The 72,089-nt window shown below is 35.0% G+C and overlaps 1 protein-coding gene across 1 annotated transcript; it reads right to left on the bottom strand.

Moving 5' to 3' along the window:
• Positions 1–15,635: 15,635 nt before the first annotated feature.
• Positions 15,636–32,240, bottom strand: LOC149139880 (exopolygalacturonase-like). The gene is made up of 9 exons (XM_089450847.1): positions 32,055–32,240; positions 31,803–31,941; positions 21,954–22,099; positions 21,709–21,840; positions 20,588–20,752; positions 20,151–20,358; positions 16,406–16,487; positions 16,051–16,279; positions 15,636–15,857 (listed from the first exon to the last, which is right to left on the bottom strand). Exons 1-9 carry the CDS (start codon positions 32,238–32,240, stop codon positions 15,636–15,638), a joined length of 1,509 nt encoding a protein of 502 aa, XP_089306973.1.
• Between the last annotated feature and the right edge of the window lie 39,849 nt (positions 32,241–72,089).

Below are 72,089 nucleotides of genomic sequence, written 5' to 3'. Positions count from 1 at the left end.
AATCATGAGTCTTTGTTCTACACTCCCAACGTTTCGTTGGGAGAAGGACTAGACCCTCCTCGCATACTTCCTCCCTCCATCTAGTCAAGCAGCCAATGCAATAGTGCCTTGGTTGAAAATGGTGATTAACATGATCTCTCTAACACTTCACTCTCTCTCAAGATGAGACTCTCCTCAAATCTCAATGCACAGTAGGCCACTTGTGGCTTGTAATAGTTGTTTCTTTCATCTATCATTATTTTTCTTTGGCATTTTTGGGACTAGGTTAAGTCAATCTTCCATGAGCTTCAACCATCTTAGGTATCTCATGATGCTTTTTTTTGCTCGGTGTTGAACATATGGTTTTATAGATTCATGCTTAGTGTAGTTTTTAAGGATGGTGTCTCTTTCTTCTCTTAGGGCCTTCTCCTTGATGTGAACCCCTTTTCTCTTTGACCTTGGGTAGAGTTATCTCTGCTTATATTCTCTAGAGGTTTTTTCTTGCCACACTCCCTTGTGCTTTTGGCTTTCCTTCCTACTCTCAATTTTCTTCCTCTAGGGTTCCCCTGTGCCTTTCGTTCCACTCTTGTAGCATTTATCCTATGCCTAAACAAGGGGCTTGGTCCCACTAGGGAGCTAGTTGCAAATGATAATTTAGTAGCATTTAAGCCTGCATCAAAGCCCAATCTTCAACTAGATTATACTACTCTCAGCCCCCCCCCCCCCCACAAATTTCCAACAGGAAATCCATGCACCTAAGGATGAAATTGCTTTTGATAGAGGAAACCATTCTAATTTTGAGGTTTTAGCTTTTATTGTTTATTGGATGCTCAATTCTTGAAACACTAGGGGAAACAAAAATCAATATCTCCATAATATTGATCTTTATTCGCATTTAAGATAATTTCTTCAGAAAATTTTGTTAGACATGAATGATGCTAGAGATGACCTCCTCCTTTGAATTGAGGAATTGCAACTATTGTTTTAGGATGCAGATGATCATACAATTCATTTGCAAAATGTTATTATTCTTTGCAAGGGACCAGGACCCCCTAGAAAGTTCAAGGAATCCTAATCCCATAGATGTATTCACCTCATCTAACTATTTACATGTTTTTAGTGGTGATTATAGCTATTGTTTTTATGTTTTTGATTGCTAATTTTGTTGTGTTGGACATTGAATATATGTTAGTTGTTGGTATCTGTTATATGGTTGTTAAACCCTTGTTTTTTGGGTTTATGTATTATCATGTTGGACATGTTTATATTTATATGTTTTTGGGGAACACAATCTATTGTTTTTCCTTTGGTATGGTTTCAAGTCTGGCATGCCAAGGTAGACATTTGTACTCATTTATGTTATCATAGAAAGCCTCAACTTACAAAAGAAAAAATTCAAGAAAGGTTTCTTCATGTAATATTCCCAAAACTTAACCTCACTAATATTGTAATTGTAATTTATGTTATTGATCAATATAATGGCATGTAAATGTAAGTGGGCAACAAACCCATGATAATTGTACTTATAATTTAGATACTAACTAATGAAACGATGAAAACTTCATATGATATAGACCATGTGAAGCCATGAGGACGAGAGAAGCCAAAAAAGGGGATTTGGAGGATTAATATTTGCAAATAGATTATTTGTTGAGTCAAATATTCATAAGGATCAATATTGTCAAGCTTTCCTAGTAAAATATCTAATGGGAAGGTGTAGTAATAACTATCAGTAAAAATATGAAGAGTGGGTAGCAGTACCATAACTAATTAAGGGTATGAGAAACGCACCACTGAACAACATGGGAAGACTTGATAGAAATGCCATCAATGAAGAAACCAAAGGAAGCTAACCCATGAGGGATAAAGAAAATAGAGAACAAGGAGGGAAAATCACTACATTCATGCACACAGACAAGGAAGAGTCATTAGAGAGATTGTGTGTGTGTGTGAACTTGAACCCATCATGTGCTACAAAGTGGTTGTAACTTATGAACACACAACTAGTAGATTGATGTTTGAATATTGGATTGAAGGAGCTATGGAAGAGTGAATCGCACAAAGGGAGACAAGATAGTGTCGTCGGTCACTGCAAGCCTATGAGGGAGTCTATGGTTAAAATTTGTTTTCTATGGAAACTAGTGAGGTAACCCTCAAACTAAGTTGGGTAGACCGACAGGAACTCGAATGTTTGGTTATATTATGCACAAGAAGAAATGAAGAGAAGGAGAATCACCTATGGATTGTAGGAAATAGTGGAGGGTTCTTTTCATGTTGTACAGGCCTTCAATGGCCATATTTGGTTGTGTGATTAGCTTAGACTTATTACTTTAGAGGTATGTTTATTTTTTCTACAAGCAAATAAGGAGAATGGCCTTCATCCTTACACCATTAGTAGCCTAAGATATCGTTCCCATGAGGTGCTTATTGTGTAGAGTAGCTGAGAAACCACCTATAGTAGTTGGGTAGAACTATGGGCATGGTGTGATATCAAAGGAACTAATGAGTTAATTTGATGAAGGAGAAAAAACTTCATGACTTCACCCTGTATTGCTAAGTATAACCTCCCTCATTGTTTCTAGGCTTGGCTTAAGGGTGGTTAGTTACAGGAAATATTGCAATGCAGTTAAGCCTGTGTTGGGATGGAACATATATCACCCTTCATCAATTGCAAATAGTGTAGGATCTTAATTAGATAAGTACTCTCATGGACTTCATTTATGTAATGTAAAATATGTTAATGAGAAAGAAATGATCAATGCTTAAATGTGTTGTGTTTATGTGCTTGTTTGCTAAATGGGAAACATGGCCTATATGATGTTTATTTATGACGTGAACTAGTAGATTTGGTTGAGATGGTTATATAATACTTATTTTCCCCATAATCAATATTTAATGTACTTCTATATTATGCTTTTCATGTTATGGAAAATATGTAAATGACAAATTAAGCATCTGAATGGAGAATTTTTAGTCCTATTCATGTCTAGTGTCCATGCTTTCTCCTTAGATAGTCTAGAGGAACTCTAGACCGGTTAATGAAATCAGAGGGTCTTGTGAATGATGTGGATATTAGAGGCATACACTGTTAGGGTCCAACCATAACCCCTTTATTTATGTAATAAGCCCAATGGGCCGAGTCATAGTCATAGTTAGAGAGTAAATAAAGCTTGCATTAATAACTGTAAGTGGTTGAATTGCATTAGAGAAAAGGGACCACAATTAGTTGTAAATGAGCCATAGTTAATAAATAAAGTGGTTAACCTGTGTTATGTAGGGGCCACCAGTAGTTATGGTTTTGGATGCCATTTAGCTATAAGTGGTCTTAGGTAGTAAAGGAAATATCATTGAGTCTTATTATAATCGATATCTGCTCTACTAGAGGTTACCCCCCCCCCGAAGAGGCAAGTGAACATTAAATCTATTTCTAAATGATAAAATACTTGTTGTTTTTCTCATTTTATTTTGTGTTCTGGGCTATATTTCTTCGCATTTCTGGTATTTTATAATTTCTCGCAAGTCAAGAGCATAACAAGTGGTATCAAAGCTCTTTCCAGGGTTGTTGTACCTCCAATTTTTGCAGAATTTTTTTAGGCTAGAGACGTGTTCCGATATCTTTAAACCACAGGATTTCTCATTGAGCGCATAAACCTACGAATTTTGGGAGGCATGAATGCAGGAACTACAAGATGTGGTCATGCTTGTTGGACTCCCTTGTAACCCATGTGGGTGCTACCCTTTGAGTAGTAGCAAATTAGATAGAACCGCACATGGACTGCAATTCCACATACCCTTGGGTATATCAAAAGCCCCGTAGGCTCACATGAAACCTACCCTTAGCTAAGGAATCAGTTGTCTTGCTACTATAGTACACTAAGAACAACACTCGAGGATATTACTCGTGCATACGATAGGGTAGTCAGGTAGTACAGCTAAGGGTATGGTTGATTCTCCTTAGTTAGTGCCCTAAAATATTGGGTCGAGTACTATTGTTGGACCCTTGTGTATATTATGATCTGTAGCACCTAACACTTCTTTGTGACCATAGTTCCCTCTATTATCTGAATATTGCCCACTACCTTATCTTCCAGATCAGATCAAGCAGTTGGGGATATGTTGTCGCAGTGAAAATAAGATCTAGCAATTTGGGTTCTGTCGTCGCCTACAAATCAGATCCAACAGTTGGGGTTCTATCGCTGACGTGCAACTCACATTCAGTGATTGGCATTTCACAATGCCGATCAGACTCTTTGTGCAGTGAGGCTTTCTGCTACTACATTCTGGGACCTATTTTCGCAAGACATTGAGCGAGATCAATTTTTGTAGAATTCAACAACCATAGTATCGATCAGTGGGGATTAAAACTTATTTTGGAGTATATATGTGTGTGTGTGTGTGTGTGTGTATATATATATATATATATATATATATATATATATATATATATACATACACATATATACTCTGAAATAAGTTTTACTCCCCACTGATATGAGACCATTCTGGGATGTTTGTAAGAGACTTAGCCCATAATCTTCCGGACGACGAGTTGATCACAGTGGTACCATTCACTTGTCAGCCTCAATTTTATGGCGGTCTCAAATTTTTCTGAAGTGACTTCAAGTGACCCCTGCCAATAGATTCTTGAGATCGCCCTCTTTCCAAGAAGACTACTCTTAAGTAATTAACTGGGGTTTGTGTATGGTAGGTACCATATCTCAATTCATGGCCTCTCAGAAGATTGAGAGCCTTGAAAAAAGGTTGGATGAGTTCGAGGGAAATATGGACCGAATTACCTCACAACTTTCATTGCTCACCACTATGATGCAGAGGTCTCATCAGGAGGAGCATAGTGTTGATGAACACCTCGAAGGAAAATCTAGCCATCACATTCACTTCCATGGAAATCACCAACATTCCCACCCTCGGCCACCCAAGTTGGACATGTACAAATTTGATGGCTCTAATCTTGCAGTATGGGTAGCACAAATGGAACAATATTTCTCCCTTAATGATATCTACAAAGATCAAACTAAACTATGTGTGGGATCCCTTTACTTGGACCAAGAGAGATGGAAATGGTGGCAGTGGCATCAAAATGTTATCTTGGGAAAATAACTTGGCACATGTTCTCAAAATTCCTATGTCACTGCTTTGAGAGGGAATCTAATTTTTTAGGTCATCTCACTAAGCTCCGATAGACACGCATAGTAAAAGAATACACTATAGCCTTTGAGACATTGGCGATCAGAAATAATGGCCTAGGAGATGACTTCTACTTGAAGTGTTTCATCAGTGGTCTCAAAGAATCCATCCATGCCCATGTTTGGATGCACCACCCAGCTACGTGGATGGATGCCTGCAAAAACGTCGTCGAGGTGGAACTTGCCTTAGCTGCCCAGTTCACTCGTCCAAATTTCGTATCCAAGGGGTACCCCACCCAGGCGAGGTGCCCTACCCAAACACTTAAGGTTCAAAAGGTGTCTCTAGGAGAAATGGATGAAAGAAGAAAATAAGGATTGTGTTATTGTTGTGATGACAAATGATCCCCAAGGCATAAATGCAAGGAACCAAAATTCTTTCAAATTGATGCTACTAATAACACATCATCTAAAGAAGCCCCACGCTTTGGGGGTCCAAGGACGAAGATGAGGAAACTGTTTAGTCAATTTAGTGTTGTCTAAATTGCTATCATAAATTGTCAACCCGGGGCTCGTAAGCTGATGAAGTGAAGGTGTACAGTATGTACTTAAGTAACCTCTTAGATCTTTTTGTCGTTTGGGGTGTTGTTGGTGGTCAATTTATCTTCCTAAGATGGAGTGGTGATTTTATAAACAGATGAGTGATAGTGTGTGTAAGGTGATTTCTAAATGAGTGAGTGTGTGTAAGGTGATTTCTAAATGAGTGAGTGTGTGTTACTGGTGGTTTCTAACTACCTTCTAAACTTGCAAAGAAAGAGCTTGAAAGAAATAACTTGAAATGAAACTGAAAGCAAAGAACCACTTTCTAATGGCACTAGTCACTACTCATGCTGCTGCAAAAAAGGTAAGAAAAACCACTTTAAAGACCAATTATAATGTTCATCTCTTCCTAACACTCTGCTTCCAACATATAGTACTATGTGAAACACGATTAAGAAGTAGTTAGAGATAAGTCTAAAAAGTAATCAAGCTCTAAGATGACAAATTATAACACCACTGTGCCTCTCTTCAACATTCTGCTTCCAACATACATTGTAATGTGTAACAAGTGAAGAAAGAGTTAGTGATATAAGTCAAAAACTACTCAAAGCAAGCTGTAATTTATTAGTATTCTGATCTCTTAAGGATGAATAATTTATGATAAGGAGACCATCAATATGTTAGCATACAACTTGAGAAACTAAACTAGAAATCAAGCTAGAAAAACAGAGTAAAGGCAGCAACTATGAATATGACAACTGAAAATACCATCAGAGATAAAGAAAATACAACACAGACACACAATCCCGGGCTAACACCTGCAGAAAACAATCCTGATCAGTTAAAGTAAATGCTGGAAATGAAATGACAGTAAAAGTAAATCAAAACTGTACATGTTTTAAAGAAAAGGAAAATTGCTGAATTCAAAAGAAGGAAATGGCAAGAACATAAAGGTAAATTTACTGTACAAAGGCTGTTATGAATGGGGGCCCTCCATCCACAAAACCCAAGGAAAGATCAGCTACTGGAAAGAGTCAAAACAGCACAGTCTTCTATTAACTCATATGCAGAAATTACAGTAAAAAGTGCTGAAACAACAGCTTCAAAACAGAGTTTCTGGATACGCTAAAATTGCAGCAATTACATAAACAAAATAACTAAAGACTAATCCTTAAGCGTGCGCAGACGCTGGATTTTATAGGCGTATGAACAACTGCCTACTGCGTAAAACATGAAACTGGAAATTAACTGACAGTCATGCTAATTAAATGGTTCAGCAACACGTAAACAGGTCCGTGTGCTTTCTGGAGGGTACGGTCGTCATGGAGGTTGAATCCAAGGTTGGATCCTGTCTCCCATAACCTGCGTAGCGTGGAGGAATCGCCATCTGGAGTGACGTGACCTTTCAGCTTACGCAGCACCGTTTGAGCTGGCTTTGTTGACCGAAGTTTGTTCCACGTTGACCGGAGGTGTGCGTGGCATTGCTGGCCGAACCAATAGCATAGGAACCTTTAACACCTTCATTCCCACGTGCCCATGTGATTCGTTTTTCAAAATGACACGTGGAACATAGAGATCAATGAAAAGGCTGTGGAATGACTAGATAGCTGCGGAATTGCTGAATGGCTGCGGAATTACCAGACAGCTGCGAAATCTCTGTGCATATGTCAAAAATCTAGACAAACAGTCAAACATTAGCAAAGTTAACCAATCATGCTTAAAGACATCAAATGTAATGATCTGGGTAGGTTTATGAGGAAAATAGGGCAAAAGAGAGGGATAAGTGAGGAAAAGCTGTAGGTAATGATAGATAATTAGCTGCAAGTTAGAGGCTCTATAGAAACCAAACCTGAAAATGATCTCACAGCTATGCCAGATGAACCAGTTATCTCACTACATGATTTGGTGGATGTTTCTTTGCCTCAAAATCTAAAAATGTTAGGCTTTCTTAAACATTGACCAATAGTGGTATTGATTGATGTGGCAGCACTCATAACTTTATCCATAAGCGAGTCGTCGAAGCTGTTCATTTTTTTGTGCGAGCAGTCTCTAATTTCCAAGTCCTTATCGTTGATGTGGGGGGAGGGGGGCATGAAATGCGAAGGCCGTTATGAAAATAGTAAACTTCAAATGGGAGACTACCACCTAAAGAGCCACATGTTTTCTATTGAATGGGTGGTTGTGACATTGTCTTGGGCGTGAATGGCTTTGCACATTCAGCCTCATCACAACGGTTTCCAGGAGTTATATATGAGCTTTAAGTAGAACGACAACATTCATACATTATGTGGACTCCAGGCAGGTGCTCCTACTATCAACAACTCACATCGAATAGAAAAGATTTGATAAAGGGCCATCACGGAGTCATCATCCAATTTAATGCCATCTAGGCCATTGAATCCACTACTCATATTCATCGTGAGATGCAACTACTCTTAGACTTCCATCATCAGGTATTTGACAAACCTAAGAGATTCAAACATGATCATAACATCCCCTTGGTCCTGGGGCCCAACCACCTAATGTGTTCCCATACCAATATCCTTTCACCCAAAAGAAAGAAATTGAAAAAATCATCAAGGAACTCCTCCAAGCCAATATTCTTCGTCCCAGCATCACTACTTATTCATCACTAGTGATCATGGTGCTAAAGAAAGTTGGAGAATGGTGCATGTGTCCAAACTTTCGGGCCCTCAATAAGCTCACTGTCAAAGAAAAATTTCTTATTCTTGTTTTCAATGATCTTCTTGATGAAGTACATGGTGTTCAATTCTTTACTGAGCTATATATTTGCTCTGGATATCACCAAATACACATGAAGGATGTAGGCATTTCCAGGATGGCCTTCCAAACTCATGAAGGCCATTATGAATTCTTGGGCATGCCATTTTGTCTCTGTAATTCTCCATCCTCTTTTCAAAGCCTCATGAAGAACCTACTTAAACCATATCTCCGAAAATTTGTCCTTGTCTTCTTTGATGACATTCTCATCTACACCATAACCCGGGATAAACATCTTGAGCATGTAGACCTAATCTTCCAACTATTGTGGACTCACAAATTATTTGTCAAATTGTCCAAGTGCTCTTTTGGCGTGGAAGAAGTTAAGTATTTGGGACACATTGTGGGTCGTGAAGGAGTGAGGGTTGATCCAAAAAATATGCAGGAAATGCAAGATTGGCCCCAACCAAAAACATTGAAGATTTTTAGGGGATTCTCGGGTCTCACTCATTACTATCACAAATTTGTCTGCAATTATGGTCGCATTGCTAGATCCCTCACTAATGCTTTCGGTACTGGTATTGGTGTTGTATTAATGCAGGAAAGTCGACCATTGACCTTCACGAGCCAACAAGTGAGTAGAAAACATTTGGGTGAATCTATCTATGAGAAATAAATGATGGCCATCTTATATGCAGTATACACCTAGCGACCATACTTGTTGGGGCAATGTTTCCAAATCCGCATGGACCATCAAAGCCTAAAATATTTTTTTTAGCAACGTCTATCATCGCCACAAAAAAATAAATGGTTGGCCAAAATGTTGGGATATGATTATGAGATAATTTACAAGAAATGGCATGCCAATGTAGTAATTGATGCTTTATCGCTCTAATTTGAGGATGAAAGCACCCTATTATAATTCTCTCTTCCCATAACAAATTGGATTGAAGAGGTACACAAGGAATGGTTCTCACACCCCTCTCTCTCCCAACTTATTAATAACTTGAGAGAAGATCTTAATTCCTCAACTGACTACTCTTGGCAAGATAATATTCTTCGCTACAAGGATTGAGTATTTATATCGCGGGAATCCACCCTCAAAACCCGTATTTTGGAAGAGTTGCACTCATCTCCAACTGTAGGGCATTCAGGATTTCAAAAGACTTATGCTCGCACTCATCATTCTTTCTTTTGGACTGGCATGAAAAATGGCATTCTTACTTTTGTAGCTGAATGTGATGTGTGTCAATGCAACAAAGGAGAAACAATCAAGTTACTGGGAACCTTACAGCCATTTTCACTCCCTTCCTCTATCTGAATGGATGTTTCCATGGATTCTATCACTGGTCTCACAAAGTTGGGCAACAAATCCGTCATCATGGTGGTTATGAACAAACATTCTAAATATTTCTTATTTTTGCGCTCTACCTCACCCATTTACCCCCACTTTGGTGGCTCAAGATTTCATGAACGAGATCTTCAAACTGCATGGCATGCCGACTGCCATTGTGTCTGATCGCGACCCCACTTTTACCAGCAAATTTTGGCAAGAAATTTTCAAGCTAAAAGGCATGCAACTCCAATTAAGTACCACCTATCATCCCCAAACCGATGGTCAAACAGAAGGAGTCAACAAATGTTTGGAGACATATCTAAGGTGCTTCACTTCAAAAAAGCATCATCAATGGTACAGTGGCTACCTTTAGTTGAATGGTGGTATAATACTAACTTTCATGAAGCCCCCAAGATGAGTTCATACGAGGCAGTGTATGGACAACTCCCACCTTCACCTATTTCTTATATCCCTGGATGTTCTAAGGTGTGGGCAATTAATCAACTCCTACACAACCGTGTCGCTATGATAGCTCATCTCAAAGATAATCTACATCGAGATCATAATAGAATGAAGCAACAAGAAGACCAACATCGTTTTGGGCGCAAATTTCAAGAATGGAATCAGGTATTCCTGTAACTGCAACCATATAAGCAAACATCTCTCAAAGAAAAGGGTTTCCAGAAACTAGCACCAAAATTCTATGGACGTTATCAGATACTTCAGCGCATTGGAGCAGTCACCTACAAATTGACCTTGCCACCAACTTCAAAAATCCATCCGATCTTCCATGTATCATGCCTTAAGAAAGTGGTGGGGAACAATTGCAGAATTCAAACCAGTCTGCCGAAATTGGATGAGGAAGGCTCACTCTGGCTCCAACCAGAATAGGCCCTCGATACCCATGAAAGACATCTATGCGGCCACACAATCAAGGAAATCCTCGTCAAGTGGAAAGAGACCTCTCTAGAAGATGCGACCTCGGAACCAACCACTATTCTTCAGCGGTTTCCACAGTTTTAGCCTTGAGGATAAGGAAAATTTTGATGGGGGAGGGCATGTTAGGGTCCAACCCTAACCCTTTATTTATGTAATTATCCTAATGGACCAAGTCATAGTCATAGTTAGTTAGAGAGTAAATAAAGCCCGCATTAATAATTGTAAGTGGTTGACCCGCATTAGAGAAAAGGGACCACAGTTAGTTATAAATGGGTCATAGTTAATAAATAAAGTGGTTAACCCGTGTTATGCAAGGGACCACTAGTAGTTAGGGTTTTGGATTTCATTTAGCTATAAATAGTCTTAGTTAGTAAAGGAAATATCATTAAGTCTTATTGTAATCGAGTTGTGCTCTACTTGAGGTTGCCCCCTCGAAGAGGTAAGTGAACATTGAATCTATTTTTGAATAATAGAATACTTGTTGTTTTTCTCATTTTATTATGTGTTGTGGGCTATATTTCTTCACATTTCTAGTATTCTAGAATTTCTCACAAGTCAAGAGCATGACATGCACAAAAACCTTAATTTCAAAATGGGAGACTTAAGAGAAGAATATTCTTAGAACATTTGAAGGAAAATAACAAAGATTTCACCAAAGGACTTTAGAGTTATTGGAAGCCAACTAAAGATTTAAAATAACCATAATGTATATTGGTTTTGGTTCCAAATCACTTGTGAATTCCATGGTTTAATGAGAGAGGGGAAAGTTGGGGGTTTGATTCTTATGTTTCTACTGAAAAGAGATTTGAAAAAGAAACCCCTATAGAAACATTTCATCGGAAATTTGGGGTTTTGAGGCTTCATCCCTAGTCCCTAATCACCTAGAGCTAGTTGAAAGGGGGCTTACGAGATACCAAAACATTGGGAGAATGAAAGAAGCACACTTTCAAAAAATATCGGTAAGGCATAGCTCTAGTCAATGGACCAACACTTGATGCAAAAATATCTATCAAACTAGACACAGTAAAATATGACACCCAAGTTTCGAACCCCGAGAATTCCCAAGGATGATGTCAACATGATGTCAAACTAATGAAGTGGCAATTCCATGTTTATGACACATATTACTTGGATATGGAATTTTTGGCATGCCACCTAGGAAAATGTGAGTGACACATGACACATGTCAATAGTACCACATGGAAAGGGAACACATCAATGTCTTCCATGTGTCAGAATGTGATTGGATATCAGAGATATGAGGTGGCATGCTAAGATGGCCACCGACCTATTGACCTATAAGTAAATTGCACAATTTGCAATTATATGGAAATCATTGATATCTCGTATTGTGTAATCACATGATATCATATATTAGCATATCAATGGATTATTGGATGTCCATATTTCCATATCCACATACCAACACATTGAAGTTTCGAAACTATAACCCGTATTAACATATTGACATTTGTTTGTACTAGCATATCATAGACCTGAACCCTAGAGATTTGGATAAAACCCATTTCATGAAAACACCAATATGGTGAGAGTCAATGTGACAAGTGGGACAAAGAAGTGGACTAGGTGGGGGGGAACACATGGCCAAGGGACATCAAAGGGTTATGTACGAATGTTGATGTGGCCCTAAATGGGTAGAACTTCACATGGTCATAATTTTGTGCTTAGAGTTTAGAATGACATGAAATTTATATCATTGGAATGCTCTCTATGAGCAAAACACAAAAATGATATCAAAAATATGATTTGAGATGAAAAAGGAAAGAGGAAATTTGGTAAACCAATCTCCATAATAATCCTTCAAGGCTGGGTCTAATTATGTCTCACAACTCTAATATGACATTAAGGGGTTAAGTGTCCTACACTTGCACTTTTTTTCCTTAACCTAAAAATTATGACATTTAAAATTATCTTATAAAATATTTCCAAAATATATTTTTCTACTTCATTTTTAATCTTTTAGATCAATTTATTGTTTTATCATATTTATTAAATATTTATGATAATATTTGATTTATTATAATAACCTTATGTAATTTTTAAAATCCTAATGTTAATTAGATTTATAGAAAGAATGATCATTATCCTCTCCATCCAAATTAAATTTACCAAAATAACATATTGAAGTAAACCCATATCAAATATATTAGAAAATAAAAAATAAAATAAACCTTTATATACCAAAAAAAAAACAAAACAAAAACAAAATTGTTTTATCATATTTAATTAAATATTATAAATTATAATTTTCATTTTATTTAAAAATAAATAAAACCACCTATTTTTCAAATATTATATATATATATATATATAATAAAACTGCACTTCTGTCATATTCAAGAAGAATTCTCAAATCACCCAGAAATTCTAAAAGCATCATGCTAGATCATTAGTCTAAATTTCCAGTGTTATTCAACGGTTGTGGTTTTAATTTAGGGTTTCTTGTCCGTCATTAGTCTAAATCTCCAGTGATATTCAACGGTTGGGGTTTTAATTTAGGGTTTCTTTAAAACTGAGTCAACTCATTTGCTAAAACTCTACAAAAACTTATAGTGTCATTTGATGGTCGAGTTTTTAATTTAGGGTTTGTTCGTCCGTTTCCATGAATGTTTCACATGAAATTTAGTCGATTAATTTGTTATTTTGTCATTAAAAACTGAGCGATTATTTTGTTATTAGTCGATTAATTTGTTATTTTGTTATTAAAAACCTGATAGCAGTTGAAGATGAAGTTTAAAATTCGGATTCAATCACTGTACAGTGTTATTTAATGGTTCCGTTTTCAATTTAAGTTTTGTCGGTCTGTTGACATTAATTCTTCAGCGGACAGATTCATTAATAACAATAATAATAAAAACTGCTTATAAAATTTGTAATCTAAAACCTGATAGGAGAATTCAAGTTAAAATTTTGGCTTCAATCACTTTACAGTGTTATTTGAGGGTAGACGGTTTAGTTTAAGGTTTGTTAGTCAGTGCATGATTATAATGAATTTGTTTTTCTATCAAGTGATTTGTGTTTATCAGGTGACTTAGGGGTATTTAAGCTATTAAAATTAGTGGGGATAGTAATCAGGCTAGGCTACACAAACCCCCGTCAATTTCTTTGAGTTTCAGTCTTGCTACCGTATTCCCCAGGTGGAGCTTTTCACGCGTTAGCTGGCCCCTGATCCTAATCCTACCTAGTAGGCAGGCAGACCAAGGACTAACACTCATCGCTTAGGGCATGGACTACCAGGGTATCTGATCCTGTTTTCTCCCCATGCTTTCGCACCGGTCAGTGGGGACCCAGAGAGCTGCCTTCGCGGTTGGCGTTCCTTCGTATATCTTAGGATTTGATCCCTCCACACGAAATTCCACTCTCCCCTATCTCACTCAAGTGAAATGGTCAAGAAAGCACCCAGCCAGTGTTTTGGCGACTTTCACTTTCCACCCTTTTCACCGCCTACGTGCCCTTTACGCCCAGTCATTCCGAATAACACTTCCCCCCGTATTACCGCGACTGCTGGCACGGAGTTAGCCAAGGAAGAATCGTGTCATGTCATGACTGCTGGCACGGAGTTAGCCGGGGCTTCTTCCTCGAGTCATGTCATGATCGAAACTCGACGAAAGAGCTTGACAAGCGACAGTGCCCTTCTTCACCCACGCGATATTGCTGGATCGGGCGTGAGTCCATTGTCCAATATTCCCCACTGCTGCCCCCAGGAAGTCTGGGGCCGTGTCTCAGTCCCAGTGTTGCCCCCTAGGGAGTCTGGGGCAATGTCTCAGTGTGGCTGATCATCCGAAAAGACCAGCTAAGCATCATTGGCTTGGTCAGCCTTTACCTAACCAACTACCTGATACTATGTGGGCTCATGAACAGCGCGAATTAGCTTGCTTTATGAATTATTCAGGATTTGGAGTGAACTATTCGGCAGATTCCCAAGCATTACGCACCCGTTCGCCACTTTGCTTGTTGTGCCCCACTCCGAGCGCACCACTCCCATATCATTTGAGTGAGTGAGCACTCACTAGGACGGGGCCATTCATCTTGCCCTTCTGCCCCACGTGGATGGATGGGGAAGCAAGCCACGACTTGCATGTGTTAAGCATATAGCTAGCTTTCATTCTGAGCCAGGATCAAACTCTTTTTTTGAGTATGATCTATTTTGAGCATCAAATGCCCCTCACCCATATGAATGAGTGAGCGACCCCTAAATAATATAGGGCCTTTCGAATGACGACAGCCTTAATATTCATATACTGTCTTGTTCTGCTAGTAAAACTTACTATTATAATAAAACTTAATCCACTTAATTTAGGATAAAAAATTGATAAGAATTACCCTAAACTGACTAGATTTTAACCTATCTTGTTGTACTAATAAAACCTACAATTATAATAAAACTTATGGTATAATAAAACTTAGTCCATAAAAAACTGATAAAAAATATAATCTAAAATCTGATAGCAGTTCAAGTTAAAGATTTGGATTCCATCATTGAAGCATATGAGAACATATTTGACTTTTAAGGAATAGTAAGGCCATAAAAAATTTATAATTTTAATGATAAGTATTTCAATGTGTGCAATGTGGAAGTATCTCATTGTTGATTTATTATTTTTAAAGCTAACCCTACATACAACCTAATAATACAATACCTACAAAATCTGAATTGACCGCTTCTGTTAATTGACTTTTAAAAAAACAAAATACACCCTTCAAAATACTGTATAAATGATAGAAGTTTTGAGATAGCTAAAAATCTCTTTTCATGGGAAAAAATATATCTTTAAGACCGTTCACTACAAAAATCGATCTGCATAACATCATATGGTCCGCTTTTAGTAAATGCAGCAAATATCAAGTATTTTGTGTATGGATGAAACTCTCTGTTAGTCAACCAAAATGGACTTCATAAAGCCACAGTCATGAAGGCATGAAGTTTCGGTGTTTTGTGGATCATAGCTGAACTGTAATTAATAGCAATTCACAATGGGTTTCACAAATCCTGTTGCAGTACACATGGCATTCTTGCATAAAGATTCAGGCACCTTATCTCCATACCTCAAGTTCACATTCTCTATTCGGATACCCTGACATGGGACACCTTTACTGCAAGCTAAAGTTATGGCATTCTTTGTTGCTGAAGTTCCAGATATGCCCTTGAATAACACATCAATAATCTTCACTCCAGATGCCTGCATCACCATGTCAATGTCTATGTTGGTAATTCAGGCTTTAATATACAAAGTTCAAATATGATTTCTTTATGTTAATTATGTATTATACTGTGCAAATCTGGAATTGGAATTCACAGCTTTCCACAAAAATCAAAGAAGAAAGAGAAGATTAATTGCAGAATGATCAGAATAAAATGAAATCAAATGGCACCTGGTAATTAGAACAAGAATGATGCGGGCAATATTGTTGGTCAATGATTATGGGATTTTGTACTTGGTTCATCCAAATGTTCTGGAATGTTATGCTTGTAGCAAGGCCCTTCCCTCCCGGCCATGTTTTGATCCTCGCCCCATTCTGAGTGCCTGTGAACCAAACTCCAGTTACAGTGACATTGCTGACAACATCATAGCCAGAACTACTTTCGCCTAAACTTCCCACACTGCATCATCACAGGATCGATTAATGAGAAGTATGATCTGCATAGTAAACAATACATTTTGGAACATGAAGTTCCTTGTAAGAATCACATCCCCTCTATATAATGGAAATATGGTCACTATTTCACCTGATTCCATGTCCAGGTCCACAGACAACCTGATTAATGGCAACATTGGAAGCGCCTGGTCCAATAGAAATACAATCATCACCTGCACAGTGAAAGTTAACCGTATATTGCGGTCAAAATATTGGACTCCTATAATAATTATTATTTTATTCCGTTTTCAAATTCATCTATTTTTCCCTTGAGGGTTGTCAAAACATTTGAATATTATAATACTTATTATTCAATTGATTTTTTATTTTTATTTTTTAAATTACAAATTATTAGGAATATTTGAATATTTGTGATCGTAATATAAATCTAAATATATTATTGAGAATTGAATTGGAACATTCTTCCCATGTGCTTAAATAAACAAAAAAATAATTTATAAAAAACAATATATAAATTAATTTAATATATTAGTTAGAAAGTTGAGTGCTATAAATAAAGTCAAATTTCTCTTTGGTTATATTTATATCTAATTAAATTGCCTAAACTAGCTAGCAAATGGATCTCCTCATGATGTGAGCCTTACCCATTGTAAGTTGAATGACGTAGGGGTCAAGGTATCTCACCCACAACCCTCACATGGGTGGTATTGAAGGTTGGGTGGCAAAGGGCATGCTATCAATTAATAATGATTCGAATAAAAGGAGTGATATGTCCCTCTAGGTGGTAAGGGTTCAAATGTTTAGCCCCTAGTTTCAGTGTTTGGTGTTGATATAGTGTTCCTCATTAGCTCTTGATTATGGAAAGCTCCCCCACTATTGTATTCTTTTTGTCTGTTTTTTGTTTTCTTTTTATATGAATGTCTTTGTTCTTTTTGGCATTTTATTATCTAGCATGGGTCTGTATTGTACTTCTCTAGCTTGGAGTTATATGGATGTAGCATGTTTGTTAGTTTGTGATGGATACTTTCTTCAATCAATGTGTGTGAGAGTGGGGAGGATAAGATTCATAATCTCCTATGTTGGGCTCCTCTTATCTTACTTTTGTGTCTGTGGAGTATGTTTCATCCACTGTTTTGATGAGAATCATCATGTTTAGCCCATTCTCCAATGTTAATTCTTGTGTAGAGGTGGTCCACTTGGGGGAAGGAAAGTGAGGAAGCTGGGAGGCCCAGCTCAAGCTTAGGAGGAATAGGTCAATTTCAAGATTGGAGATTCTTGGCTTCCTACCCTCGTCATTCCAGAGGTGGCACTTCTTAGTATAAGCATGGTCATTCCAGAGGCGGCCTTAAATAAATAGTTCATCTCTATTGGTTGATGAAAAACATTGTGACCAAGGCTATAATGAAGCCTCAAAAGTTCACCTCTATTGGTTGATGAAAAACATTGTGACCAAGGCTACAATGAACCCTCCACCTAGCTTTGTGGATTTCACAAAATTAGAAAGAATTTCAACTTATATATATTCAAATTCTATAGCAGAACCTCTGTCTCAGTGCATTGAGAAACACATTATGTTTCTTCCTAAGTCTTAATTACTAGGCACTTGGGTTCAAGTGCGAAGGATCCAGCTCTAGTGGATTCCTGTGATGAGTATGATTGACTCTAATTGTTATCAATTTTATATAATTTTCTGTTGTACATATGTTGGTTAGGCTCTTATATTACAATTATTGACCAGACCTGGTTTCCCAATAGGCAGGTTGAGACCACTCAACTCATTAATTATGGTTGTAACTTACTTTTTCTCTCAAGAAAAAGGTCTTGTCAAATTTACAAAAAAAAATACATTTTATATATATATATATATATATATATATATTCAAAGCTACATGGTTGTTACATTTATCCAATACAAGATACCAAGTAACCCCACTCCAAAAGAATCCATAATACTAAACCCATACTACCAAACAGAGATTACAAAAGATCACAAATTCCCTTCTTGCAAGGTTGTCTTAACCAAACATAATAGAAAACTAAAAAGTTAACAAGCATATGCATCATTTAAATTCATAAGAATATATGTGAGGAGGCCCATGGCACTCCATCCTTGAGTTGCAACAATGTTAGAATGGCATTGTATGTATTGTTATACACCAACCTTGGGTCTTGATGTCCTCTATAGAAGCAAACACATTATACCTTTCAACATGTTTATCCTTCAATACCAAGCCCAATAGAGTTTTCATCTTCCAATGATGTCCCTTGGTGTGACCTAGGTTTTGTACCATATCTCATCCATGATTTTAGAGTGAGAGTTCCACTGCAACTTGAGTTTCCAACTTAAGAATTTCTAGGGAGGGACAACATTAAAATAGGTAACAACAGAATGTTGAGCAAACATACTTGCTCTTCATTGACCTTGTGGGCTACTCCCCCGCCACTAGCTAGAATCAATGGGTTGCTTGGGTGGCATGGTCGTGAAAAGGGGGTCACACCCATAGCAAATCTTATAATGACCATGACTTGAAAAGAAAGAGGATAAAGACCCAACCATGACATTGTAAGGGCTTTGGTACCACCTAACATAATTGTCACTTAAACTCATCAACCAAGCCAAGCCAACTGAAAGACACTTGGACTAAGACCCCATTAAAACCATTGCCCCAATAGACCCTAGAGAAATAGCAAGAAAAGAGCTCCAGCATAAAGATCTTCGTTAGTGCGTAAGCCAATTAACCAAATATAGAGGCAAGTTTTGTAGAATACATTGAGAATTGAATAATACTAGGAGGGAAAAGAGACTCTTGGCCACCTGACAATATTCTTCATGACAACCTATTTAACAAAACACAAAACAATCACCAATATATCCCTCTAAGCTCAAGTAACAATATATTCCAATTAAGAAAGAGAGAGAACAAACACATGCATTGTCCACACCCCATGGCTTACAAAAAGACAATACAATTGACCTTAGGAAAACAAATACTAAAAGAAACAAGCTCAAGGAGGAAACCACTTGTATAGCTAGCCACTATAAAAAAAAAAGAAGAAGAAGTAAATTTCCATAGATCACCCATTGCAAGACTTGTGCATGCCCAACTCCAACTCTCACCCAACACCTCTTCCCTAGCACCACAACATGCAAATACTTATTGTCCTAGTACTAGGCACTTCAGCAAATGGTTTTCTCTTAGCAAAAAGGTGACGAATTGCCATCAAAACTAGGGAGGTCAAAGGCTCAACCTCACCTCTCCTCCATACTTTCTCACAGAACCCCCAAAACCAAACCAATGCCACAAATAAATAGTTATAGGTAGTCATATGCATGCTCTGGCACCCTGCCCCTCTTCATAAATTCCCATAGTATACTAGAGTGGTGAGCTAGGCCCCCAAAGATTCCTCATCCATGGAGAAAAAGATATATTTATCTTGGTTTAATTTAATAATTACTTATATTATTTAATTTTTCAAAAACAATTCAATTACTTATGATTATGATATAAAATATAAGATTTAAGATTGAAATCTCCTCATGATTATGATATTAAAATTATCTTTATTACAAATTTTGTAAATATAAAAAATAACAGCTAGATCAATGTGTCAAACAATTATAGGTTAGATCCAAAAATATTTCCTTAATTTTCAATAGGATAAAATTACCTATTTGTCAAAAAAGCATAACTAAACACTTAACTAAATCCACCAATATCAACCTAACAAAGTTATAATGGAAGAAATTAAAATCAATATTCTTCGCATTCAACCATTTATATTCTAAGAATTTACCATCTACATGAGAATCAAACCTTTCCCAAATTCAACCATTTATATTTAACCATGAATCTGTGAATAGAAATGTAAACCACCTGTTCGTACGAAGACATTTTGAATGTGGACATTGGAAGAGTCTCCTATGTGAATCCCGTCGGTGTTGGGGCTGTCACCTGGAGCTTCCATCGTCAGTTCCTCTGCCTTCACGTTCTTGCAACCTTCGAATGCTATGTGGAAATGCTTGCTGTTGATGGAAGTAATTTGTCTTACGACTGTATTATTAGCGTTACTGAATAGTAACGTCTGCAATCATTACACATCACATCATATCAAAATCATACAACTAAACTTATAAATTGGTAATCGTTGTACAGTAGAGAACGTAGAGAAAATATTGGGAAGAGACAATACCGTAGGTCCGCCATGGCACTGTGAGGGCGAATAACATCAACGCACAGAATCAGTATGCTAATGAAGTAATATTTGAAGCTTACAAATAGTTTAATAATTGATTATGAAACTTGATACTGACAACATATTTTGGACACTTGGAGTTCCACCAGAAAGCTCCCTGTCCGTCTAAACGCCCCATTCCCTCAACTGTTAGATGGTCTACGTAGTTGAAGTTCAGCCAGTAGTCACTGTTCTCTCCTTCCCATAGGCTATTGTCCGTTGGTGCAGTGAGGTTTCCAATGATCTGGCCCAAAAACAGTTTAACATAAAAAGAAGGAAGATGATAATAATAGTAATCCTCTGAATTATGTTTGGGTTTTCTATTATATCAAAAAAATTATTGAAATAGTAAATCTAACTTGGGCTGAGGCTTTATCATGTTAGGTAATTACATTCAGATTTTAGTAAATTTTTAAATTATTATCATTACTTAAAGGATTCCATGGTGGATTTCAAAGTGGTTGTTAGTACAAGTGATCTATTCCCAAAGAGATGAGTGTGAAACTCTAATATGCAGCTCAATAAGTGATCTAAGTAAATATAGTCCCAAAGGTTAGTTCAGTTTGTCAAAATCTGTGTCTCCCAGTTCCCGAGGTCACAGGGTCCATTCTGCCCTAAGCCCTGGGGTTAGGCCTTGCTAGCTGGCCGCAGCTCTAGTGGGCTGTGGGGCTAGATTCCCTTAGGGATCACCTCAGGTTGACCAAGGTGTCAGTGAACCACAGCCAAAAAACCAAAAGTGATCCCAGTAATATGAAATATGTCAAAACTGAGAGATCCAAAGTTCAAATCCCTAGTTGTAACTGGTTTACAAAACAGAGAAAATTTACTACCTAATACTAACAACTACTCATAAAAATTGCTGATTGATATGTCCAACTTTTCTAATAATCATTTTTCTAAAAAAAATTGTTTTACTTCCCTCATTTCTATCAAATTTCCTAAATATATAAAAATCAAGCTTCATAAATATTCAGAAATCTGCAGTATCCCTTGTTTTCAAATCAAAAAAGACTAAAAATCCTCAGAACAATGTATTTTCGACCCGCATTTACCATTCATAAATCCTAAAAGAAATGTTTTAAAAAACAGAAACGAATCCCAACCCATTATGTTCCGTGAAGGTTAAATAACTATATTAACACCATCCATGCATGCATGAGATGAAAAGAGAATAATAATAATGTAAATCAAACCTATCACCTGAATCATAATGTTATCGCTATTACATGGCCCTTCAAAGGAAACTGGACCGAGTAAAAAATTTCCCCCGGGTACGTAGACAACAGATGTGTGAGTAGAAGAACAAGCAGCAACCCACGCTGCGAGAAAGGCCTGCATGTGACAAAGCAAAAATCGAGTAGTTTACATCACAATAATAAGAATTATAAACAGAGAATATAGATATCACTGGTGCAGTTCGCTTCAATACTTCAATCCAGTCTCACCTTCCTATTGTCTGTGATGCCATCAGCTTTTGCACCATATTGCTGAACATTAAACCACTCAGATGATTCCAGTGACTGCTTGATCAGCGATTGTTTATGATCCGAATAGGTTTGTGATGAACTCACGCCATGCAAAATGGACAAATCTATAAAACTCACAAGAAGCAGTAACAGAAAAAGCTTCATTTCTTAACTAGTATAAGAATGCCTACCGCTAAGAAGGAAGCTAGACACTATTTATAAGATTGAGAACAATGGAAGATAGATGATACTAAAAACAGCTGGTGTGCATATTTTGACAGCCTGCTCAAATTTATAACTCTTTGTTGATGAAACCCTAATACTAAACATGGTTTAGTATTTATTAAGATAATTTATTTTTTCTGCTTAATAATTATTAAATTATTGCTTCCTTTACTTTTGGTTTGTTTTGATTTGTTAGTTAAAAATATCTGATACAATTTTAAAAAGATGTTTAAACTTAGTGTTTTTGGTGAATTTTTTTCTTTCCCCAGAAAACTCTCTAAAACTTAAAACAAATCGATTACTATCCATTTAAGTTTTTATTCTGCATTGATTCAAATCATGTCAAAATTATAAAGATAAAGGATATCACAATTAATTGTTTAGCAAAGATTAAATATGGGTTATTTATATGTTTCATTATAAATTAAGAGTTGTTTTTAGGATGATTTTGGATTTTTTTATGTCTGAATAGGACCTAAAGGTGAAATTTTGATTTGTATTATTTAAACTGGTTTTTCGATTAGGATTCAGTACCTTGAAAAACCCCTAACCCACTTCTAATCTGTCAGATGTTACTCTTGCATGGATTGTTGTGTAAATTAATCTGTCAAATGTTACATATTATGTGGATTGTTGTGCAAATGGTTGTTGAATATTTTATATTGTAATCTAGAAAATGGTTGTTGACTGTTCTATAGTGCATGGATAGTTGTGTATAGAGATTTTTAAAAAGATAAAATTAATATTTAAATATTTTATATTGTATATATTGTTGTGCATTTTGAATATGGATCATTGTAGTGCATGGATAGTTGTGTATAGAGATTTTTAAAAAGATAAAATTAATGTTTAAATATTTTATATTGTATAGATTGTTGTGCATTTCGAATAAAATTAATGTTTAAATATTTTATATTGTATAGATTGTTGTGCATTTTGAATAAAATTAATGTTTAAATATTTTATATTGTATAGATTGTTGTGCATTTTGAATATGGGTCATTGTCGTGCATGGATAGTTGTGTAAAGAGATTTTTAAAACGTCTAGTCTAACGAGGCAAAGGAGTTATGGAGATTCCGGTCATATTTAGAGAAAATCCGGCAAGGATTCTTCTAAATCCATGTTATAGTTGTTAAACTTCAAAAATTTAAGTGTTCTAAACATTTTTGATGGTGTTGAATCCAATTCCACCATTAAAAACACGATTCAAACACTGCATCTACCACATTCCAGCTACTTTTGACGCATTTCCTTTTGGAGCATTTCCTCAACTCCTTTTTAAAAAGATAAAATTAATGTTTAAATATTTTATATGACATAGATTGTTGTGCATATTGAATCTAGATCATTATGTAAATGGATAGAATTCCAACAATAAATTATTTGGGATTTTGAAAATTGATATAATTTAAAAATATTTCTTGAGTTGGGTTGTTGAGTAAATATTGGGAAATTGAGAAATAAATTGTTTGGAAATTTTGAAAACTATACGTTATCAAAAAAATATAATTCTAAATTATTTATTTAAAATAATATATTAAAAAATTTATTATTTAAGATGAAATATTATTATTTATTTTTGTAAAGGTGAAAAGATATTTATATATTGAATTGAGACTTTTGTGATCCATATCAATTTTTTGAAGAATTCTTCACAGAAAATCACATGGAGAAATTTCTGTCGACGCCTTCGAACCAACCAGTGTGGTTCATCCAATGACTCAGATTCCTGGATAAAGTGTGGTTCATCCAATGACTCAGATTCCTGGATAAAGTCACAGCTGAAAAGACACCAGCTAAATTTGACCTCATAACGGCTAGTTTGACCATGATAGGGTATTACTTTATATTATTTATTTTAAAATATCATTTAATTAATATATAATAAAATAAAATAAATTAATTTTAAATAAACCTAAATTAATTTAAAATTGTTAGAAATGTATACAAAAAAACTCATAAATAAATAATTTCAAAAATCATAATTATTAAGAATAAGAATCAAATTAATTATAAAAATATTAGTTAGTTATAAGGCTAGTTTGACCATGATTATTTATTTATTATTATTATAAATATATATAAATATTGTATCTAGAAAATTTGGTTATTAATATAGATTAAATTAATATAATTAATTTCAAATATATATACATATACTATATTAGAAATATATAATAGCATAAGTAAAATTAATAATAATAAAAATAAATCATTTCAAATAAATTAATTAATTAAATTAATTTTTGTAGATAAATTAAGTTTAAATTAATAGTCAAAGAGTCTTAAAAAAAAAAAATAATAAATAAATTACCAAATTCAAAATTGATGAAACAAGGAGAAAAAGAAAGAAAACGACTAGGAGGAGAGGGTTGGGATCCAGCAACTGCTGATCTTCCAGCCATCCTCTCTATTGAGATTGTTCAGTCTTTTTTCAATCTCCAGGGCTTCCCTGAATTTCCGGTGATGGAATTGCGACACTCTAGCAATCACACTAGCCTCCTCGATGCAGACATGATGGTTAGTTTTCTCCACATGCTCTGCTAAAGCGGAAGACTTTGTTCTCATATGTTTGAGGTCAGCTGCGTGCTCACTAATCCTTTGATTAATGGAGCGACCAGTCTCACCAATATAGGGGGTCCCACAAGAACAAGGAATAATATAAACCCCTTTCATGTCCTTAGGGTCGATGGGATCCTTCACCGATCTGAGGGATTTACGAATGGTGCTGAGCGGTCTAAAAGTTGCAGGGACATTATGCCTCTTAAGGACCCTCGCAATCTTATCCGTGGTCCCCTGAACATACGGAAGATGGACACCAGGAATCCGCTCTTTAGGCCCTCTTTTGGTTAACGAATTCTTAGCTGCTTTGAGGAAAGCCTTATGTCCCAAGTGTCTACTATAACCGTTATCAACAAAGACATTAAGGAGGTGGGACTTCTCTTCCTCGAAGCTCTTATCATCAGAGATCCTTAAGGCACGAGTTGCAAGGGTGTTGAGAACCCCCAACTTCTGGGCCGGGAAATGGTGGGAACTAGCATGAAGATACTGCTCAGTATGAGTTTTCTTGCGAAACACTTGGTGAAAGAGGGAACCATCCTCATTCTTAGAGATAAGAATATCAAGGAACGGGAGGCAAACATTAACATCTTGTTCCATAGTGAACTTAATAGCCGAGGATTAATTATTGAGATGATCGAAGAAGAGATTTAACTCCTCTTGGCCGTGAGACCAGATGACATTAGTGTCATCTACATACCTTTTCCAAAGTTTGGGAAGGAGACGTGCTGAGTTCAGAGCCTTAGATTCAAAATCCTCCATAAACAGATTAGCAACCACACGGGATAGGGGTGAGCCCATGGAAACCCCACAAGTTTGCTCATAGAACTCTTCTTCAAAACTGAAAAAGGTTGAGGTGAGGCAGATCTCAACTAACCGAGCGGTGTCAGGATCAATAAGACGGTTGATCACCTCCATTGCCTCATTTATAGGGATGCAAGTGTAGAGAGAAATAACATCAAAACTGACCAGAATGTCTCCAGGGTCTAGCTTGATGTCCTTGAGCTCATCAATAAAGGAGGTCGAGTCTTTCACGAAGGATGTTGTACGACCAACTAAGGGCTTAAGCTTCAAGGCAAGAAACTTAGCTAGAAGATAGGTTGGACCTCCAATTGTGTTGACGATAGGCCTAAGAGGAGCTCCATCCTTATGGATTTTAGGGAGCCTTCCTTGATATTCTTATCTCTAAGAATGAGGATGGTTCCCTCTCCCACCGAGTGTTTCTCAAGAAAACTCATATTGAGCAGTATCTTCATGCTAGTTCCCACCATTTCCCGGCCCAGAAGTTGGGGGTTCTCAACACCCTTGCAACTCGTGCCTTAAGGATCTCTAATGATAAGAGCTTTGAGGAAGAGAAGTCCCACCTCCTTAATGTCTTTGCTCATAACGGTTATAGTAGACACTTGGGACATAAGGCTTTCCTCAAAGCAGCTAAGAATTCGTTAACCAAAAGAGGGCCTAAAGAGCGGATTCCTCGTGTCCATCTTCCGTATGTTCAGGGGACCACGGATAAGATTGCGAGGGTCCTTAAGAGGCATAATGTCCCTGCAAATTTTAGACCGCTCGGCACCATTCGTAAATCCCTCAGATCGGTGAAGGATCCCATCGACCCTAAGGACATGAAAGGGGTTTATATTATTCCTTATTCTTGTGGGACCCCCTATATTGGTGAGACTTGTCGCTCCATTAATCAAAGGATTAGTGAGCACACAGCTGACCTCAAACATATGAGAACAAAGTCTTCCACTTTAGCAGAGCATGTGGAGAAAACTAACCATCATGTCTGCATCGAGGAGGCTAGTGTGATTGCTAGAGTGTCGCAATTCCATCACCGGAAATTCAGGGAAGCCCTGGAGATTGAAAAAAGACCGAACAATCTCAATAGAGAGGATGGCTGGAAGATCAGCAGTTGCTGGATCCCAGCCCTCTCCTCCTAGTCGTTTTCTTTCTTTTTCTCCTTGTTTCATCAATTTTGAATTTGGTAATTTATTTATTTATTTTAAGACTCTTTGACTATTAATTTAAACTTAATTTATCTACAAAAATTAATTTAATTAATTAATTTAAATTATTAATTAATTTTATGATTATTATTTATATATTTATTTATTTATTTATTATTATTATTATTATTATTATTATTATTATTATTATTTTTTACTTTGAATTAAGTTTTATAGTTCTCTATTTTTGAAGAATTTATATTACTAACTAGTAGTTTTATTGAGCAATTTAAATTAATTTTATTCTTATTAATTAATTTATTTGAAATGATTTATTTTTATTATTATTAATTTTACTTATGCTATTATATATTTCTACTATATTATATGTATATATATTTGAAATTAATTATATTAATTTAATTTATATTCTTATTAATTAATTTAATTGAAATGATTTATTTTTATTATTATTAATTTTACTTATGCTATTATATATTTCTTATTAATTAATTTAATTGAAATGATTTATTTTTATTATTATTAATTTTACTTATGCTATTATATATTTCTAATATAGTATATGTATATATATTTGAAATTAATTATATTAATTTAATCTATATTAATAACCAAATTTTCTAGATAAAATATTTATATATATTTATAATAATAATAAATAAATAATCATGGTCAAACTAGCCATTATAACTAACTAATATTTTTATAATTAATTTGATTCTTATTCTTAATAATTATGATTTTTGAAATTATTTATTTATGAGTTTCTTGTATACATTTCTAACCATTTCTAACCATTTTAAATTAATTTAGGTTTATTTAAAATTAGTTAATTTTATTTTATTATATATTAATTAACTGATATTTTAAAATAAATAATATAAAGTAATAGCCTATTATGGTCAAACTAGCAGTTATCAGGTCAAATTTAGCTGGTGTCTTTTCAGATGTGACCTTATCGAGGAATCTGAGTCATTGGATATTCTGACCTGTCTATTTAAAGTGCATAGCCTGATCTGCTCATTCAACTTGTCCTCACGATGAACCACACTTGTTGGTTCGAAAAGCGTCTACAGAAATTTCTCCATGTGATTTTCGCCGAAGAGTTCTTCAAAAAGATATTTGTATTTAAAAAAAAAAAAAAATTAAATTATAAAACAATGTTAAGATAAAATTCATCTATTTTTAAATAAAAAATATATATATTTTACAAGTGTTAATAATAATATATATGTATATGTATGTATATATATGTAATTTCAAATAATTTATTCCAGAAAAAAGTATCATAAATGAGATTTAAATAAAAAATAATAATCATCTCACAAAATTAAATATTTAAAAAAAATTAAAAACATCATAAAAACACCAATATGAATAATTATAATAATAATGTATAAATGAAAATGTAATTGATTATTAAGCTTGGCTATTTTGGAATAGTGCTTACACAATTTTAATTTAATTTTGAATGTATATATGGATTCAGCACTTTGAAAAACTTATATGGCACTTCTATTGTGCACTCTTACCCATCAAACTTGTGATTTCAGTAAATTTCTGCTCTAAAAAGTCTCATTAAAAACAACTAGTAAATAGTAGTGTGTATATATTGTTGCCAAATGTTTTATGTTGAATAGAGTTTTGTGTTTAGAAAATTTTTTAAGTCAAAACAATCTTTAAAATGTTGAATAGAGTTTTGTGTTTAGAGAGTTTTTTAAGTCAAAACAATCTTTGAAATGTTATTCGTTATATAGATTATTCTGCCCATATTACATGGATTGTTGTGCAAATTAATTTGTCAAATGTTACATATTGTGCAAATGGTGGTTGACTATTCCATAGTGCATGTTGAATAGAGTTTTGTGTTTAGAGAGTTTTTTAAGTCAAAACAATCTTTGAAATGTTATTCGTTATATAGATTATTCTGCACATATTACATGGATTGTTGTGCAAATTAATTTGTCAAATGTTACATATTGTGCAAATGGTGGTTGACTATTCCATAGTGCATGGATAGTTGTGTATGGAGATTTTTAAAAAGATAAATTTAATGTTTAAATATTTTTATATTGTATAGATTGATGTGCATATTGAATATGGACTAGTGTATAAATTGATAGACTTCTAACAATAAATTGTTTAAATCACTTATGAGAAAATTTTGTCATTTCTATCAAGTGTGGTTCATTTTATTAAAATTAAATATTTTAAAAATTAAATATTATTATTATTATTATTTTAAATTCATCTATTTTTAAATAAAAATTTTATTTTAAAAGTGTTTATATATATATATATATATATATATATATATATATATATATATATATATATAATTTCAAATAGTTTATTCAAGAAAAAGGTACCATAAATTAAATTTAAATAAAAAAACAATATTCATCTCACAAAATTAAATATTTAAAAATGAATTAAAAGCATCACAAAAATGAATAATCGTATTAAAAATGTATAAATGAAAATATAACTTATTATTAAGCTTGGCTATTTTGGAATAGTGCTTCCACAATTTTAATTTAATTATCAATAATTATTAAGTGGATGGTGGGGATTATATATAGATCAAAAGTTGAAATTTATGTCCAAAGTAATTATGTCATTTTTTTCATTTTTAATTTAATTGATTAATTAAAAAAATGTCACATGAACAAGTGTCATATGAAATAAGTTATCGATTTTTTGGCATGCAGTATTGATAAGTCATGGCATTGGCACACGGTATTGTAACAAAACCTATTTAAGATTAAGAATTTCCATGGTAAATTAAAGATGAATCTCCATAGTTAAAAATCTTCTTACATAATTTTCTTAAATGGATAACTAGGTCAACCACATTAAAAATATTAATGTGGTTCCCTTGAGAATAAATCTAGGCTATCAATTAAAAAAATAAAATAAATAAGTCAAGAGATTCTCATCCACCTTAAGTTGAAATAAGAAACCTTTGGCTAAATATTTAATTTTAATATTACTTTTTTTATAATTAATAATAATAACTTAACTAAAATTATAATTTAGTTATTTTTATAATTTTTAAATTTATTTTAGCAATGTAATATATATTATGTGTTTGGATACTTATCATATATGAATGATTATGAAAGTTTATAAGTAATTTAATTTATATAGTTACATTAATTTGTTTTCCCTTCATAAGATATTATTATTTGCAAATATAAAATATAAATTTTAATTATAATAAAAAAATCCTGTGACTCCAGCATGTGGTTCATTAAGAGGAAGGTGATTAGCCTATCTGAAGTTGATTTAGGAGGATCAAAAGACTATAGCCGATTTATGAGAAATAAAGGACGGACTTGAGTACTCCCCTTGTGTAATGATGTTAGACATAATTACAATCATGATGAAAACAACTAAATTAAAATTCAAGGGTCTTCATACCATCTTCCTACCCTAGCTCCCATACGTGATGATGTTAGCAACCACAAGTCCTCTTTTTATTGTCAATTAAGAAACAACTCAAGTTCAACTCAACTCTTCTCCCTTACCACTTTTATCTAGCCTCGTTTTGTTGCTCACACTTAACACTATAGTCCCTAGAACCAATGATTGAAGCAAGGGCCTCGTTTTATCTCTACAACAAATTGGTGTAGCTTCAACTATAATGGTCTTTCAATTCTCAATTTTGAAAACAATTCGAAAGAAGCTTCGTTATGTTGTGGAGAAGGTGAAGGTAAAACAAGTTTCATGAGATGATTATTCGGTTAATGACCAAGTTATAGACTTCATGCCATATCTAGGATATGGCCACTCCCAATATATGATCATCACAAAGTGGAACTCTATTAACATATGAATGCTTTTGTTTCCCCAGCTTTTGCTAAGCATGAACAAACTATACTTAACTCAATCAAAACTCCTTAAATCTAAAAACCAAAGTTGTTTACAAACTATTCTTAATTCTTGGCACAACCAAGAAGAGTGGAGGAGTAATTATTTCATAAGTCAGCCTTGGAAGGTGGGCACCATAGAGGGAATTGGCCACTCTAAGAGAAAGGTTTTCCAGGTGTGTAACACACTTCCTCTCATATCTACCCATTTTCACGGGCTTGCCCTTGGTAAACATGAGGTGAGGGGCTACTATGACATGACTCAACCTCCTAGATAACCTTAAGGAAATGGAGTCCACATAACAAGACCTTAGTGACTTCCCTCAAGTGCTACACGACCCTAAGAAACCAACCAACGGTTCCAAAGTGTCCAACCCTTCAGATAACTTTCTTTTTTAGTGATCTAGAGCTCGAGTCACTCCCATGACAAAGCCTCCTAGCAATTGTCGAGTTGCTCCCAAAGGTCTCGTTCCTAGTGATTGTAGTCTCTTTCACTCAATTTTATGCCAAGGACTACTAGATTTAGGCCACTTTTTGAGGGCTAAGATCGAGACCCCTCCCCAAAACTTAATGAAACTTCTAGTGATGATAAATAACAAGGATACAAAGCCTCTAACACAAAACTTACTTAAGAAATTGACCTAACATGGTCTAACCATGAGAGTCATTCTGTCAAACACATAATGAACATGCAACCTATATGTCATGAATGCATATCTTAACATAGAGATTTGAAACTTATATGAAGTTTACCAATAAAGACTAATGCCCCCTCACAATAGCTGCAATAATAACGATTAGGTCATGCATTCATTAACTAGTCATTCATCAATTAAAAAGTGATAAGATCCATACTTAAAACTATTATACTAACAACTACTCATAAAAATTGCTGATTGATATGTCCAACTTTTCTAATAATCATTTTTCTAAGAAAAATTGTTTTACTTCCCTCATTTCTATCAAATTTCCTGAATATATAAAAATCAAACTTCATACATATTCAGAAATCTGCAATATCCCTTGTTTTCAAATCAAAAAAGACTAAAAATCCTCAGAACAATTTATTTTCCACCCGCATTTACCATTCATAAATCCTAAAAGAAATGTTTTAAAAAACAGAAACGAATCCCAACCCATTATGTTCAGTGAAGGTTAAATAACTATATTAACACCATCAAGAAAATAATAATAATGTAAATCAAACCTATCACCTGAATCATAATGTTATCGCTATTACATGGCCCTTCAAACGAAACTGGACCGAGTAAAAAATTTCCCTCGGGTACGTAGACAACAGATGTGTGTGTAGAAGAACAAGCAGCAACCCACGCTGCGAGAAAGGCCTGCATGTGACAAAGCAAAAATTGAGTAGTTTACATCACAATAATAAGAATTATAAACAGAGAATATAGATATCACTGGTGCAGTTCGCTTCAATACTTCAATCCAGTCTCACCTTCCTATTGTCTGTGATGCCATCAGCTTTTGCACCATATTGCTGAACATTAAACCACTCAGATGATTCCAGTGACTGCTTGATCAGCGATTGTTTATGATCCGAATAGGTTTGTGATGAACTCACGCCATGCAAAATGGACAAATCTATAAAACTCACAAGAAGCAGCAACAGAAAAAGCTTCATTTCTTAACTAGTATAAGAATGCCTACCACTAAGAAGGAAGCTAGACACTATTTATAAGATTGAGAACAATAGAAGATAGATGATACTAAAAACAGCTGGTGTGCATATTTTGACAGCCTGCTCAAATTTATAACTCTTTGTTGATGAAACCCTAATACAAAACATTGTTTAGTATTTATTAAGAAATTTTTTTTCTGCTAATAATTATTAAATTATTGCTTCTTTTACTTTTGGTTTGTTTTGATTTGTTAGTTAAAACTACTTTTGGTTTGTTTTGATTTGTTAGTTAAAAATATCTAATACAATTTTAAAAAGATGTTTAAACTTAGTGTTTTTTTCGCTAAAATCAGGTGAATTTTTTTCTTTCCCCAGAAAACTCTATAAAACTTAAAACAAATAGATTACTACCCATTTAAGTTTTTATTCTGCATTGATTCAAATCATGTCAAAATTATAAAGATAAAGGATATCACACTTAATTGTTTAGCAAAGATTAAATATGGGTTATTTATATATTTCATTATAAATAAAGAGTTGTTTTTAGGATGATTTTGGATTTTTTTATGTCTAAATGGGGTTTAAAGGTGAAAATTTGATTTGTATTATTTAAACTGGTTTTTCGATTATATACTGATTCAGTACCTTGAAAAACCTCTAACCCACTTCCATGGTGCAGGGTTACCCACCAAAATTGTGATTTCAATAAATTTCTGCTGGATTTTAGAGAAATTAAACCCAAAAAACCTACTAGAAAAAATTCCAAAAAATCTCACTAAAAACAACTAGTAAATAATATTGTGTATAGACTATTGCCAAATTTTTTATGTTGCATAGATTCTGGTGTCTAAAGAGCTTTTTTAAGTCAAAATAATTTTTGAAATGTTACTTATTGTATAGAGTATTCTGCAAATTAATCTGTGAGATGTTACTATTGCATGGATTGTTGTGTAAATTGCATGGATTGTTGTGTAAATTAATCTGTCAAATGTTACATATTGTGTGGATTGTTGTGCAAATGGTTGTTGAATATTTTATATTGCAATCTAGAAAATGGTTGTTGACTGTTCTATAGTGCATGGATAGTTGTGTATAGAGATTTTTAAAAAGATAAAATTAATATTTAAATATTTTATATTGTATATATTGTTGTGCATTTTGAATATGGATCATTGTAGTGCATGGATAGTTGTGTATAGAGATTTTTAAAAAGATAAAATTAATGTTTAAATATTTTATATTGTATAGATTGTTGTGCATTTTGAATATGGGTCATTGTAGTGCATGGATAGTTGTGTATAGAGATTTTCAAAACGTCTAGTCTAACGAGGCAAAGGAGTTGCCCGGAAAGTTATGGAGATTCCGGTCATATTTAGAGAAAATCAAGCAAGAGAAAATTCGGCAAGGATTTTTCTAAATCCATGTTATAGTTGTTAGACTTCAAAATTTTAGGTGTTCTAAACATTTTTGATGGTGCTGAATCCATTTCCACCATTAAAAACACGATTCAAACACTGCCTCTACCACATTGCCGCTACTTTTGACTCATTTCCTTTTGGAGCATTTCCTCAACTCCTTTTTAAAAAGATAAAATTAATGTTTAAATATTTTATACGACATAGATTGTTGTGCATATTGAATCTAGATCATTATGTAAATGGATAGAATTCCAACAATAAATTATTTGGGAATTTTGAAAATTGATATAATTTAAAAATATTTTTTGAGTTGGGTTGTTGAGTAAATATTGGGAAATTGAGAAATAAATTGTTTGGAAATTTTGAAAACTATATGTTATCAAAAAAATATAATTTTAAATTATTTATTTAAAATAATATATTAAAAAAATTATTATTTAAGATGAAATATTATTATTTATTTTTGTAAAGGTGAAAAGATATTTATATTTTAAAATTAATTTTAAATTATAAAACAAAGTTAAGATAAAATTCATCTATTTTTAAATAAAAAAAATTATTTTACAAGTGTTAATAATAATATATATGTATATGTATGTATATATATGTAATTTCAAATAATTTATTCCATAAAAAAGTATCATAAATGAGATTTAAATAAAAAATAATAATCATCTCACAAAATTAAATATTTAAAAAAAAATTAAAAACATCAATATGAATAATTATAATAATAATGTATAAATGAAAATGTAATTGATTATTAAGCTTGGCTCTTTTGGAATAGTGCTTACACAGTTTTAATTTAATTTTGAATGTATATATGGATTCAGCACCTTGAAAAACTTATATGGCACTTCTATTGTGCACTGTTACCCATCAAACTTGTGATTTCAGTAAATTTATGCTCCAAAAAATCTCATTAAAAACAACTAGTAAATAGTACTGTGTATGTTTTATGTTGCATAGAGTTTTGTGTTTAGATAGTTTTTTAAGTCAAAACAATCTTTGAAATGTTACATCGAGTTTTGTGTTTAGAGAGTTTTTTAAGTCCAAACAATCTTTGAAATGTTATTCATTGTATAGATTATTCTGCACATATTACATGGATTGTTGTGCAAATTAATTTGTCAAATGTTACATATTGTGCAAATGGTTGTTGACTATTCCATAGTGCATGGATATTGTATAGATTGATGTGCATATTGAATATGGATTATTGTATAAATTGGTAGACTTCTAACAATAGGAATTTTGAAAATTGATATAATTTAAAAATATTTATTTAAAATGATATATTAAAAAAACATTAATTTAAAAATATTTTATTATAGAAAAGTTTTTCAAGTAAAAATCACATATGAGAAAAATTTTTCATTTCTATCCAGTGTGGTTCATCTTATTAAAATGAAATATTTTAAAAATTAAATATTATTATTATTATTATTATTATTATTTTAAATTCATCTATTTTTAAATAAAAATTTTATTTTAAAAGTATATATATATATATATATATATATATATATATATATATATATATATAATTTCAAATAGTTTATTCAAGAAAAAGGTACCATAAATTAAATTTAAATAAAAAAAAAATATTCATCTCACAAAATTAAATATTTAAAAAAAAATTAAAAGCATCACAAAAATGAATAATTATATTAAAAATGTATAAATGAAATATAACTTATTATTAAGCTTGGCTATTTTGGAATAGTGCTTCCATAATTTTAATTTAATTATCAATAATTATTAAGTGGATGGTGGGGATTATATATAGATCAAAAGTTGAAATTTATGTCCAAAGTAATTATGCCATTTTTTTCATTTTTAATTTAATTGATTAATTAAAAATATGTCGCATGAACAAGTGTCATATGAAATAAGTTATGGATTTTTTGGCATGCAATATTGATAAGTCATGGCATTGGCACATGGTATTGTAACAAAACCTATTTAAGATTAAGAATTTCTATGGTAAATTAAAGATGAATCTCCATAGTTAAAAATCTTCTTACATAATTTTCTTAAATGGATAACTAGGTCAATCACATTAAAAATATTAATGTGGTTCCCTTGAGAATAAATCTAGGCTATCAATTAAAAAAATAAAATAAATAAGTCAAGATATTCCCATCCACCTTAAGTTGAAATAAGAAACCTTTGGCTAAATATTTAATTTTAATATTATTTTTTTAATAATTAATAATAATAATTTAACTAAAATTATAATTTAGTTATTTTTATGATTTTTAAATTTATTTTAGCAATGTAATATATATTATGTGTTTTAATACATATATGAATGATTATGAAAGTTTAAAAGTAATTTAATTTATATAGTTACATTAATTTTTTTTCCCTTCATAAGATATTATTATTTGTAAATATAAAATATAAATTTTAATTATAATAAAAAAATCCTGTGACTCCAGCATGTGGTTTATTAAGAGGAAGGTCATTAGCCTATCTAGAAAGATTATAAGAAGTTGATTTAGGAGGATCAAAAGACTATAGCCGATTTATGAGAAATAAAGGACGGACTAGTGTACTCCCCTTGTGTTATGATGTTAGACATAATTACAATCATGATGAAAACAACTAAATTAAAATTCAAGGGTCTTCATACCATCTTCCTACCCTAGCTCCCATAAGTGATGATGTTAGCAACCACAAGTCCTCTTTTTATTGTCAATTAAGAAACAACTCAAGTTCCACTCAACTCTTCTCCCTTACCACTTTTATCTAGTCTCGTTTTGTTGCTCACGCTTAACACTATAGTACCTAGAACCAATGATTGAAGCAAGGGCCTCGTTTTATCTCTACAACAAATTGGTGTAGCTTCAACTATAATGGTCTTTCAATTCTCAATTTTGAAAACAATTCGAAAGAAGCTTCGTTATGTTGTGGAGAAGGTGAAGGTAAAACAAGTTTCATGAGATGATTATTCGGTTAATGACCAAGTTTTAGACTTCATGCCATATCTAGGATATGGCCACTCCCAATATATGATCATCACAAAGTGGAACTATATTAACATATGAATGCTTTTGTTTCCCAAGCTTTTGCTAAGAATGAACAGAACTATACTTAACTCAATCAAAACGCCTTAAATCTAAAAAAGCAAAGTTGTCTACAAACTATTCTTAATTCTTGGCACAACCAAGAAGAGTGGAGGAGTAATTATTTCATAAGTCAGCCTTGGAAGGTGGGCACCATAGAGGGAATTGGCCACTCTAAGAGAAAGGTTTTCCAGGTTTGTAACACACTTCCTCTCATATCTACCCATTTTCACGGGCTTGCCCTTGGTAAACATGAGGTGAGGGGCTACTATGACATGACTCAACCTCCTAGATATCCTTAAGGAAATGGAGTCCACATAAAAAGACCTTAGTGACTTCCCTCAAGTGCTACACGACCCTAAGAAACCAACCAACGGTTCCAAAGTGTCCAACCCTTGAGATAACTTTCTTTTTTAGTGATCTAGAGCTTGAGTCACTCCCATGACAAAGCCTCCTAGCAACTGTCGAGTTGCTCCCAAAGGTCTCGTTCCTAGTGATTGTAGACTCTTTCACTCAATTTTATGCCAAGGACTACTAGATTTAGGCCACTTTTTGAGGGCTAAGATCGAGACCCCTCCCCAAAAATTAATGAAACTTCTAGTGATGATAAATAACAAGGATACAAAGCCTCTAACATAAAACTTACTTAAAGAATTGACCTAACATGGTCTAACCATGAGAGTCATTCTGTCAAACACATAATGAACATGCAACCTATATGTCATGAATGCATATCTTAACATAGAGATTTGAAACTTATATGAAGTTTACCAATAAGGACTAATGCCCCCTCACAATAGCTGCAATAATAACGATTAGGTCATGCATTCATTAACTAGTCATTCATCAATTAAAAAGTGATAAGATCCATACTTAAAACTATTATAAAACCATGTTTATAACCAACATATATCCACATAATTAACAATGATAGAACAACCATTAAAGCCACATAATAATAAGTACATTTACTCATAAAGACAAGAGGAAATTAGCTCTTATTAACCATATGCAAAAACCAACTAAGTAAGGGACTTCTAAGTACCACCCGGCCATAGATTGGGCTAAATCAAATCTTTCTTTTAACCAGTCACCATTGTGCCATATTCCAAGCATGAATGTGGGATCTCATGGGATAAACCAATCCATAAAAAACAAAGAGAATCCAAAGGTTAAACCACCTTCAGCCTCACACTACCGTCTCATATCACAAAACCAAACCAAGCTCTTATGCATCATGAATCCTTCACCATCCCTTGAGTAATTTTCCTGTCTCCACCCACCTATTGAGGGCTTCTCGAAGAAACCATTTTCACCTGACCCTTAGGATTTTACTGAGACCACCTCACCATGATATATTGAACATAATGAAAATGTAATTCTCACAAACTTAAAGTTGGTGCCCTAGGATTATAGTCGCTGCCTAGTCAAGAATTATAGTACATGCAAAGCTCGATCTGATTCTTCATCTTGTCGTGATGATGAACCACGTGTTAGGATATTCCGACACATAGGAAATAGTTAAGTACAACTTGGTCTAGTTTATAGTTAGGTATAGAGTTAGGTAAGGTGTGTTTCTTTACCATTGTACATTTTATAACTTACAATCCAACGGTCACGATATGTAGTGATCCGACGGTTCACTCTCTCCTCGGTATTACCGACACTTGATCCGTGGCTTGACACCCGATTGGTCCATGAGTTCTATTTAAAGCGCATGGAGGGTCATTGTTCGGGTAATCCGTGCATGAGAGAAGCTTATGTAAATTTTCATTCTTTGATTAATAAATTTCCTGTAGTAGCCACGTTGGCGCAGGCCGTGGACTGTTTCCCTCTTTGAGGGTTTTAACCACGTCAAAAATACTGGTGTATTGATCTGTGATCTGGTTGTGAGCGGTGTCCTTTTGGTGTTCTTTCTGAGGAACTTACCCTGTAAATTCCTACATGGTATCAAAGCTATTTGAGGGCCGCGTCCGTTGGTGATCCAAATCTGAAGCCGGTAGAACTGCATGCGGTTGTCGTTTCCTAGATCTGCTGTTTCTGACTGCTTTCGGGCCGAGAGGACTGCTCTGTTGCGTTCGGAGCATCTGTTCTAGTGAGGAACCCCTTTCGTTTCACGCGAAACGGTTTCCGGTAGCCCTAGCTGCGTCATTTTTCAGATCGGGAGGTATACAGTGTTTTTGCAGTTTACTGTTATTTTCTCTCTGCTTATTTCGGTTTCGGTTTATTTAGCCTCTTTTTTAACCGGATCTATACCTTTCATTTCTGCGTATGCTCTTTGCCCTGCGACTCTGTGCGATCTGGGCAAATCAAAAACAGAAAGGAAGTATTTTTCTCATGCGTATGCTCTTTTCCCTGCACCTTAGTGTGATCTTGGAAAATCAGAAACATTGAGAAAAATATTTAGTTTTTCGGCTAAAGCTAACTTTGAGCCGCAAGGTTCATTTTTTTAAAAAAATCTAGTTTTTTTGGCTAAAGCTAACTTCGGGCTGCAAGGTTCGTTTTTCTTTGCATATTCGTGTTGGGTTTTGTGTTTTGTGTTTTGTAGGGAAAAAGAGCTTTCTCAAGGCAAGCACGCAAACCAAGACCCCCCCCCCCCCCCTCTCTCTCTCTCTCTCTCTCTCTCTCTCTCTCTCTCTCTCTCTCTCAAATTTTTTGTATAGATCAATTGGTTCAAAGCTATTTTAAGAGAGTAGAGGTCTTGGGTTCAAGTCTCCATTTTGTGGGGGCGGATTTTTTCATTCCCGCACATTCGCGCACTTTGCCAGCAACTTCAACAATTTTTTTTTTCAAAAAGCCATAACTTCTTCATCCGAAAGCCTTTTTCAGAGCCGTTTTTTTTAAAACAGCCTAATTTTTCGAGATCTATCCATTGAAACACTTATTTTCAGCATCTTCAGCTTCAGTTTTTTTTTTTTTTAAATGGAAAGTACATGCCAAGTCATTCTTGACAGCACTAACTACTTCCAATGGATAGCCTACATGGAAGATTTACTTAGAAGTAAAGGTCTCTACAGAATAGCCACATACCAAGAGAAGAAACCAAAAGATGAAGACAAGGCTACAAAATGGGAAAATAGACAAGATCAAGCACGTGGTTTGATAGGGATGTCTATTTCTCCTGATCTTAGATTCCATATTGCAGAACTTGAGACTCCTCATGAAGCATTGGAAAAAATCGCTAAAGTTTTTGGGATTAAAAATGAAATTAGAGCCCATCAACTTGAAAATGAGTTGCTTACTTTGGATCCTAATAATTTTTCTTACATTGAAGATTTCTTGTCCAAATTCAAGACCCTTAGATATCTCTTGGAAGGTGTTAAGGTTAAGAAAGAAGATGGTAACCTTATTTATTCCATCCTTACTAAGTTGGGACCAGCCTACTCTGTATTTGTTTCCACTTTCCATTCTAGAAGGGAAGCTTTCATTTGTCAAGGAAAAGACTACAAGGCCCCTTCCTTTGACTCCTTTTGTGATTCCTTAATAAGAGAACAAGAAAAAATCTTACACCTTGGTCTTCTTAATCTTGGAAACTCTTCCAAGAAAGCGTTAGCCGCCCAGCAGCAACCAAATTCAAAGAATCCTAAGAAGTCATATCCTAGAAAGAATGGTCCTAAACCAAACAAGGGTCCTAAGCAAACTCAGCCTCAAAATGAAAGATCATTTCAGCAAAATGATAAGACCAATAAAAACAAATGGAAGAAGACTGATAGACATTGTAACTTTTGTAATCGAGATGGCCACTTAGAATCTAAATGCTTTAAGAAGATGGAAGCCTTGGAAGCCGCAATGAAGAAACATAACATCCATGTGGAGCATACTTCAACTTCAACTTCCGGAATGGCACTTTCTGCATGTCGTTGTCAATCATCTCAGTCTGGTTATGCATTAAATGTATCTTCTTCTTATCCTTCTCATGAGTGGCTCATTGATTCTGGAGCCTCTTATCACATGGCCAAAAACCAAGCCATGTTTTCTTCTTTAAATGATTGTAACACCAAAAATATATATGTTGGTGATGATAGATCTCTTAATGTTGTAGGGACTGGAACTGTTCATCTAGACAATGGTCAGTTTAATGATGTATAATGTATTCCAACCTTATCCTGCAACCTTCTATCTGTATATCAGATAACTCATTCAGGTGAAGGTAAAATTGTTGAATTTTCACCTCATGATGTTGTAATCAAGGATCTAAGAGATCCTAAATAGATTCTAGCTACTGGTATTGCTGATGATTCCACAAGGTTGTATAAGTTTCACAACTTTGGGTCATCAAATCTTCCCTCAGTATTTGTTGCTCATAATGATGAAGTGAGCAAACTTTGGCATGATCGATTTGGTCACTTAAACTATCGCTCCCTTTAGCATCTATGTAAAGAAAATATGGTGACAGGTCTTCCTATGGTATCTTGCAGAGATGGTGTTTGTTCCGGATGTGTACTCGGAAAACATCATCGGGACAGTTTTGAAAAACGTGCCTCTTGGCACGCCTCAGCCCCTTTACAGCTTGTGCACAGTGATTTATGTGGTCCACTTCCTGTTGCTTCATTCTCTGGCTGCAAGTATTTCTTAACTTTCATTGATGATTTCTCCAGACGCACTTGGGTATACTTCTTAAAACTCAAGAGCGAAGTATTTAACACATTTTTGGCCTTCAAAGCCTTTGTTGAAAAACAATCTGGACATCAAATTCTTAAGCTAAGAACTGATAATGGTGGAGAATATGTTAAAAACACATTCATCAATGGAGATATTAGGAATATGATTGAAAAACCTAGGGAGGAAGCTCTGCGAGGAAGCTCTGTGGCGAGGAAGCACCGCGAGGAAGCTCTGCGAGGAAGCTCGGAGATGGGTTTAAGACTTTTTCGGATCACGACGGAAGACTCGGCGAGGAAGCTCTGCGGCTCGGGAGAACGGATGGCTAGGTTTCTTGAAACCCTCAGTGCCGCCGACACAAGAAAATCCATCGAAGGGGCAGTGAACGCAGGGAAACCCTGCATGAACCTGCGTGGTAGCATAATCGATCCATGGATCTGGCTTACCTTTGCAATTAATCGGCCCTCGGTGACAGATCAAGCCTCCTCCAGATCTCGGACAAACTCCCAATATCTACTCCAGGGGTTTTCACACAGGGTAACGATTTCTTTTAATATAACAGAGCATGGCACGGTCGGAGCAGGCCGCCACCGCCCAGATCCGAATTCAAAAACGCAGTACCAACTCAATCTTGAGCCTTTAACTCAGCATAAGGGCATGAAGAAAGTGATCTGCCCAGAAGTAATCGCGGGAGGAGACAAACAGAAGGGGGCACCTCTACAATTGATCGGGATAAGGAGGGGAGTCACAGTCCTGATGCCTGAGAATTTACCTGCGCAGGGCGGCTCAGAACTAATAACAGAATTACTGTCGCTGCATCTGGAGCCACTATGGATGCATCTGGGGGTAAAAAGAAAGCCCTTATACGCGGAAGGTAGACATACAAACTCCAGAACCAACAACGAGATGCCAGATCCGGAGAACAAACATGCAAATCAGGGCCGGGTCAAAGCAGATCTGTCAGATCTGAAACAAATATTCATCAGATTGATAGAAGGTAGACACTATTGTGTACAAATCAAGGAAGGGATGAATGTTCTGGAGTTAAAAAATCAGATCCAGACCAAGCTGGGAATTCCGGTAACATGTCAAAATATTTTATTCTCAGGACTGTGCATGCAGGACCAACACACTCTCCAGCACTATGGAGTTGTTAAGGATTCAACCATCATCCTCAATCTGAGACTTCGAGGCGGCTGCAAGGGAACCAGCTCAAAGAATTCAGGCTCCTTCCGTGATGCTGTCAAAGGAAAGGAACCAATGCAACACAGATCAGAACCCACACCAGAGCTTCCAGGGCCATACATTGTGGAACAGAGGCCAGAATCACCTTTGATTACAGTATCACTCCCAGTGGTAACAGATCTATACACAGATTTAACTCAAAATGTTGTTATATGCAGATTCAACGATTATTGGCCCAAAGCCGATGCACTACATCAATGGGTATATGCTTCATGGACACCCAATTGTGAAATATATTTGTGCCCTAAAGGATTCTTCATAGTCAGATTTAGCACAGAACTGGAATGGGACAATACCATTAATCAGGGGCCTTGGTTTTGGGGCAATGCTGGCCTCTTTATCACCCCCTGGTTCCCGGACTTTAACGCCAATACCATGGTAGTATCGACGATGCCAGTATGGGTGAGGCTTCATAACCTCCCATTGCACTTTTGGCATCGAAAAGCATTAACATCCATTGGGAATTCCTTAGGGAAACACCTTAAAATAGATGACGACAGAGCCAACCGGGGAATTTTCACATATGCCAGAATATGTGTAGAGGTGGATCTAAGTCAAGGACTCCCAGATCACGTCACATTGAATTTTAATAATTCACTGTGGACGCAACAACTTGATTACGAGAACACGGCATTCAGATGTCGAGGCTGCCTGCAGACAAGGCACCTACAATATGCATGCCCATTGTCTAGTAAGGAGCCCAAAGGGAACAAGAAACAACAGCAAAAGTCAAAAGGCTGGCAGAACACCGAACCACTGGAGGAGGATGCACTGAACACGGATCCCTTGGACGTACAAAGCAAGAAGGAAAAAATGCAGGAGGAGAACACCGAAGGACCCAAATTGGAACCAAATAACTTGGGACGACAGCAAGAATCACAGCTGGAAATTAGTGGGGCCAAACGAGCACATACCTCCGAAGGATCGGACTTAGAAAAGGAACAACTAGTGTACACAGAGGAAAACCAACTTGCCATAATTGTCCCCACTCCAAATGCTGGAGTCTGGCGTAAAGTAGAGAAGAAAAAAGGAAGGAAAACATAGGTCCGTAGATATTCTATTTTCTGTTGTATTCCTGTCATCACAGGAACAGGTTTTTGCTCCTTTGAGATTTTTATATTCTGTTTAGCTGCCTGTTTTTACAGGTACAGCCATATGCATATGCTTCTAGCATCTACAAAATGTAATTTTATCAATATGAATAAAATTACGATTTTTTCCTAGGGGAAAAAAAACACATTCATCAACTTTTGCACCGAAAATGGAATTCAAATGCAACATACTGTTCCATACACTCCACAACAAAATGGTGTAGCTGAAAGGAAAAATTGCACCTTAAAGGAAATGGCTAATTGTATGCTGCAATCTAAAGGACTCAGTCTTAGTTTTTGGGCTGAAGCAATTAATTGTGCAAATTATATAATCAATCGCACTCCTACTAAAGTTCTAAAGAATATCACTCCAGAAGAAGCTTGGAGTTCCATTAAACCAGATGTAAGTCACTTTCGTGTTTTTGGAAGTGAAGCATGGGGCCATATTCCAGATGAAAAGCATAAAGCTTTAGAACCTAAGAGTGAGAAATGTACTTTTGTTGGATATTCTGAAGATGTAAAAGGTTATAGACTTATTCCATTTAAGTCCAAAAATGTTATCATTAGAAGAGATGTAAAATTTGATGAAAATAAATCGGCCTGAGAGCCTAGTCCGGCGGATGTGCCACCTCTTCCTATCTCTTCTACTTTTGAAAACATTTCTTCTTCCGATGATGAAAGTGAGGATGATAATCCTCCCCCACCTTCTCAGGATCCTCAACTTCCAAGATGGGTCCGTGCTACTCGGGATGCAGCAGGTGATCTTGCCAGTGATCCTACAGATCAGCGACGTACACGTTCTCAGTTTGAAAGAGCCTCTTCTTTACTGGCTCAAGCTCCAGTAAATCATGATCCTGACACTTTTGCAGAAGCTTCAGGCCATCCACATTGGGAAGCAGCTATGAATGAAGAATATCATTCATTGTTGACAAATGATACATGGGATCTTGTTCCTCTACCAAAGGGACGTAAATTTGTTAGATGTAAATGGGTTTACAGAACCAAGTATGGACCAGATGGGAAAGTTGATAAACATAAAGCTCGTCTTGTTGCTAAGGGATTTTCACAGGTTGAAGGCATTGACTACACTGAAACCTTCTCCCCTGTTGCCAAAATAAACTCTATCTGCCTTGTTCTTTCCCTTGCTGCCTCTTTAAAATGGGAAGTCCATCAGATGGATGTTAAATCTGCCTTCTTGCATGGGGACTTGCATGAAGAAATCTATATGGAACAACCCATTGGCTTCATCCAAACAGACTCCAGCCTTGTATGTCGACTCAAGAAATCTCTCTATGGTCTCAAGCAAGCTCCTCGGGCTTGGTATGCCAAAATGGATAGCTTTCTTTTAGAATTTGGCTTTTCTCGGTGTTATTCTGACAATACTGTCTACACCAAGAAAGTGGGCAACTCTCTTATCATCCTTGTTCTTTATGTTGATGATCTTATTCTTACTGGTAGTGATCCCAACCTTATCAACCATGTGAAGTCCATCCTTAAAAAGAAATTTGAAATGACAGACTTAGGACACTTACACTATTTTCTCAGTCTTCAAGTCTTGCAATCCAAGCCGGGATTTCCCTTTCCCAGTCCAAGTATGCTTGTGATATTCTTCGTCATTTTCACATGGAAGACTGTAAGCCAGCCCCTTCTCCCTTTCAGTCTGGAGTCAAAATTTCAATCTCTTGTACTTCTCCTGAAGTTGATGCTACATTATACCGTCAACTTGTAGGAAAACTCTTGTATTTAACCCATACTCGTCCTGACCTTTCCTTTGCTGTTGGCCTTGTTGCTCGGTTCATGCAAAACCCCCGTGAAAGTCATTGGAAAGCAGCTAAAAGAATACTTCGTTATGTTCGAGGTACAGTTCAGTTTGGGATTCATTACAGTGCCAAAGCAGCTCCTCTATTAGTTGGTTTCACTGATTCTGATTGGGCTGGTGACCCTGATGATCGGAAGTCTACTGCCAGTTATGTCTTCACTCTTGGTTCAGGACCTATTACATGGGCTTGTAAGAAACAGGCTGCCATTTCTCTTTCGTCAGCAGAAGCAGAGTATCATGGTGCCGTGGAAGCTAGTAAGGAAGCCTTGTGGCTTCGTCAGATCCTATCAGAGTTTGGCTTTGAGCAGCAGCATCCAACCACACTTTGGTGTGATAACCAAAGTGCCATTCAGCTATGCAAAGATCCAGTCCAGCATCAGCGCAGCAAACACATTGAACTACACATGCACTTCATCAGAAAGCTCATTCATGACCATGTTCTTGAAGTGCAATATTGTTCAACAGATGATTAGGTTGCAGACATCTTCACAAAGGCTCTCACAGAGGCGAAGTTCACTAAACTTCGATATATTCTTGGAGTTCAGGAAGTTGTCACTAAGGGGGGATAGGCTCTAGTGTCTCCTTCCTTCTCCTATTGTGTCATATTTGTAAATCCTTCAATCCTATCCCAAGTTGTTCTTAAGGGGGGATGTTAGGATATTCCGACACATAGGAAATAGTTAAGTACAACTTGGTCTAGTTTAGAGTTAGGTATAGAGTTAGGTAAAGGGTGTTTCTTTACCATTGTACATTTTGTAACTTACAATCCGACGGTCACGATATGTAGTGATCCGACGATTCACTCTCTCCTCGGTATTACCGACACTTGATCCGTGGCTTGACACCTGATTGGTCCATGAGTTCTATTTAAAGCGCATGGAGGGTCATTGTTCGGGTAATCCGTGCATGAGAGAAGCTTATGTAAATTTTCATTCTTTGATTAATAAATTGCCTGTAGTAGCCACATTGGCGCGGGCCGTGGACTGTTTCCCTCTTTGAGGGTTTTAACCACGTCAAAAATACTGGTGTATTGATCTGTGATCTGGTTGTGAGTGGTGTCCTTTTGGTGTTCTTTCTGAGGAACTTACCCTGTAAATTCCTACACCACGTTGGTTGGTTCGAAACACGTTGAAAAATGAAATATCATGTGATTTACACCGAAAAATCTCTCATAAACATCTAATACATTTAAAAAATGGTGTTTAAACATAAGAGTCTTTTTTTTGGCTAGAATCTGGTGAATTTTTTTCTTTTCCGAGAAAACTCTCTAAAACGTAAAACAAATAGATTACTAACCATTAAAGTTTTTACCGCGCATTGATTCAAATCATGCAAAAATTAGAAAGACAAAGGATATCACAATTAATTGTTTAGGCAGAGACTAAATGGATCATTTATATATTTTACTATAAATAGTATTGTGTATGGATTGTTGCTAAATGTTTTATGTGGCATACACTCTTGTGTATAGAGAGGTTTTTTAAGTGACAACAATCTTTGAAATGTTACTTATTGTATGGATTATTATGCAAATTAAGGTGTGAAATGTTACATGTTGCATGCATTGTTGCGCCAATGGTGGTTGAATATTTTATATTGTAATTGTGCAAATCATTGTTGAGTCTTTTACAGAGATTTTTTTTAAATAAAATTAATGTTTAAATATTTTATATTGTATAGATGATTGTGCATATTGAATATGGATCATTGTGTAAATTTGTATAATTCCAACAATAAATTGTTTGGGAATTATAAAAATTGATATAATTTAAAAATATTTATTTAAAAGTGTAGATTAAATTTTTGATGGGGTGATGAACATGGTAATTAAATTTACCCATGGTAGATGATGTGCAACACTTGGCCTTTGGTGTGGGGGCTCGCCTCCTTATCCTCTCATGGTGTACTCGAGAGAAAGGGTTGACCGCTTCCAATCGTTAATTCATCGCCAAAGATGGCTCGGAACCAATAGGTTATTATCTAATGAATCTTTTCTTTATAATACTCTATTCGAGAGTTATCTCCGAAAGAGTATCTAAAAGCATATTTTCAATATATTTACACCATGCAGAGGTAAAAAACCAGGGCATATATGTTTTGAACAAATCCCATTTTGAAAAAATACTATCTATTTGAGAGATCCTATAAATATTCTGTTCCTCTTTAGATGAATTAGAAAGGGTACTCCTTCCATCTATGTCTTCGTTTACTATTTTGTTTTTTAAACATTCGGTTACAAACCAATCTTGAATATGAGGAAAAATTTCCTCGTTCTTATTGGAAAACATTTCGGATAGTAAATCATCTTGATAAGATCAAGTTTGAATAAGACCCACGTTTGAACTGAAACCGCTTTTAAAGCATTGATCAAAGTTGTTTTCTTCAGAGGAGGGTTCTCTATCTGGCCCTAATCCTTTTCAGAATTGGGGCCTCACAATCATTAGCCAATATGCCTTTCTCGCATTTATGCCCTTCCCGGTTCATGGTTTGAAATTCTGGTGTCCCAGGCGTAGAGGAACCACACCAACCCATCCCGAACTTGGTGGTTAAACTCTACTGCGGTGACGATACTACTGAGTACTGGAGCTATTAATGAAGCCTGTTTGAACTTCCCATCATCTTTGTTGGGAGCAAGAATGGGTGAACTCCCCTGGTTTATGGAGGGTGGGCTCTTCTCCAACATGTAGTTTGGGTTTTGTGGGGTTGGTTGAGCTCTTGTAAGAGTGGTCAAATTTAAATTTGGCGCCCGAGGAATAGTGGTGCTTCCATTGACTCCCCCTTGTATCAAGGTTAGTGATTTGGTTGATTTCATTTCTTGTGTATGGTCTCTCCCTTCTCAAAGTAGGATAAAGGTTGGCCATATCATTCTTGGGTTGACTTGAAACAGTAGTCGGCTTGCCTTGCCAAGAGGATTTCATTTAGGGTTATGCATTTTTATACGACCTATGTGGCCAAGGCGTGTTTGTTCTCAGGTCTTTTGGTTCGTGGTCAGTCTACAAGGGGTTGGGGAAGGTGAATTGATGGTTTCAATGTTTTGTTGTTGGTTTGGTATTGTGGCTCCCTGAAATTCTCCTCATGAGGTTGCCAAGGGTTTTCGTGTGGCTGGGGAGCCTCTTTGAAGTTCTCATTTTTTTGTGTTGTGTGTTGATACTTGTTAGCTTGTTCAGCCTCTACTTGGCATCATTAGTCTTGTTATAATGCGCCCAGAGCCACGCAAAGCTCGCTCCCTTCCCCCAACGAAGCAAATTCGATAAGGGGTACGGGGTCATATGTGTAAGTGGCAATGGCAACATAGGAGATTATAGGCCCTGGTCAAGGTGGTCGAACTGTAGGTAGCTTGAGACGAGCAGATTTCGAGGCTCGTGGTAGTCATGGTGGCTCGTTGGCTCATCGTGGGGGAAGAACCTTGAGGAATCCGAAGAGGGGTGGAGTGACGCGTTGTGGGGAAAGAACCTTGAGGAATCCGAAGAGGGGTGGAGTGACGCGTCAAGGTGGCATGGGTAGAATAGGGAAGGTAAGATGGCTCCGGCGTGGGCAAACGATGGAGCATCATTATTGTTTGGAAAATTTCTGCGATTTGATCCATCGCTTAGAAACCTCACAAAGGGTGTGGCAAGAAGAGCATGCAAAGCTCATTGCTACATTGAACAAGATGCATTACTTTCAATGTCATGTTCTGGAGTGGGTTGTGAGGCCATAATTTGTTATTTGAGAAGGTGTAAAAGTTGGAGTCATGAATGACTCACTTCGAGGAGTATGTACAATGTTCCTTCCTTCCTCCCTCCTCCTCCTTCATGAACTACTTTGGAAAATCTTTCTTTTATTACTTCCTATGATTGAACATGGTTATAGGTATTTTACTTGTTTTATGTGTTTTATGGTGCTTTTTGCCTCCTAAATTGTGGACTATGCCTCTAACTGTTCTTTTGTTTCTTTGTCATATCTTGATCGAGGTAGTCAACAAACCATGTCGAGGTGAGACTACCAACATTTTGATACTTTTTTATACTCATGTACTTCTTTTTTTTATGAATGGATAGAACTTAGACTTACAAAAAAAAATGGTAAATGAAAAAGAAATATAATTTAAAAGTATTTATTTAAAATGAGATATTCTAAAAATTAAATATTATTATTTATTTTTTTGAAGGTGAAAATATTTTTTGTTGTTTAAAATACATTTTTAAATGGATAAATGGATTGAGCACCCTGAAAAAACCTCTCATGCATTCCAATTCTGCAGATTAAACAATTTAAAATAAAGTACTTAAAAATCTTTGGGATTTTGATTAAAATTAACGAGAAAGAATGTCATGAAAAAAGTCATTTCTTCTATGAGTTAGACTACACCTTTTAAAAGTGTTAATAATAATATCTAATATTTTTATTATATTCTTTTTTTATTTTTTTTATTTTTAAGTTCAAATAATTTATTAAAGAAAAAAATATCATAAATGAAATTTAAATAAAAAATAATATTCCTTTTTTAACTTCTAAAAAAATTTATATGACAAAATTAAATATTTTTAAAAAATTAAAAGCATCATAAAAACCCAACATGAATAATTCTTCTAATAATGAATAAATGAAAGTATAATTGATATAAGCCTGTATATTTTGGAATAGTGCTTCTACAAAATTTAATATAAGCCATGGCATTGGCCCATGGTACTATAACAAAACCTATTTAAGATTAAGAATGTCCATGGTAAAGTGAAGATGAATACCCATGTAAAAAAATCTTGTTACATGTTTTTCTTAAATGCATAAATATTTAATTTTTATATTAATTTTTCATAATTAATAATAATAATTTAAATAAAGTTATAATTTACTTATTTTTATGATATTTTTTTTATTTTAGCAATGTGATATATATTAAGTATTTTGATACTTATCATATATTGATGTGTATGAAAGTTTATAAGTAATCTAATTTATATAGTTGCCCTAATTTTTTCTATTCATACCATATATTATTACTTTTAAATGTAAAATATAAATTTCAATTATAATAAAGAATTCTTTAAATATATTTAGTGCTATCTGAAGTTAGAGGAGTTTATGCACGTTTGGAGGCACTCCATCATGCGGTTCATCAAGAGGAAGGTGATTAGCCTATTGAGGAGGCTTAAAAGGCGTTGATTTAAGAGGATCAAAATACTATAGCCGATTTATGAGAAACGAAGGACGGACTAGGTTTTTTTTTCAATGTACTCCCCCTTGGGTTATGATGTTATACATATTTACAATCATGATGAAAACAACTAAATTAAAGTTTGAGGGCCTTCATACCATCTTCCTACCCTAGCTCTCATAAGTGATGATGTTAGCAACCAAAACTCCTATTTTCATTGTCAATTAAGATATAACTTAAGTTCCACTCAACTCTGCTCCCTTACCGATTTTATCTAGCCTCATTTTGTTGCTCACTTTCAACAGTATAGTACCTCAAACCAATGATTGATGCAAGGCCCATGTTAAGCACAACAAAGTGGAGTTTGGTGTAGCTTCAACTATAATGGTCTTTGAATTCTCAATTTTGAAAACAATTCAAAAGAAGCTTCATAATGTTGAGGAGAAGGTGAAGGTAAAATAAGTTTCCTAAGATGATTATTCAGTTAATCAACAAGTTACACACTTCATGCCATACCTAGGCTACAACCACTCCACTCCCGATATATTATCACAAAGTGAAACTCTACTAAAATATGAATGTTTTTGTTTCCAAATATTTTCCTAAGAATGAACAAAACTAGGCTAAACTCAATCAAAGAACGGTAAATCTAGAAAAGCAAAGTTGTCTACAAACTATTCTCAATTATTGGTAAGACCAAGAATAGTGAAGTAATTATTTCATATGTGAGCCTTGGAAGGTGGGAATCATAGAGGGAATTGGCCATTCTCAGAGAAAGGTGTGCCACTTGGGTTTTGGAACTGATTCATGAGTCAAGCTAGTTATGGCTTGGAGGGTGCTTGGAGCCCTAGAGCAACATGACTATTCGGTTGGCACCTTGGCAGTTAGTGTGGAGGGTTCCTAGATTGTTGGGTTGGAACCTTGGTAGTTATTATGGCCTCGAGGGTGCCTAGAGCCCTCGAGCAACATGATTATTAGGTTGGCGCCTTGGAAGTTAGCCTAGAGGGTGCCTGGAACCCTGGAGTTGCATGACTATTGGGTTGGAACTTTTCTAGTTATTATGGCTTGGAGGTTGCCTAGAGCCCTCGAGTAACATGAATGTTGGTTTGACACCTTGGTAGTTAGCATGGAGGGTTTCTAGAGCCCTATAGTAACATCATTGTTGGGTTGGTACCTTATCCATGGGTTGGGACCCTTTTATTTTTAAGTTAAATAAAAGGGATAAAGAATTATTTGAATTATATTTAAATAGAAAGGTTCATTTTTCCTTTAATATAATTACATATTTGCTTTATAAAAAGTAAAATAGTTAAGGGGAGGAATTTGATTTTGATTTAAAAGAAAAAAAAAATTTCCCTCCCTTTTCTATTTTTCTCGGTAGGAAAGTCGAATTTTATTTATATTATCCAAAATGTACATAAAATAAAAACTAGAAGAACTAGAAATGTTTCTATTCTAGAGAAAATTTAGGACAAAAAAACCATGTGGAGACAGCCTACCCATGAAATGGAAATTGTACAGTCTTCCCCAATGCTTTGAGCCCTACTGTGAACAATAACACAAAAAACAAAGTATGTTTTGTGAGAGATCCATTTTCCCATCATAGGGAAACCAAATGGTCTCCAGGTGAGTTCAGGTGTAATAAATTGACCATATGACAACAAAACCAAAAATAACGTCAACGAAACTAGATAGTGTAGAGTATAAAAATAACATGAAAATGAAAGCCTCTAAGAGTAAAAATTCTTGGAATTTCATCATGCCTAGTGGGGTTAGGCCTTGTCATGGCCAAATTTTGGCTAAGTTGGTTAAGCTAGCTCCCTTGAGACTTTGGCATGTTGACCTTTGTCCTTTCAGGCTTGCTCCTACATCTCTAGGAATAGGAATGTGACGTTGTATCCCTTAATAAGCCAAGGAGGATGCTCCCATTCAATGAACGATTTCCTTATGTATGATTCCTCTGGTTCCTTATAGGGTTTTCCCTTTCAAGTGCCCTTGGCATTGGTCTGACTAACTAGGTTTGGTGGTTGTTCCACCAGGTTCTGAAGAGCTATGGTTGGTCACCACATTTTCCTTATTTTATTGCTTTTCTGAGTGACCCTACATAGAGGGTCCCTTTCACTTATGGGAAGAGCCCTCTTCTTCATACATGTCATGCAAATTGAATTATGTTGGAGGAGGAAAAGGAGGCAAAAGGGGGATCCTCATCACCTTGGCCAAATTCTTGAGTGTCATTTGTGTTTGCACTAGAAATGCATTGGCCTTTGTCATCTTGCTTTCAGAATTGTCTCCAATCTCCTCATGGTCCCTGAAATGCTTGGCTAATATTTTCCTCATAGCCCATAGAGAATTACTGGTGTGGTGTTTCTTCTCGACCTCCATGGAAGCCATGAGTCTGTAAATGTGCACTTGTATATCCTCATCAAATCACTTCTCCTCTTGAGTATGATAGGAGGGAAGAGGTTGACGTCTTCATCCCCTGTCGCCCCATCTGGATCGAGCTCTCTCTCTGTCACTATGATTATCAGAATGATACAATTCCATCTTGTTTCCTAGAGTCACTTGTGTCTCACAACAACTCCATACCACCAATAACTAAATCCTCTCAGCATCGAGAGACTACCCAAAGGAATGTCTAGTTCAATTATGCCTTGTTCCATGTCATGTGTTGGGCGTAAATGTTAAATCCTTGATATAAATCTCATGGCATGGATGCATTGAATGTATCTTGAGGTGAATTTAGGGAATGGTTGTCACCCTTCCATCCCCCCTAAGTTGTCATATAGCACGAGCATGTGCCAAGTCCTTACCTTGTGATCATCATGAACACCTACATTTGGGAATATTAGATCTCGTGTTGCCATGTCTTGAAAGTGGTGATATTATGCTTCTATCTTGGGAGTGGCCAGAGTCATGTCCTCACAAGGGGCTCTCTCTTCCACCCCCTTGTTAGCCAGGAAATCTGCAAGGGAGTTGGCTTTACATCTGACATGGGACAAGATTATCGACTCTTTTTGTTTAAGGATAATGGCTAGTTGTTACATGTTATATCCTAATTATTAACTAGTGGAGCATTTGGAGGGTGGTGAGACATTGTATATTTTTTTATAAGTTCTAAGTATGAGTTGGGAGTCACCCTTAATGATGATTGGTTGGACAGTGTGGGTTATGGAAACAGGGAGGCCTTGAATAAAGGCTTCAATATTAGTTGCATTATTTTTGTTTTAGAAAATTTATCTTCTGTATATCTTGATTATGTCTCCATTGTAATTCCTTGTAACTCCTCCAATTATAGCCTCCCTCAGGTTTCCTTTGGAGGCTCCTCTTATCACTCGAAATTTCCTGGATGTAAGAGAAAACTAAAAGTATAACCTCAAACCAATCTTTTAGATTTGGAGCTAACCCTTCCAATCCAGAGAGGGATCTCGATATGACTCAATCACTCAATGTCACCATAGTAAAGGTCCATTTATACACAGTGGCGAGATCAAATATAACAAGCTAAGAATTTTGGTTGGAAATCAAGGAAGAAACCATTAGGCATGGAATAACAAGTTGATTTCAATCAATAATTTAGATAAATGGTAGGTAAATCCAACAAAGATCAGAGGAAAGATAGATGGTGCTTATTTAGAACTTTGATTAACAAGTTGGAGGTGGGAAAAGAAAACAAACCATTACAATGGAGAAACAAGATGAATTTCGTGTAACTTTTGAAGAAATGGTGATAATATTTGAAACTTATAAAGAGCAGAGAATCTTAAAAAAGATTAATTCATTTATATTACTTTTGTTTCAAACACGAAGACTTAAAACATTCATGGAACTAGCACAAGAAATAAACATCACTAAGAGACAAATTGATTAGCATCACAAAAGAATCTCTGATAAGAAGGCTTCAAATACTTATGTCTTTGGAATCTCTATTGATCTAAAAAATATATCCAAATACATAATACAAGTCTCTTTTACTCCAAAGAAAAATGAACCCTTTATTCTACTTTCTTCATAAGTTTTATAAAAAAATTACACAAACTTCAGATCCAAAATGTCTAGAAAGATCCATTTTACAAAGTATGAAAATACACATATATCTAAACTTTGAGCTAAATCTAATCTAAACATCGTGTATTCTCCACTATGAACATAGGCATGTAAATATAGAAATATCTAACAATATGTATTGAGTTGTATGTTGATCTTCTAGAGAGAAACCTGGATGCAAATCGCTAAAAACTAGGGCCACCTAGAAACTGAAAGCTGAAATATTTGCCCTGTTTTCTTAGTAAGTAGATAATTCATCTTATCTTTTCAAAATTCATAGTTTTCCATTGATCTTCGAATTAGCTAATCCCATAAACATTACTTAGCTTTAGAGAATATGTTGCAAAAAGGATATACTTTAGCGCTTCCAAAACAGAGTGCTAATAAAATGCATTTTTATGTGTTGCCATTTCATTTGATAGTGTTACTTCATATTTCTTATTTCAAAGCCTCTGTTGCCTATGGGATGAGATCAATGTTGCTATACTCAACTTCTCTTTTCTTCTTACTCATCTTAGCTTTAACACTTACAACCTCTACAACTTTATCCTGGAAAATATTGTGCTTTTTACCTTATTTTAGCTTGGTACCTTTGTTTCTGCTATCTTATGGTTTCTCTGCATCTTTAGGTGTATCCTCATACACATTAATAAATTGATATTTAAGTGTATGAATTAACCTTAAAATTTCACTCAATATCAACTTATTAACACTCCTTGTATGAGGTTTTATTGTCCCATATTTTTCAGTTTTTTCATAATGTTTCCTCTTTTATCTCTTCACATATTTTAATGAATTTTCTTTGTCTTTGGAACTTTCTAGTTTACTGGGTTTTACAGTCCTTTTCTTAATCAAAATTGATAATGGCACATCATCATCCTCTTCATACTTTTCCAAAAAAACTTGGCTTCAATATTTTTGGGGTTTTTTCCTAAACCTATAGGTTTTGAATGTTTGTGACGGAAAGGCATTTAAATTCTCTTTCTTTGCAGGTCATTTATTTTTCCTTATATAAACCTTTTCTACTAGAGTTAGTGGTGTAGGGTTCTACTCTTATTGATTTAATGAATTTCTCTTCATATTCCAGGTTAGTAAAGAAGAATTGTTATGCACTTCTTCAGAGGTTTGCATAGGGGTTTGTTTGTTCTTCTACTTCTTACCCTTGTGGTCTTTAGTTTTGGCAGCACCTTCTTTAAAACATGTTCCCCATGTCCTTCCTATTTTCTGAAGGTGGTTTAAAATTAACAATTTATTGAGACCTTTGTTAAAAACATAGTGAGGGGGTGTTTTAGGTATTTCCCTAACTTTAGGTCACAATTTACTATAAAAAAAACAACAAAAATAAGGAATATTCATTTTGACTTGACCAACAATATGAGCCAAAATTTGAAGTGATACATGCCTACCAGGCCATATATTCCTTCATAATTGAAGCAGATTTGAATGATCCTGGGGAATATTTCCACAACGATTTTAACCAAGCTCTTTGAACAACCAAGCTCCAGCCTTTATTTATGTGTTCCTCCTTCAAAAAGAACACAATATCGACTCCTATGAGAGTCTAATTCTTGAACCACCTTTCTCCATCAATTGGAAACCTCGTTCCCTCAGTGATTGTCTGCTCTGTGACTGGGAATTAAATATCAACAATGTTAGCAACTCTCCCATAAAAATCCTCGACAAATTCTCTTGCCACTTCATAGTTGAAACCCTAAAAATTGCAATAGAAGGTCTCCCATCCAACCCTATTAAACAACTCAGAAAGCTTAGGGTCACACTTAATAATCTCAATACCTTCTGGTTCATTTTGACACAAGTGTATACTCCTTCCCATATTTTCAAATGGCCTGACACTAACAACTGAGAAAAATTGGGGATTTAGACAAGAATTTTGTCACTTAATGAGTTGGAACACTTTTGAACCTCCATTAAAACAAAAAATGGTTATGATAAAGTTTGATAACATAAAAATGTGAAATAATGCTATGAATTTACCTATGTTTACATGGTACCTCAATTTACAACCCACACTTACTATAATGCACCTTTGACATCATGAAAACACTATTTCATTACTTAGAAATGGTACCCTAACTGACTGGTTACAATCAATTCAGCTCATGTTCATTTGATTTGACAGTGCCTTCTTTGAAATTTGAAATGGCAGCGCCTATGTATTTGTCAGATTCACCATTTTCTACCCTTTAATTTGGCATCACCTTTTAATTATATCATTGAAAATGAGTGATACCAAATTAAATGGCAGAGAAAATTAAAACTTGGTTGAACTTAAAACTTAGAACCCAAAGAGAGTTGATTTTAATGAAACGTTTACATGTGATAACATCTCACTCCAATGGGGATGATGCTTTCCTTGTGAGGCAGCAAATAACTCGTAGACAAATTTTTTAATCCATTGTACTAAAAATATTTGTCTTTTGAACTACTCCAAAGCATTGAATACTTTGGTTGCTTTATTTGAAAACAAAATAGAATATTTTCAAAACTCAATCTTTTCTAGACTTAATTATGTATAGGCTGAACTAAAAATTTTTGAAAAAAAACCAAACTTTGGAAATCAATGACAATCACTTATCTAAATCTTAGGGCCTTCTCCTAGGGCTTCAAATTCTTCAAAGTGTCATTCACACTTTCAATCTTATAAAAGAAAATGGATATATACAATGAATTTTGCACTATGTTTTTCAAGAGATATAATGTTTTAAAAAATATCCATTTATTGGACCTACACATATAATCTCCTCATTTAAGTAATGCAGAATGTAAGTATTTTTTCCATGAAATGCAACAATTTTATAAGGTCCCTTCGAGAGATGATCAAATTTTCCATGGTTTCCTCTGTCTTCAATTCTAGCATCCCATTTTAGCACTAAATCATGAACTTGGAAATTGTCTTCCTTCACCTTTTTATCAAAAACTTTTGTCAGTTTTTATTGAAACAACTAAGCTTGATCATATACCTTTTCCCTTAATTCTTGAACTTCAATAAGATATTAATCCTTCTTTGAATATGATGAGGCTATTCTTCCTACTCCTGTAAGAACTCCATCACTGGTATACCTAAATAAACATGAAATATTATCTTTGTGCCAAACACCAATTGAAAATGTCAAGTGCCAATTGACCTCTTAGTGCTAACAATTTCTTCCCACAGTGCAAACTTTAGTTTTGTATGCTAAGCTTTCTTGTTGTACTCCAACAATTTTTGGATGATCATATCCAAACTCTTATTATATGATTCTACTAGTCCATCACCCTATGGGTAATAAGTTGTGGAATGACTAAGAGTTATATGATAATCATTACAAAATTTAACCATTTTCTTAGATTTGAATGCTTGGGAATTATCAATTATAATTCTTCTTGGACAACCAAATCTAGAAAGAATATTCTCTAAGAATTGAATGATAACAATATATGTAGCTTGTCTGGTTGGTATAGCTTCAATCCACTTTGTAAATTAATATGTTTCATTCAGTGTCCACTTGTATTTTCTTGAACATGATGGATGAATCTCTCTGATAAATTCAAGGCCTTGATGTTGGAAAGGTGCCTCCACCGAAATAGACTTTAATGGTAATGACAAAAACTTTTCTTTCCCCTTAAAAATTTGACATTTATAATAGCTTGCCACTCGTTTATGAACATTTGAAAAAATTGTTGGCGAGTAAAAACCTTCCTTGAGAATTTTATTCACCATTTCCTTCCAGTAATGATGCCCTCCATAGACACCTTGATGAGATTCTTTCGTCGTCTGATTTTCCCAATCTTCAAGAAAGAAATTCAATAGAATTCGTTCTAGATATTTCCAATATAAATAACCATGGAAGGTACAAAAATTGTCTTCTTTAAGTTTCTAAAATATAGCTTTGGTTTTATTTGTCCGTGGTGGAGCTTGTAAATTCTATAAAACATAAATAATGTCACTATACCTTGGAGAAGGTCTTAATTCTTCAAAAACATGTAGTTCTAGTCTGTTAGGTCCCTATAATACTAGTGTATCCACTTATTTTTATTATTAGTGTAGCCCCCTTATTGTTATTGTTTTGTCCATGTAGTCCCCATATTGTTATTATTGTGCCCCATAGAAGCCCACTATTGTTATTGTTGTGCCCTTACATTATTATTTTTATGTAGGCTCTGATTATATTGTGACCCCTTAGACTCCTATATATAGAAAGGAGATTTTGTCATTTGAACCATCCAACAATTGTTCATTTATGTAATGTAAAGGAGGTTTCCCCCTCGAAGAGGATAATTTTCAAGTCATTGATCTATCTATGTGTGGGTTGGTTGCATAACAATAGGTATCAGAGCTTTGTATTCTAGGGTTTCGCTGCTTCAAACAGGTCATCATGGAATTTTCGCTATAAATTTTTTTCTACAAAGCTTTAGAAGCTTAAATTTTAAAAAAGTATATTCGAAATCTTGGTGAACTTTGTGTACAGATTTCTGATCTTTTATCACTATATTTTTGGAGATATGATTTGAGGGAGTAAGTTTTTGTGCAGGCTCCATAATTCCATCTCAAACAAGTGACCTAGGGAAAATCATCATAACTTTATCTTTGAGCATAGGATTTGAATTTTATAAAAATTAAAAGAAATAGTACGGACTTTAGTTTTTTGGGTAGCATTTTTAGGGATGAAGGTAAAAATAGTGACACATTGTAGTCTGTACAAGTTCACTCTACTAAACCAATCTATAATCAGGTCATTGTGGGAGAATGGGAATAAATCTTGCTTGAAAAATCCAATATTGGTCTAACTTATTAGGTTGGAAATAAGACTCAGAGTGCTACTATAGCATAGAATTTCAAATCTTGAATATTCGAAATTATAGAGATACAATAGTTTCAATATGTAGCTCCTAAAAAGCAAGAAAAATGTGTGTATTTTTTAAATTTTACGTAACTTTTGTTTGAAAAATTGGTTTGGAGTGATTCAAAGGGCATAGTGAAGCATAGATATCATTGTTTAATTTCAAAATTCCTTGAAACAAAAAAATGGAAACACCTAGTAAGTAACCAGAAATCTCTTCTATGACACATGAAGAAGAGGATAAAAGGCAACATGATATTAATCAAAGCTGCAAGACTAAGTGCAACGAATTTATCTCACACAAAGAGTAACCAAAAACGAAATGGAGGCTAACATGGATGGCTTGAAGAATAGTTTAAAGTTATACATGGAAGGTTTGAAGAATGGCATTAAAGATAATATGGATGGTATAAATGCAAAAATGAAAGGCAACATGGAAGATTTGAAGAATGGTTTAAAAGCAGACATGGAAGGTTTGACAAAGTTGCTACAAGAAGTGCTTCCTAATGAAGAAAAGGTATTAGATGAAACTCATGATGAGAAAAAAATAAGTGTTAATCATGATTTCAGAGGCCCTAACATGGATTGAATACCCATTATATTCCAAAGATCGATATGAGGAAGTCTGATGGCAAGGATCAAGTAACATGGATACTACAGATGGAGTAATATTTTGATCTCCATAATGTGCAACACACATAAAAGCTACGTATTGAAACTTTATATGTAGAACCTAATCAATTTTGTATTGATATCTTTCTTCTCATAAACCACTCATCAATTGGTTAATTTTTATGGAGGAAATGATAACACATTATGAGGATACAAATAGCAACACCTTCGCTGGCCAATTGATAAATTTCAAACAAAAGGGTTCAATGGTGGAGCATATTGAGAACTTCCAAAAATTGAATATAAGGGTAAATGATATTCCATAGGAGCATAGGATTGATGTCTTCATAGGGGCTTTAAAGGATAACATCCAACATGATGTTCACCTTTGGGAACCTAATTCATTGGAGAAGGCATTCAGGTTGGTAAGAAAAATTATGGAAACAAGGAAACCTACCATTCACAACTACAAAGATGGAAGTGTTGTTTCTCCTATCCTTACACAACCTACAAGGTTGACACCACAACAATTGGATAAAAAAGAGCAAAAGGGCTTTGCTACAGTTGTGATAGAAAATACGCTAAAGGTCATTAGTGTGTTGAGAAGAAATTTTTTACATCGATTGTGAAGAGGAGGAAGAAAAGGAACAAGAAACTTAAAAATAAAAGGATATACACCAAGAACCAACCGTAGACAAAGAAGAAACGAGTCTGACCATATCTTGTAATGCATTGGCAGGAATTACCACTCCTCAAACTCTCAAGATAGAAGGACATATCAAGAAGAAAAAGGTAATAGTGTTGATTGATTCGGGTAGCACACATAATTTCATTCATTGTACGATAGCCAAGGAATTGAATTACTTCCTATACCCAACACTAGAGTGTCAAGTGATGGTTGCAAATGGAGGAACTATAAATTACTCTGGAAAGTGCCATAATATCAAGCTAACCATGGGAGAATATGTAATGAATAGTCCAATTCTCTCTATTCCAATGGCTAGTGTTTATGTTGTACTAGGAGTCCAATGGTTACAATATTTGGGTATGATAGCTTTTATTTTTCAAGAACTTTTCTTGAAATTTTTTGGGAAGGAAAGGAAGTTGAATTAAGGGGTATCGAAGGGAATCCAGGAAAGATAATTAGCTCTAATGGCATTACAAAGCTTCTAAAGAAAGAACAATGCGGCGCAATTTCACAATTATGCTCACTAGAGGTTCAAACATCGAAATCATATATTTCTCCAGATCTCCATAATGTCCTAGACAATAATTCCAAGGTATTTAAGACTCTCAAAGGCCTCCCACCTATTTGTGATCATGATCATGCTATTCATTCGATTCCAGGAAGTGTTCCTCCAACCATCAGGCCTTACAGAGATCCCTATGCCCAAAAGAGTGAAATTGAGTGTATGGTTTTAAAAATGCTATATGTCAGTATAACTCAACCTAGTCAAAGTTATTTTTAGGCTACAGTAGTATTGGTGCACAAGAAGGATGGATCATGGTGCATTTTTTTGGATTATATGGAGCTCAACAAGATCAATATTAAAGATAAAATTCCCATTCCTATCATTGATGAATTACTGGATGAATTACATGGATTAATTTACTTCACCAAGTTTGATCTTCATTCAGGATATCATCAAATTAGAATGAATGCTGAAGACATTCTGAAAACATCATTTAGAACTCATGATTGTCATTATGAATTTTTGGTCATGCCTTTTGGCCTTACCAATGCACCTTCTACATTCAACAATGTAAACTTTGAAACAGGAACTATAAACTCAAAATGAGAACTCTAGCCAAAAAACCCCAAAAAAACATGAAAAATTGTGCTAAAAATGAAAGGTGTGTTGGGTTGTGTTATATTTTTTCACGTAGTTAATAGGGGGTTTGAAGGGCACCCGTAATCCCACCTATGTTTTTGCACATGATTTTCGCACATGTTTTTTGGACGCGATGGTTTTCTGTCCATGGTATTGGACGCGATGGTTTTCGGTCCATGGTATTGGATGCTTCGACATGTATAAATATGTATTGTAACATTGAAAGGAACATAATGAAAAATCAAGCTGGTAGTCCCGGTTTTTGGATCCAGGGAAAAATCTCTGTGCATATGTGTTTTATGGGTTATGCTCTCGCATTGTTTATTTTCTTTGTTTAAGAATTCGTATGCAGGTAATTTCTGTACAGGGTTAAAACCTACAAGGTGTGTATATTAGAACGATGGTTTTTTTTTAGGGTCAATGTTCAACATTTTTAAAAAATGGCAGTGAAACTAAATTTTTTGTGCAAAAAATAGTTGTTTTTGAGGAAAAAACACACTAATTTTTTTGGTAGAATAACATTTTTCTTTCCTAGGTATAATTTCAACATTTTTTAGTAATGACGATAAAGATAATATAATGGGATTTGAAACACATTAAAATTCTATCAGTTTTCATCCATGTTGTTAAACATATAATAACATGACACTAAAGATTGCTAAAAGTCTAATTGTTTTCAACCATAACATTAAAGATACAAAAAAAATTGGAAAATTTACAACCATAAAAATTAAAAAACCATGACATTAAGAACAAATTACATGACTAAATTAATCAAAAATTTCATTACTTGTAGATTGAATGAAACATACATTATATCTCTAAGTTATTTTTGCATTGTAGATATTCTAAACAATAAAAATCATCATAATTAAAACATATAATCCAACAAACATAAAAATGACTCATAACTTCATTTAACGCCATATGGAAATCAAAAATTTTATTTCAAGATATGATGCAAACATCAGTTATATAAATTGTCTTAGACAGTTATTCAAAATCACTCATATTTTCTTGCACACCATCAGAATTCACATCTTCAGATGAATGAATGGATGTGGATGAAGATGTTCCATACTATTCTCTTTCATCAACTAGTGCCCCATCTGAGTCCACATGCATGCCCACCATTTCAGGTTTCAAAATTCTTTTGGATCTACGACTCATTTCAGCAGACTCCCATCTCAACATTATTCCTTCTGGTAATAACCTCTTCAAAATATCTATCGTCTTGAACTGAAGAGTTCCTCTCTTTGTTAAATTAAATTCATAAACAAGTATGTCAACATCCTCCAATGTAAGAGGTTTGTGCAGTGATGATTTATATTTGTACCCTTTCTTTTTCTCTTTTTGCCATTTTTTTTATCAACTACCATCTCTGGCTTATACACACCATTGAATGGGTGTGTCTTTTGTGGCATGCCAATGTACTTCAACACCTATAACATCTTCATTTTTTATAATGACCTTTATAACCTTAGCGACCCAGAATGGATAGTCATTGTGATCTCCATCTGCTAGCGTTGTGATCATGCAACCCTCCTTAATATCATGTACCAAACCCCTGTAAAGGTCTTCCATGGCTTCACGTTGTGCACGAGATCTTCTGAAACCAATATACATTTCTCTTTCCGCTTCCTGTGAAGAATTAATAATACCTTGAGACTGTTGTTGTTCAATAATGTTTCTTTCCTCATGTTCATTTGACACATTTTGTGGCCAAATAAATGGATTTTCAAAGGTATATTTTCATTTGTTGTTCTTGAAATGGTATCACTTTGATCATTGAAAAAAGACTCCCACAAAACTGAATCAGCAATATCAAAGTACTCATATGTATATCTAATACATTTTTTTTTCTTCTAGGCAATCAGAATAATTTATATCTCTATTATGTTTGCGTGCATTATGAATTTCAGTAACTGATTGCATAACAATATATTTGATGCAAATACTGGATGATCTGGAATGAACTTAAAAAATGTCAAACCTAATGACAGTGCCCACTCTGCAATAGTTGAATACTTCTTGCCCCATATTAGTGTTTTCCCATCAATTTTTTTTATACGAAATTGATGTTGGAAGATAATGTCATTAAGTTTTTCAATTCATTTCTCCTCACCATGTGATCCCAGAATAAACCTTTGCATGTCAACAAATTTCTTCCAACACATCAAAAGTAGGCTCTCGCGTGTATGATTTCTTAATACATTCAATTAAGGATGGCAAGCTCCCAACTTCCTTCCTCCTCAATATGACTGAAAAACGGACTGAACATCTGATCAATATGGTCATGAGTATGCCCAACAAGAAGGAAACCAACCTTTACTTTATGAAAATTCTCAATTCAACAAGCATTTTTAGATGTCCAAAAACAATATGCTTTTTGTTTTCTCGACAAGTGTTGTCTAATTGTAGATACAAAACTTTAGGAATATTACCAGACCAATGAGAAAGCACATCATGAATTGTGGTTATTGTCATATTTGCATCATTATGAATATTTGGAGCTATCAAGTATACCTTTGGCAATATTTTCCCATTGAAGATTGTACAATTGACCAAGTGACACTGAATAAAATTCTCCTCTTGTAAAATTTTGGGTGTGCAAACAAAATGTGGTACAAGTGTTTTCTTCTGGTCCATACCATCAACTATCAAACCCAAATATTTATTTGGACTATTATAACACTTATTTTGATACTTGTACAACCTTTTCCTTTCACTTTTTTGTTGTTCAAGATGCTCTTGCAGTGCTTTGAAAATGGAATCTACACAACATAAAAACAAGTCATTAAGAAATATATTTTCATAGTTGATGACTATACAATTTTATAAGTTAAAGTTATGAATGCTTACCTCTTTCTGACCCTTCACATTTATCCATTTTTTATTTAAGATAAGCACATGTACTGCAAATCCCCATCCTTGTATTCTTAGGAATATGGAAATTGTTGAATTATTTCTTCCATATCTTCACAGAATATTGATATGTAATAAATCGACCATGTCCCTCAGCACCTTCTACATATTCTTTGTATAAGTTGTAGATTTCTCATCTTGAAAAATTATCTGGAATATGTATTGTCTCTCTATTTGGCATACATTCTCCATGCTTTGAAAAGAATTTTTTCATCCATGACATTGTAGTATTTGATAATGGCCCAAACTGTCGTTTATGATGTACTTCTGAATACAATGTGGGATCCTTTTCCAAATTTTCTTGGATTCTTGACAAATGAAAATTACCCATTGAATGAAAAATTTTGAAATCTTTTCTACAAATAAATAACGACCCAATATGATAATCATAACCGAACAATGTAGATTTTATGCACCCCACTAAATATGAATTTTGCATGCTTTTATTCATTGACAAATATCTCTTCCTTTTCTCTAATGCAAACTTGAAATCCATATGTTTCAAGCAATCTTTTTTACAACATTCACTTGAAATGAGAGCACTGATAGAACGTATTCTCATCAGATATTCTACTCTACCCCTTGTATAACTAGAACATCTTGGATTGATACGAAAAGGTCTGCTCCTACTCCTTGATACAATATTTCCTGGCAACATCTCCATCATTGGATCATCATTTGTATAATCATTTTCATCATCATTATGAGGAATTTTATCCTCACTATGATCATCTATGCTTTTGAAACACTGACTTGGAGGATATTCTTCATCTTGCCCTTCTTCAGTGCTACCTTCATAGTCCTTAGAATTAGTAATAAATGGAAAATTTGACTCAATGTTTATTGGATATTCTTCATCATATGCATTGTTAGTGTTGCTCTCATAGTCCATAGGATTAGGACTACATAAAAAATGTGACTCTTTACTTACTAAAAATTATTCATCACTGTCACTCTCATAGTCCTTAGGATTAGGACTAAGTGCTTCATATTGTCCTTCATCACTATTGCTCTCATCGTCCTTAGGATTAGGACTAGTTGGAAAATGTGACTCTTGATTTATTGGAAATTCTTCATCCTGGCCTTCATCACTGCTGCTCTCATAGTCCATGGGATTAGGACTAATTGGAATCCATGACCCTTTATTTATTTGAAAATATTCATCATGCTCTTCATCACTGCTGCTCTCATAGTCCATAGGATTAGGACTAAGTGGACACCACGACACTCTATTCATTTGAAATGATTCATCATGTTCTTCATCACTGTTGCACTCATAGTCCATAGGATTAGGGCTAAGTGGACACCATGACACTTTATTCATTTGAAATTCTTCACCGTGTTCTTCATCATTGTCGCTATCATAGTCCATAGGATTAGGACTAAGTGGACATTGTGACACTATTCATTTGAAATTCTTCATCATACTCTTCATCAATGCTACTCTCATAGTCCATAGGATTAGGACTAAGTGGACAATGTGACACTCTATTCATTTGAAATTCTTCATCATGCTCTTCATCCCTATTGCTCTCATAGTCCATAGGATTAGGACTGAGTGGAAACCACAACTCTTTATTTATTTGAAAATCTTCATCATTTCGGGTCTCATAGTCCATAGGATTAGGACTAAGCAAAAACCATGACACTTTATTTATTTGGAATTCTTCATCCTGTCTTTCATCAGTGTTGCTCTCATAATCCTTAGGATTAGGACTAAGTTGAATATTTGACTCTATATTCATAGTGGAATAATTTCGGCTATATTCATCAATATGAATAGAGTTGTTACGCGACGAAGATGTTGATGCTTCACAAAGTGAAACTTCACTATCAGAAGAATCCATCCTATTTAAAGAGAAGAGGTTGAATGATACAAATGCACTTTCTCCCTCCATAGTTTCCCTCCAAAAATTTTGTTTCATGTATTTTCCTCCATAATTTTCTTCTACAATTTATTGAAAATTTTTAACTTTTCTTATGAAATAAATCTTTTACCTAAATTAATTTTTTACTTAAACTATATAACATTTATTAGACAATTCAATGATTTTTTAAATTTTTATTATATCTTCTAAAACAAATTAATACCACATTCACCATGTGATAAAACAATTCTGTAATGTTCGCATTATCATGATTTACTATATCGTCATAACAAGATTTATATGTTAAAGTCTTTATAAAAACCAAATAATCCCACATTCACCATGTGGTAAAACAATTCCATAATGTTCGTTTTATGATAGTTCCCTATATTGCCATAACAAAATTTACATGTTAAAGTTTTTATAAAAACAAATTTGTCGCACATTACCGTGCGATAAAAAAATTATGTAATTTTTGCTATAACATAAATCTCATTATCGCTATTCCTCACATCACATCAAGGTTTTTCGAGGTTCTTTAAAAGACTTGGAGAAAATTTTTGGAGCAGCTACATTGTTATCAACAACATATTCAACGGAAAATTATCACATTTGAAAGGTTGGTTTCCCTTTTGTTGTGTACAAGTTTTAAAATTCAATAGGTTTAATAAAATTTATTTATTTTTTTAGAAATTAAAAATTTAGATGAGCTAGATTTAACCACTACATCCGTAGTGGTTGTGGTGGGCCCAATTGTGCTCATGATCAACACCCAACCTGGGGGCCCAACGGGCCTGTGGGAGAGGGGTGGGAGGACTGGAACCCACCCCTAGGGTGGGACGGGGGGTTGGGTGCAATCAACCCGCCAGCCCCGGCGGGTCGTTGGGCTACGGGGGTGGGGCGGGAGGGGGCTGCAAGGTTGGGGCTGGCGGGGTGGGGTGGGAGGGGGCTGCATTTTTTTTTAAATGGTTATGTTTTACAAAATTATTTATCATTTATCATTTTGTTTGTTAATTTAAGCTATTATTTTTTTTGTAATTTACTAATTTATATATGCATATTTTCTGCAGGAAAATGGCATTGAAGAAGATTTATGTGAATCTTTCTGGACCAAATACTGCTAAAATTAAAGGTGGCTCCTCAAAAAGCACTATTGAACGAACCAAACCTGAGCTGATAACTACAAATATATCAAGTGCCTCAAATGATAAGAAGATGATTTCATATTGGAAGAAATCAAAAGAAGTGAAGCTTACAGAAAATGTATGGTATGTGAAAGAAAGAGAAGGCGAGGATGTGCAGATATATCTATATGTTGATATCCCTAGCGATAGTGGAATTTATCAAGTGCTGGGAAAGTTCATAGACATGTGTTTGATACCAGACACTAAAGTTGTTTATATACTTACAAAACTGCCCAAATCACATGACAAGATTAAATATCAGTTATCATTGTCATTGTATGACACGAGAAAGGTATCTACAAAGTTGTCTAAACAAATGGTAAATGAGATTGCACAAGATATCGTAAGTACTTTTATTTATATTTGTGCTTTGTGTTATTGTAACGTCTCATTATATCTTTATAACTTATTTTTTATTGACATATGATATTTTGTTTGATAGAATTTTATAATTTATTGAAAATCTTTCAATTATGTTGGGAGGCATTCATCTCATAGAGCATGATATTATGAATGTTGTCAATAGTTTCTACTCAAGCTCAAAAGAAGATATGGTAAAAAATAAAAAAGTAGTAATTTATGATGCTACAAAACTACATCCAAGGGATCAGAAGAAAATGCCTCTAGTGGATAAATCTAGGAAAGGTAGACAGGTTACTTTTGAAGAAAAGGAAGTTGAAACTGATGCTGAAGAATATGCTTCCATTACTGAGGATGACATTAGAACTGATGTTAGAACAGAGAAGAGCCATAAAAGACCAAAAGTAACAATTCCCGGGAATTTCTCTGTTCTAGCTAATGATGAGAATGTTAGGATGAAGAAAATTAAAGTTTAACATTCTCAAGTAGTCATTACCAATAGTGAAGATCCTAGTGAAAAATCAAAAGAAAGCAGGGAAATAATTACACAAGGAGCTGATTTAGAGGATGGCATTATTAAAACAAAAAAAATGTCATTCAACAGAACTTGACAAAGAGAAACTTAATTGAGGGTGGTCGTACATTTTAGCTTAATGTGAGACAAATATATAAGCCAAGTGAAGGGCAATGTAAATATCAAATCATAAAGCCACACCACCTGTATGTTCACAACTTGAAGACATTGATGAGGTACAATCCATATGCTCATGTGGTTAATTATGTGTTCTTGTTGATCCACTTCAAGTTCCCAACAAAGAATCATTTAATAAGTCAAAATGTTTTGAATACAATTATTATGTGCTTGGGGGGAACCATTTTGTAGAAGCTCAAAGGAAATTTATGGAGGAATATCCCAATAACCCACATTTTGAAATAATGAAATGTATCATTTATGTTGGTTTATCAGATAAAAAAGCAAAGGTATTGGCATCAGATCATAATTCAGATAATGAATATAGGATGTCCATGACTTTCATCCAGAGGGTTAGATTTATTCATTGCGAATTAGAAGAAAAATGTGGTGGGGATAAGATAAACATTAAGAGAATTCTTCGGCTAAAATCACATGATAGAATATTTGACAAATATTCTATCATGTGATTTTAGCCGAAGAATTCTCTTAATCTTGACATGGACCACAGAAGCCTCAATTCAACTAAGATAAATGTTACTGTAGATTTCTGAAAGGAATGTTGTATGGAAATAGACTATCAAATTGAGGAGAAAATTAATTCAAAAGGCGGAAGAGTAAATACTGATATATTTAGAAATATTGAGAACATTTTCCAGTTCGCATTTAGAACTAGAGAGATATGGGAATTGATTAATCAGATTTTTTGAAAAAAAATGATTATTATTATTTTTTGACATGAAATTCATAAAAAAGAAATTTATTATTTAACCATTTTTTGTTAAATTTTTCCTATAAAAATTGTGATTTTGACATGTCATTTCTAGCAAAAAAATATCTAAATGTGTAGTTTTTTAGTTATATTTATGTTGAAAATGGTTATTTTTATGTCAATTGTTAAAAATTATTGTTTTTTAGAGACAATTATTTGATGCGCATTGAAAAATTAATTAGCAATATATAAATATGTAGAATATCGAAACTTTAAAATATTGACCTTCTTCTTTAACTATGCAAAAAAATAAAAACCTCACTACCAAAAAAAAAAAAAAATATGAAGAAGAAGACCACTTGTTGGCTTCTATGGGCCTGACCCAGGTTCAGAGGTGATTTAGCCAAACAAATCCCTGTACTACTAGCCCTTTCGGCAACAGTCTGCGGAGCGAGAACGGAGGTCTCACCCAAAGTAGTATGGGAGGGTGCTAGAACTAGGTTTCCACACCTTGGGGATGTCTGATGAGCTTCTGGCGGTCCGTGGTTTGACCCTGCGCGCACGTCGCTATGCGCATATATTAGTCACTCGCAACCTGTGATGTTCCCTTCGCGTAGCCTTACTCGAGGCACAGTCTGTATTATACCCAAGTTCCTTACTATTTAACCTATTATTACCCGATTACTTAACTTATCTATGTAAGACTAGTGATAATTAATAGTATATCCAACAATCATATAAGTGCGCGCAATAATCAAAACAGTATAAATGTAAAGAATGCAATACACAAGTAAATGCACCGAATTTGGAATCAACTTCTCTTTATTATTCTTCGTTCAACGTTACAGACTTGACATAGCCCTACGCATTCAGCTGTAGGGGTTTGCGCACTTAGTTATGGACTCCACTAGGCCTCTGCACACTCAGCTGCAGAGCCTCTTCCTACTACCACGACCCAATACACTTAGACTCTTACTCTATGCTCTATCTCTTTCTTCTCTCCTTCACTTACCCCTTAGATGTCTTTACAAATTAGAGCCTCACTCTATTTATACAATCCCATGGTCTGCAGACCATGGGTAGGCTGACATGACATTACATTTCATTACAAAACTTAGGGTAAACAACCCTATGACTCAACTTATACTTCGCGCTCCATGCCCGCAATTCATAGAGTTTTATAATACATCTGACCAAAACTTAGGCTTTGAGCCCAAAAACGTGCTATGGGGGGATTCCATGCCCAACAGGCCCCCAACACAATCATCATGACTCATCCCTAAGTCACTCAGTTGGTGCGGAAATCTTGGCACAGAGTCACTCCAACTGGTCCCGTACTACTCTAAGGTCCATAATGCACTGTTATGCGATTTGCTGGACCTGCTGCATGCGCTCTTCTGATTCTTCTTTGTGGGGATCAAATCCCTGCCTTAGCGTGTAGAGCCCCTGCATCTGTGTGAGCTTTCACTCAATATCTATCGTAATGGTGAAGGCCTCATCAATCCATGGCTGGACACGTGCTTTGAGAATTGCCTCTTTTTGTCTTGCGTCATCCACCTTCTCTTTCAGTGCCCTTGCTTGCCGCATCTTTGCAAGCCATTGAGTGAGGACGATTATCTATGCAGTTTCCCTTACATTGTTGTACTACTCCTGAAGCTTGCACACCTTTGTTTCTAGGCGATGTATGTTGGGGTACTCCTGCAAGGATGTGAGGATGCCAAAGGCTTGGTCCAACATACCGATACAGTCCTACACCACCCATCCAATTTCTTCCAATCCTGTTTGGATAGTGCTAACGCTCTATTCTCTAACTTCCGAGGGAGTGGAATGATGTGCCTTTAGCCGTAGCATGGCAATCTGGAGATTCAGCTCCAACTGCACTCACGTTGTTTCCTCGTCCGTGTTTCAGACTCCACTTGCCAAACAATGGATCCAAACTTCTGTTGGTAGGTCCACGACGATGGACAACTCTGGCACTCACTAACACGCTTCATCAACTATCTACACCAACTGCTGATTTTGTGACACCAGTTTGTCACGTTGTAGGCTGAGCTGCTCGATGTTGATCTTTTGCTCACTCATCACCTAAATCACGCGACCCTCCCAAGCACAAAGCTTTGCTGTTATTCCATCTTGTAGTTGGTATAGTGTGTCTTGAGGAAAGGAAACCAAATTAAGGCCAAGTCCCTTGATCCTGCCAACCACAGCTCTCTTGATCTCATTCTTTGCTGCTAGTGCCCCTTCCAGTAGCACTATGGTATTGGCCATCCTTGCGCATAACATCTGCTCTAATGTTGATGTGCCTGTTGCACCGTAGGTGTCTATGGTTCCTTCTTGTGGTAGCCACACCTGTAGTTCCCAAAGTTGCACCCTTAGGGCCCCTAACACAATCTATTGCTCGGA

This window comes from Pinus tabuliformis, chromosome X, assembly GCF_031772625.1.
Source record: "Pinus tabuliformis cultivar Carrire ecotype Pingquan chromosome X, CPIR1, whole genome shotgun sequence".
Taxonomy (NCBI): domain Eukaryota; kingdom Viridiplantae; phylum Streptophyta; class Pinopsida; order Pinales; family Pinaceae; genus Pinus; species Pinus tabuliformis.
Note: the sequence above shows the minus strand (reverse complement) of the source record. Positions and strands in the feature narration are given on the sequence as shown.

Excerpts from the sequence above, each read along its gene's own strand:
- LOC149139880 (XM_089450847.1), bottom strand. The coding sequence starts at position 32,240 with ATGAAGCTTTTTCTGTTGCTGCTTCTTGTGAGTTTTATAGATTTGTCC. Across the intron at positions 31,942-32,054 it reads GCATCACAGACAATAGGAAG|GCCTTTCTCGCAGCGTGGGT; the intron begins GTGAGACTGGAT and ends TGTCACATGCAG. Across the intron at positions 16,280-16,405 it reads GGACCTGGACATGGAATCAG|TGTGGGAAGTTTAGGCGAAA; the intron begins GTGAAATAGTGA and ends GTGATGATGCAG.